The following is a 72,089-nucleotide window of genomic DNA, read 5'->3' as shown; positions in this document are numbered from 1 at the left end:
CATGTGAAAAAGACTTGCGTATACTAATAGATCACAGACTGAATATGAGTCAACAGTGGGATGCAGCAGCAAAAAAGGCAAATGCAATTCTAGAATGTATTAACAGAAGCATACAGTCTAGATCACGTGAAGTCATTATTGCCCTCTACTCCTCTTTGGTCAGACCTCATCTTGAATATTGTGTCCAGTTTTGGGCACCACATTTTAAAAAAGACATCAACAAACTGGAGCAAGTTCAGAGAAGAGCAACCAGAATGGTGACCGGTCTGCAAACTCTGTCTTATGAGGAAAGGTTGCAGGATTTGGGAATGTTTAGCTTGCAGAAGAGAAGACTGAGAGGAGACTTAATAGCTGTCTACAAATATCTCAAAGGCTGTCACATTGTAGAAGGATCATCTTTATTCTCATTTGCACAAGGAAAGACTAGAAGCAATGGGATGAAACTGAATGGGAGGAGACACAGATTAGATATTAGAAAAAACTTTTTGACAGTTAAAGTGATCAATGAGTGGAACAGGCTGCCACGAGAAGTGGTGAGTTCTCCTTCAATAGAAGTCTTCAAACAGAGGCTGGACAGACATCTGTCTGGGATGATTTAGTGAATCCTGCTTTGAGCAGGGGGTTGGACCAGATGGCCCAGGAGGTCCCTTCCAACTCTACGATTCTATGATTCTATGTTCCTGCACAGTCGGACACGGCTATTGCGCAGTACACAGCAGGGGCACATTTATAAGATTATCTCAGCATGGGAAAAAAAAAATTTAAACAAATCCGATTGTGAAAATTGTTGTTGTTCAAAGATATATTGATTTAAAATGTTGATAAAAAATAACTTTATTTTTAGTAAAACCCCTTTAAAGGTCCAGTTCAGTGATTCAGAGCCAAAGATACCCTTTTTTTTTTCCATACAACTGCATTTTTATGGATACATTGCAATTCTGTAGCAGTTAACTGTAAATGGTCCTGTAAATTATTAGCCGCTGAAAAAAAAAATAATGATGCAGATTTTACACAGATGACAAGCGAAAAAAAGAATCATCACGAATTCTGGATGAAACTGACCATTTTTTATGTGGTTATGTGAACCTACCCTTATGGTGTGTTCATGCATGATGGGACAAAATCAGATGTGAATTCTGTATCAATTTTTGTTATGGATCTTCCCCAAAATTGCAAATGTTACCTGCAGATTTAAGTTTAGATTTGGTATGGCTTTCACCTTACGCATTACAGTGCATAGAAACCTTAGTGAAAATATGTAAATCCAACCACGCAAGTAAATTTGTGTGAATTTTGTACGTTTCATTCGCTTTAAATCTACTGCAATACAATGCAGATTTTCCATCAGCAAATCTGAAATGAAAATACTCAGCAAATCGACAAAATGTGAATAAGCTTTAAAACATTTGCTGTTCAGTCCTCCACTTATTGATCTAAGCATACTGAAATAAATCTGTATATATCTATTTTATACGTTAACACAGATTAGTTTTTTTCATAACGATGGAATATACAGGAGGAACATGGACTGGAACCACAAACAAATGGAAACATTAAAAAAGCATGCAATCAAAAACATGGCTATAAGGACATAGAGGTAAGCGTTGAATCCATGCCCTGGTGTCCCAAAGGCACTTTCACCACATTGAGACCTTTATAATTGGTGATATCTCTCTAGAATTCAAGAATTTTTTTTCTTTGTTGCTTTAAGGGTCTTGAACCTGTGATTGTTTGTGTTAGGGGTCAGATTCCTGCTGCTGCACAGCAGGAATCCAGAGCCATACATCCAGCGGTCTCCAATTCCTTTCCGACCTCTCAGGGACCTGCACAGCGGTCTCGGCAATCCAGGCGCCCTGTTCAGCCAAGCTCTCTGGGTCTGGATGTTGTTGCCACCTCTGGACCAGTAATGGTAGCGCAGCCTGCTTTGCAGGAAACCACTCCAGAGGCTAAGTCCTCTCGCCACGCTACTGGGCATGCCCACGAGACGATCTCCCAGTGGAGATCGGGGGTCACATGCTCAGGTCCTTGTCCAGATCTGATTGGCCCATCTCAGAGGTATGGAAGGTCCCGGAAGCACATGGCTATAAAAGGCCCGCATGGCCGCTCGCCCATGCGCTAGTATAGACAATACATGCTATGTGTGAATGGTGACGGATGTATGATTCTGGTGACTGACTCATTTGAAACCCCTTCCCTCTGATATTACGCATGTGGTTAGGGAATTAGTTTAGTAGTCAGCGTCAGTCAGTGGCACGCCGTACGCCATGGTGTATACCGCACCGCTACACTAGCGTCCGATAGTGTTATGCCTCACGGCACTGTCGTACAGCGGCAGTAGTTACCGCCGCGCTGCAGTTAGCAGCACTTACCAGGCGTCCGCGGTAGCAACACCGCACGCACGGTTGGTCAAGACGGGCACCGACCTCTGCCTTGGGCTGTGTCCTGTGACTGTATACCGTGTGTGCAAAAAGCTAAGACCTGTGAAGCTAACAGGCTCGGCGTTTATGCTTTACTTATACCCAGGGGTGGATTAAGGGTAGCCAGGGCCCGGGGCAGTTCAGACTCTGTGGGCCCCCCTCGTCACGTGACGGGGGTCACGAATCGTAGAGCCACACTCTACATAGAGAAAAATGGGGCCTCCAGCACCGACCTCCACCCGCAGAGCCGCACTCCACATAGAGAATAATGGAGCCTCCAGCACCGACCTCCACCTGCAGAGCCCCACTCCACATAGAGAATAATGGAGCCTCCAGCACCGACCTCCACCCGCAGAGCCACACTCCACATAGAGAATAATGGAGCCTCCAGCAACGGCCTCCAGCACCGACCTCCACCCGCAGAGCCCCACTCCACATAGAGAATAATGGAGCCTCCAGCACCGACCTCCACCCGCAGAGCCGCACTCCACATAGAGAATAATGGAGCCTCCAGCACCGACCTCCACCCACAGAGCCGCACTCCACATAGAGAATAATGGAGCCTCCAGCACCGACCTCCACCCGCAGAGCCGCACTCCACATAGAGAATAATGGAGCCTCCAGATCCGACCTCCACCCGCAGAGCCCCACTCCACATAGAGAATAATGGAGCCTCCAGCACCTACCTCCACCCGCAGAGCCACACTCCACATAGAGAATAATGGAGCCTCCAGCACCGACCACCACCCGCAGAGCCGCACTCCACATAGAGAATAATGGAGCCTCCAGCACCTACCTCCACCCGCAGAGCCGCACTCCACATAGAGAATAATGGGGCCTCCAGCACCGACCTCCACCCGCAGAGCCGCACTCCACATAGAGAATAATGGAGCCTCCAGCACCGACCTCCACCCGCAGAGGCGCACTCCACATAGAGAATAATGGGGCCTCCAGCACCGACCTCCACCCGCAGAGCCGCACTCCACATAGAGAATAATGGGGCCTCCAGCACCGACCTCCACCCGCAGAGCCACACTCCACATAGAGAATAATGGGGCCTCCAGCACCGACCTCCACCCGCACTCCACATAGAGAATAATGGAGCCTCCAGCACCGACCTCCCTCGCAGAGCCACACTCCACATAGAGAATAATGGGGCCTCCAGCACCGACCTCCCTCGCAGAGCCCCACTCCACATAGAGAATAATGGAGCCTCCAGCACCGACCTCCACCCGCAGAGCCACACTCCACATAGAGAATAATGGGGCCTCCAGCACCGACCTCCACCCGCAGAGCCGCACTCCACATAGAGAATAATGGAGCCTCCAGCACCGACCTCCACCCGCAGAGCCGCACTCCACATAGAGAATAATGGGGCCTCCAGCACCGACCTCCACCCGCAGAGCCGCACTCCACATAGAGAATAATGGAGCCTCCAGCACCTACCTCCACCCGCAGAGCCGCACTCCACATAGAGAATAATGGAGCCTCCAGCACCGACCTCCACCCGCAGAGCCGCCCTCCACATAGAGAATAATGGAGCCTCCGGCACCTACCTCCACCCGCACTCCACATAGAGAATAATGGGGTCTCCAGCACCTACCTCCACCCGCAGAGCCGCACTCCACATAGAGAATAATGGAGCCTCCAGCACCGACCTCCACCCGCAGAGCCGCACTCCACATAGAGAATAATGGGGCCTCCAGCACCGACCTCCACCCGCAGAGCCACACTCCACATAGAGAATAATGGGGCCTCCAGCACCGACCTCCACCCGCAGAGCCACACTCCACATAGAGAATAATGGAGCCTCCAGCACCGACCTCCACCCGCAGAGCCGCACTCCACATAGAGAATAATGGGGCCTCCAGCACCGACCTCCACCCGCAGAGCCGCACTAGAGAATAATGGGGCCTCCAGCACCGACCTCCACCCGCAGAGCCACACTCCACATAGAGAATAATGGAGCCTCCATCACCGACCTCCACCCGCAGAGCCACACTCCACATAGAGAATAATGGAGCCTCCAGCACCGACCTCCACCCGCAGAACCACACTCCACATAGAGAATAATGGAGCCTCCAGCACCGACCTCCACCCGCAGAGCCGCACTCCACATAGAGAATAATGGGGCCTCCAGCACCGACCTCCACCCGCAGAGCCGCACTAGAGAATAATGGGGCCTCCAGCACCGACCTCCACCCGCAGAGCCACACTCCACATAGAGAATAATGGAGCCTCCAGCACCGACCTCCACCCGCAGAGCCGCACTCCACATAGAGAATAATGGAGCCTCCAGCACCGACCTCCACCCGCAGAGCCGCACTCCACATAGAGAATAATGGAGCCTCCAGCACCGACCTCCACCCGCAGAGCCGCACTCCACATAGAGAATAATGGGGCCTCCAGCACCGACCTCCACCCGCAGAGCCACACTCCACATAGAGAATAATGGAGCCTCCAGCACCGACCTCCACCCGCAGAGCCGCACTCCACATAGAGAATAATGGAGCCTCCAGCACCGACCTCCACCCGCAGAGCCACACTCCACATAGAGAATAATGGAGCCTCCAGCACCGACCTCCACCCGCAGAGCCACACTCCACATAGAGAATAATGGGGCCTCCAGCACCGACCTCCACCCGCAGAGCCGCACTCCACATAGAGAATAATGGAGCCTCCAGCACCGACCTCCACCCACAGAGCCGCACTCCACATAGAGAATAATGGGGCCTCCAGCACCGACCTCCACCCGCAGAGCCGCACTCCACATAGAGAATAATGGAGCCTCCGGCACCGACCTCCACCCGCAGAGCCACACTCCACATAGAGAATAATGGAGCCTCCAGCACCTACCTCCACCCGCAGAGCCGCACTCCACATAGAGAATAATGGGGCCTCCAGCACCGACCTCCACCCGCAGAGCCGCACTCCACATAGAGGATAATGGAGCCTCCAGCACCGACCTCCACCCGCAGAGCCGCACTCCACATAGAGAATAATGGGGCCTCCAGCACCGACCTCCACCCGCAGAGCCGCACTCCACATAGAGAATAATGGAGCCTCCAGCACCGACCTCCACCCGCAGAGCCACACTCCACATAGAGAATAATGGAGCCTCCAGCACCTACCTCCACCCGCAGAGCCACACTCCACATAGAGAATAATGGAGCCTCCAGCACCTACCTCCACCCGCAGAGCCACACTCCACATAGAGGATAATGGAGCCTCCAGCACCGACCTCCACCCGCAGAGCCGCACTCCACATAGAGAATAATGGAGCCTCCAGCACCGACCTCCACCCGCAGAGCCGCACTCCACATAGAGGATAATGGGGCCTCCAGCACCGACCTCCAGCCGCAGAGCCGCACTCCACATAGAGGATAATGGGGCCTCCAGCACCGACCTCCACCCGCAGAGCCACACTTCACATAGAGAATAATGGAGCCTCCAGCACCGACCTCCACCCGCAGAGCCGCACTCCACATAGAGAATAATGGAGCCTCCAGCACCGATCACCACCCGCAGAGCCGCACTCCACATAGAGAATAATGGAGCCTCCAGCACCGACCTCCACCCGCAGAGCCGCACTCCACATAGAGAATAATGGGGCCTCCAGCACCGACCTCCACCCGCACTCCACATAGAGAATAACGGGGCCTCCAGCACCGACCTCCACCCGCAGAGCCGCACTCCACATACATGGCTGCTCTCAGTGCTCTGTGCTGTGCGCACAGGACCTGTGATGAGGTCACAGGAGGGGAGGAGACAGGGGTCACATGATCAGGGGTCCTGACACCTTCCCTCCTGTGATCTCATCACAAGCCTTTGCACGCTACCAGCAGCATCAGCGTTCACGCTACTTGTAGATGCTGCTGGTAGCAGAGCACATAATGCCGCCCCCACGGTCACTCACTTTTAGGTGGGGAGAAGATGGAGTGCCATTGCAGCAGCCAGCAGGAATGTGGTGGGGGCCCCCTTAGAAGCTCTTGTGGTGGGGTCCCGGGGCTGAAGCCCCGCCTGCCCTGCCTATAATCCGGCCCTGCGCGGTGGCGGATTATAATGAGGCAATTTACTGGCCTAGGCTGTGGGCCCCTTAACCCCACTGGGCCCGGGGCAACTGCCCAAATTGACCTCATTATAATCCGCCACTGCTTATACCCAAGCGCCTCTGTGTGTTTAACAGAGTCCACTCTGCGCACCTCAGGTGACGTTTAACCCGAGTGCAGTATACCACCATATAGCGAGTCTACCATTACTCAGCAGCGGCTGTTACACCTACTGAACGGTGGACCCCGGGCAGCAAACGCACTTCCTATTATTTATATTTAGTGTGTTCCGCCATCCCTAACAGTTTGATAGTTTTTTCTACGCTGTAAAAGTAAAATTGGAAAATCAAGAAGGAAAGTGTGGAATTATATTATGACCACGACCAGGTTTGCAAGTTATCGCATACGGTCTTCCCTGGCTCCAGGTTGAGTGGAGACAGCTAACTCAGCTTGGATAGTTGTCCACAACTCTTGAGCTGTGTAACTGTGATCTCCAAGGCATATTAATTTTTAACTGCCTGATCGAGGTGAGCCCTGGCTCCGCAGTACGGAGGTGGGTGAGTTTCTCTATGCATTCCTGAAATGCGTGTCTCATTAAGGGAGAGGATGAGGGCACAGGTGGAGACCCTAGAGGTGATGGAGGAGCCAGAAGAAATGAAGGACGTGTTAGATACAGAGGTTTGTCCCGCAAGCCTTGGGGACTAAAGAGTTGTTGCCCCTTTACCGCCTGCCCCCACAACAATTAGACTCACCCAGTGCCCAGTCAGCAAGATGTAATGCCCCAGCTCATATTTGTTCATCCAGGTGTCAGTGGTGAAATGCACCCTGGCAGAAATAGATTTATTTCAGTGAACAGGCGATGTTGTCTCTGACATGCTGGTGTAGCCCAGGCACAGATTTCTTTAGATTTCTTTGAGAAGTAAAGGCAACTGGGCAACTAATACTGGGACACTGCAACGGCCATCAACTTTTGGAAACCATCTGTATCTACCAAGCAGAAAGGCAGTATTTCCATGGTCAACAGATTGGAGATGGTGGAGTTCAAGCTCTTAGCTTTGGCATGTGTAGGAGGAAACCTTCTTTTACGTGACCACAACTGCGGGACCGAGGGATAGCTGTTCTGCTCAGACAGCGTGAATAGGGCAAACTGCTGGACTGTGAGTGAGGTGAAGGCGGAGATGTTATGGTGGATTGGGAAAGATGTGTTGTGCTACGTGACATAAAAACAGCAGAAATGTCCATTTCCATAACTGCTGATGGGCTCTCACTTACTCTGATTATAGGGGGTAAAAAAGTGGAATTTCTGCGGCAGGAGACGTGTGAGAAATCTTGGCATGGCTACTGAGGAGGAAGAAGCAGATGTGGTTGCTGGGATGGCTGGTGATTGGCGAGGTATGTCAGTCCACATTTTAGCACAGTGAGATTCCCAGACTAAGGCATGTTGATCGCGTATATGCCACTTCATGCATGTAGTTGCCAAATTATTGCAATTTTTGCCTCTTCTGAGTTTTTTTTTTGCAAATTTGGTGGCTAACCTTAGTTGTGTCATTCTTTGCTCTCTCCAAAAAGGCTCAGTCTAGGAAACCCGAGAGTTGCTGGCCACAGCCAGAGTCAGGCCTGGGGTTACAGTGCTTGTCTGGTTACATCATTTTGTGTCTGTGTGGTAAGCCACAACCTAACCTCCTCATCTTTCTCCTCCTTCATCCAGCTGCGTACCTCTGAGTTCACACCAAGCGGGATCTACAACCTCATCGTCTTCCTTTTCTGTTCTGTCAATACTCACCCTTAGTCACTCTCCTCTTCCTGCCTTGACACCATAGAACAGGCAATGTGCAAATCTGGTATGAGTCTAATCTGGATCACCTCCAGCCCCGGTCGTTAACGTCTGGTGATGAGGGACTGGGTTCTGCTTGGATCCTAATTCGTCCGGCCTCTGATCCAACATAAAAACATTTTGGGCACTGGCGCAGATGCTTTCCTTCTCTGGATTCTGTGAATCTTTGTAGCAGACTTCCGATGCCAATGGAATAGAATGTGTGAACAGCTCTGCAGAATGGCCCATCTGTGGTTCCCACAGTCAGTTGGGCATTTGGAAATTTGTGTTGTGGGGGACAAAGGTGATTGGGGTTCCACCTCTGAGGATTGTACTATGTGTTTGTGTGTGGAGGAAGATAAGGAAAGGCCACTTGATGCAGTGCTAGCCATCCACTGGAGCACAAGTTCTTTCTGACCCTCATCTACAAGGTGTATCGCTGTACAACTGCCAAAGAAAGGGAGAGGAGTAGCCTGTCCAGTAACAGATGTTATCAGTGGTCTTTGGATAGGACTAGACGTTGTTTGTTCAGTTGAGCTTTCAACATTAACAGCTATTCAATTTACATGTTGAACACCAAGCCTATTCCCCCTTCCACCATGAAGTGCAAAATAAAAGTAAGTGTGGATCTGGTCAAATTATTTGACCATGGCAATGTTTAGAAAAACCTTTTAAGAGCTTTTATTTTTGGAGCGAACTACAGGATGGTAATGGGGCAGGTTGTTCCTCCAGACCGGGTCTTGCAAGTGGCCCATGGCCAAAGATTCCATTTAAACCCTGCAGCAAAGGTTTGGGTGTGTCAGTCTTGGTTTGCAAACTGGCAGAGCAGGTGGCTCTGCAAAGCTCTGCCTGTGTGAGGTAACATGGAGTCAAGCAGAGCCAAAAGACCTGGCAACCCTCAAACGTAGCACGGTGGTGCAGTCGGCCACTGCAACTGATATGGACTGTCTTGATGCTCCTGCTGCGATCCAAAGGATTTGGTGTGCTGTTTCTTCTGTGAGTTTTGGGACATTAAAAGATATTTGCTTTGAACTTTCCTGTGGTCCCTGCCTATCTGTTACACAGCACCAATCCCGCTGCAAAACAAGATGTTCACTTTTTATATGGACAGGGACATGTCACTTCGGAAGCTAATCATAGAAGACCTTGTGTCCTGATGTTGTGGATAGTTCCTGCTCCCTGATTGGCTGCCTGAATGTATACACATTAAGTTATTACAGAACAAAAAAGGAAAATTACACTCCGCTGCTCCCCTGACCTAGACACACCTCCCACCGTCATCAAACACTTCACCCCATCATCCCTGCTCATCATTCAGCACCACTATCCTAGACAAATTCAAAACAAATGCATTAGTCTAAACACGATCATTTACCGATCTGTGACTGAATTTTGCCGACTTTGAGGAAAAATGCACTGTAAACCGAACCCAAATGTGCTACCTTGGTGCTGAATTTGAGATTGGTGAACGTTTAACGAACATGTTCACTCAGCCAGGGCCGGTTTTAGGCAAAGTGGGGCCCTAGGCAAAGTTTAAAATGGGGCCCCAAATGCTAACATATTGAACATCACATAGAAGCATTTCGATTGTAGTTACATGCGCTGAGTTCAGGCCGCTAAACGAGTGGGATCGACAATATTGAAGTCGTTCAACACTTGTTTCCCGGCCTCTTTCCACCGTCTGAGAAAGAATGATGGGAACAGAATGATCACTAATGGATCACTAAGGGTGTGTGCACACGTTGCGTTTTTTTCTGTGGAACCGCAGCGGATTTGGTCCTGCGGATCCTCAGCAGTTTCTATGCGGTTTGCAGTACCATGTCAACCTATGGAAAACCAAAACTGTCGTGCACATGCTGCGGAAAATTCCACGCAGATTTGCTGTGGATTATTTTCCGCAGCATGTTACTTATTTTTTGCGGAACCGCAGCTGCAGTGTACATTCCGGGACATACAAATCAATCAATCTCTCTCTCATCCGCACTTCCAAACCACACTAGAACCTGCATCAAATCTGCTGTACACATGCTAGGAATCCGCAGGAAAATTGCATGTGTTTTACCCTGTGGTTTCTGCCAAGAGATATGGATTCTCTGCAGAAAAAGCCTCAGACTAATCCACAATGTGTGCACACACCCTAACAGATCACCATACAGTATCATGTTATCAGCAGCACATCTACAGTTTATACCCCATATTCCTCCATATAATATAATCTGCCCCATAGTCCTCCATATAGTATAATACACTCCTCAGTCCTCCATACAGTATAATACACTCCTCATAGCCCTCCATATAGTATAATGCACCACCATAGTCACACATGTAGTACAATTCACTTCCCATAGCATAATGCACCCCATAGTTCTTCATATAATGTATTCTCCATAGTCTTCAATACAGTATAATGCAGCCCACATTTAGTATAATGCAGCCACCCAATAGAGCATAATGCAGCCACCCCACAGAGTATAATGCAGCCCCGCCATACAATATAATGTAACCCCCATAGAATATAATGCAGTTCCCTTTTATAGTATAATGCAGCCACCCCTTAGAGAATAATGCAGCTACCCAAGAGTATAGTGCAACCACTCCACAGAATATATTGTAACCCCCCATAGAATATAATGCAGCCCCACCCCCCATATAGTATAATGCAGCCCCTCCATAGAATATATGGCGACCCCCTCATAGAATATAATGCAGCCCCTTATATAGTATAATGTAGCCCTCCTCATATAGTATAATACAGCCCCCCAGAGAATATAATGTAGCCCTAAATAGAATATAATACAGCCCACCTCCCCATAGAATATAATGTAGCCCCCATATTATATAACACAGCCTCCCCCTATAGAATATAATGTAAAATGTACCCCCCATGGTATATAACACAGCCGCATAGTATATAGCCCAGCACCACATGGTATATAGCCCAGCACCACATGGTATATACCCCAGCACCACATGGTATATACCCCAGCACCACATGGTATACAGCCCAGCTCACCATGGTATACAGCCCAGCACAGCATAGTATACAGCACAGCATGGTATATAGCCCACCATGGTATAATACAGCTCACCATGGTATAATACAGCCAACCATGGTATACAGGCTGTATACCATGCTGGGCTGTATAATACAGCCCAGCATGGTATAATACAGCCCAGCATGGTAAATAGCCCCCCAGAATGGTATAATGCAGCCCAGAATGGTCTACTACAGCCCAGCACTGTATATAGCCCCCCAGAATGGTATAATACAGCCCAGCATGGTATATAGCTCCCCAGAATGGAATAATACAGCCCAGTATGGTATAATACAGCACAGCATGGTATATAGCAACCCAGCATGGTATATAACCCCCCCAGCATGGTATAATACAGCCCAGCATGGTATAATACAGCCCAGCATGGTATATAGCTCCCCCTGAATGGTATAATACAGCCCACCATGGTATAGTACAGCCCAGCATGGTATAATACAGCCCAGCATGGTATATAGCTCACCCAGAATGGTATAATACAGCCCAGCATGGTATATAGCCCCCCAGAATGGTATAATACAGCCAAGCATGGTATAATACAGCCCAGCATGGTATATAGCCCCCCAGAATGGAATAATACAGCCCAGCATGGTACATAGCCCCCTCAGCATGGTATAATACAGCCCAGCATGGTATAATACAGCTCAGCATGGTATATAGCCCCCCAAAATGATATAATACTGCCCAGCACAGTATAATACAGCCCAGCATGGTATATAGCCCCCCCCAAATGGTATAATACAGCCCAGCACTGTATAATACAGCCCAGCATGGTATATAGCCCCCCTAGAATGGTATAATACAGCTCAGCATGGTATATAGCCCCTCCAGAATGGAATAATACAGCCCAGCACTGTATAATACAGCCCAGCTTGGTATATAGTCCCCCAGAATGGTATAATACAGCCCAGCAAGGTACAATACAGCCCAGCATGGTATATAGCACCCCAGAATGGTGTAATACAGCCCAGCATGGTATAATACGGCCCAGCATGGTATAGAGCCCCCCAGAATGGTGTAATACAGCCCAGCATGGTATAATACGGCCCAGCATGGTATATAGCCCCCCCAGCATGGTATGATACAGCCGAGCATGGTATATTACAGCTCAGCATGGTATATAGCCCCCCCAGAATGGTGTAATACAGCCAGCATGGTATATAGCCCCCTCAACATGGTATGATACAGCCGAGCATGGTATATAGTCCCCCCAGAGTGGCTCCACAGTCCAGTACTCACACTGATTAAAAAAAAAATCACTCTTCACCTTTTCCTCGTGCCTGCACTGCTGGCTGCTCCTGTCTCCTCCTGCTCTGTCTTGCACACAGTGTGAGCGCAATGACATCATCGCGCCCCTGCTGTGCCAGAGGCAGAGCGGGGAATGATGGGAGAGGGAGCGTCAGCTGATGCTCTCTCCTCCCATCACTGCCTCCTTCAATGCAGCAGCGGGAGTTGGCACTGGGGGCAGGCGGACCCCCCTGCCTCACAGGGGCCCCATAGCGGCTGTGTGATGTGCTGCTGGCTGGGGGCCCCTGGAGGAGTGGGGGCCCTAGGCAGCTGCCTGCCCCTAATGCCGGCCCTGCACTCATCTCTACTTAACACAAGAAGAGAAGTAGTGTGGCTGCATCTGAGCAAATTAAATATTGACAAGACCCCAGAGCCAGAACATAGTAACATAGTAACATAGTAATTAAGGTTGAAGGGAGACTTTAAGTCCATCTAGTTCAACCCATATCCTATCCTAACTTGCCCTAACATGTTGATCCATAGGAAGGCAAAAAAAACCCATGTGGCAACAAGTAAGCTTCACATTGGGGAAAAAAATTCCTTCCTGACTCCACATACAGACTTGCTCCCTGGATCAACGCAATAGGAAACTAGTGTATATACCCTGTAATATTACACTTTTCAAGAAAGGCATCCAGTCCATTCTTAAATTTTAGTAGGGAATCACTCATTACAACATCATATGGCAGAGAGTTCCATAGTCTCACTGCTCTTACAGTAAAGAATCCGCGTCTGTGAGTATGCTTAAACCTTCTTTCCTCCAGACGTAGAGGATGCCCCCTTGTCCCCGTCACAGGTCTAAGAGTAAAAAGATCATTAGAAAGCTCTTGGTATTGTCCCCGCTAGAGTTGAGCGACTTTTGGTTTTTTAGGGTCGCGTTTCGTTTCGTGAAACCCGACTTTTCCAAAAGTCGGGTCGAGCAAGATCGTCCGATTATAGGGAAAAGTCGGGGTCGTCCCGAAACACGAAACCCAATGTAAGTCAATGGGGAATAAAAGTCGGCAGTGAGAGGAGGACAGGAAACACACCTACAGTGCCCATTTGAATGCCAAAAGCATCAATTCTTCTTTCTTAAGCTTGTCAACCTTAATTAACTTCATAATACAAGTTACGCACTGAAAAATGGGGGTTATTTGGCTACAAACTGTGGGGGGGGGAGGGCTGGCTCCAGGTTTTCATGTGCCCTGGGCGAAAGAGCGCCCCTTTAACACATACCACAACTCATCATGCTCCGATACGGCAGAGAAATAGCGGTATAGTACAATGAAAAATACCTCACTTTTTACATCTCATGACGAGGCCCATCTATTTCTCCATACAGAATCATTGGTCCCATATAATGTTTGAAACAGTATATGATGAGCTCCACATAATGCTACAGTATATGTTGGTCCCCATGGATGAAGCTCCACTGTCTTATGGGCCCAAATAATGCTCCAAACAAAATGGGCCCCATTTCTAATGCTCTAGTGTATAATGGGCCCAGTTAATGCTGCTCCAGTGTCTGATGTCCACCTTTGGAATGTTCCAGTGTATGGTGGGCCCCATCTATCATTCTCCAGAGTATAGTGCTCCCCAAAAATTGCTGTCCCAACATTGAAAACAATCAAATAAGTCTCCTCACTAGGGAATCCCTGTACTTGTCTGGACAGGTGCTGTAGCTTGCTTAACAGCTCGCCAGCCGTTCTCACGCCCAGTATGGATTACACGTGATTGCACAAAGGTGAGAAAGGGTACCGTATCCCGAGATAACATGTATGGATAGCGTACACATTCAAAATATATGTCTCAGGTGGCAGGCTCAGACGGTGTTAGGCCCAGTATGGATTGCACGTGATTGCACAAAGGTTAGAAAGGGTACCGTATCCCCGGAATAACATGTATGGATAGCGTACACATTCAAAATATATGTCTATACAGCATGAGGCAGGCTCAGACGGTGTTAGGCCCAGTATGGATTGCACGTGATTGCACAAAGGTTAGAAAGGGTACCGTATCCCTGGATAACATGTATGGATAGCGTACACATTCAAAATATATGTCTATACAGCATGAGGCAGGCTCAGACGGTGTTAGGCCCAGTATGGATTGCACGTGATTGCACAAAGGTTAGAAAGGGTACCGTATCCCTGGATAACATGTATGGATAGCGTACACATTCAAAATATATGTCTCAGGAGGCAGGCTCAGACGGTGTTAGGCCCAGTATGGATTGCACGTGATTGCACAAAGGTTAGGAAGGGTACCGTATCCCCGGATAACATGTATGGATAGCATACACATTCAAAATATATGTCTATACAGCATGAGGCAGGCTCAGACGGTGTTAGGCCCAGTATGGATTGCACGTGATTACACAAAGGTTAGAAAGGGTACCGTATCCCCGGATAACATGTATGGATAGTGTACACATTCAAAATATATGTCTATACAGCATGAGGCAGGCTCAGACGGTGTTAGGCCCAGTATGGATTGCACGTGATTGCACAAAGGTTAGAAAGGGTACCGTATCCCTGGATAACATGTATGGATAGCGTACACATTCAAAATATATGTCTATACAGCATGAGGCAGGCTCAGACGGTGTTAGGCCCAGTATGGATTGCACGTGATTGCACAAAGGTTAGAAAGGGTACCGTATCCCTGGATAACATATATGGATAGCGTACACATTCAAAATATATGTCTATACAGCATGAGGCAGGCTCAGACGGTGTTAGGCCCAGTATGGATTGCACGTGATTGCACAAAGGTTAGAAAGGGTACCGTATCCCTGGATAACATGTATGGATAGCGTACACATTCAAAATATATGTCTATACAGCAGGAGGCAGGCTCAGACGGTGTCAGGCACAGTATGGATTTGACGGCCCAGATTACACAGCGGAGGAGCAGGGAGAGGTAAAGATTGCAAATGCTGGGGCCCTGCCCAAGCAAGGGGGGCCCACTCGTGGGCGTCGGTACTGGCACTGGGCCCCTCATAGTACAGCGGTGTGTCTGACGGCGGGTGTGCACCACCACTGTCAGAGACACTTGATTGCACTATGAGGGACCCTGTGCCAGTGCCCGCGCCCAAGAGTCGGCCTACCCACCTGTCCAGGGCAACGGCACTCGCACGGTGTCGTGCGGTAGGTGGTGACCCCGGCCATGGGGGGGAGGCAGCACAGTTAGGGAATTTTAGAAAGTGGCATATGTTGATGTTGGACATTCAGCTGATGCAAAAGGCGAAATAGGTGAAGTACCAGGAAGAGGTGGACCAAAGCAAGCCATTTTTCTGTCACCCTATGTGTCATCAGGGGAAGGTGGGACAAAATCCTTGGAAACCCATGCGTGGTTCATTTTAATGAAGGTTAGATCATCCACATTTTGGGTTGACAGACGGGTCCTTTTTTCTGTCAGGATTGATCCAGCTGCACTGAAGACTCTTTCCGATAGCACACTTGCAGCTGGGCAAGCGAGCTCCTGTAAGGCATATTGGGCCAATTCAGGCCAGGTGTCAAGTTTAGCGGCCCAATAGTCAAAGGGGAATGACCTGTGTGGGAGAACATCGATATGGGAGGAAAAGTAGTTTGTTACCATAGTTGACAACTGCTGTCTCCTGTCACTTTCCATCGATGCAGTATTACCAGTTGTGTGAGCGGTATTTGAAAAATCAGTCCACAACATTGTCATGAAACCCCTGTCTCCAACGCCACTTCTGCTGTGTGCACCACGAACACCTCTGCCAAGCTGCCCCCGGCCCGTTCGGCTCGTGTGAGAACCATCACCGCTGCTGTTTGCTGGGAATGCCTCAAGCAACCGATTTACCAGAGTTGCTTGTTTATTAGCCAATATTAGGTCAAGGTTCTCCTGTGGCATGATGTTTTGTAATTTGCCTTTATAGCGTGGATCCAGGATGCTGGCCAACCAGTAGTCGTCATCGTTCATCATTTTGGCAATGCGGGGGTCCCTTTTTAGGATCCGCAAGGCATAATCTGACATGTGGGCCAATGTTCCCGGTGTCAATGATGCACTGCGAGTGCTGGGTGGAGGAGCACTTTCTGGCAAATCCACATCCCTCCAGTCACGCACAAACCCTGTACCAGACCTTGCCACGCCAACATTTTCACTTGCCCCACGAGATGCATCCTCCTCCCCTAAGTAATCATCCCCATCATCCTCCTCCTCCTCCTCTTCTTCCTCCACCTCGTCCAGGAGAGGTCCCTGAGCAGACAATGGCTGAATGTCATCAAGGATTCCCTCCTCCTCTTCCTCCTCATCAACATTGGCTGCAGACGCCTGCTCCTTAAGGTGCGTCAAAGTTTGCATGAGCAGACGCATAAGTGGGATGCTCATACTTAGGATGGCGTCGTCTGCGCTTACCAGCCGTGTGCATTCCTCAAAACACTGAACGACTTTACAAAGGTCTTTCAGCTTCGACCACTGCACACCTGTCAACTCCATGTCTGATCTCAAAGTGCCTGGCCGTGTATCCTCCCACAAATGCATTATGGCCTGCCTCTGCTCGCACAGCCGCTCCACCATGTGCAGGGTGGAGTTCCACCTTGTTGCAATGTCGATAATGAGGCGGTGGTTGGGAAGGTGGAGCAATCGCTGCAGCTTCTGCATACGAACGGAGTGTACAGACGACCGGCGGATGTGCGCGCACAGTCTTCGCACCTTCTGGAGCAGGGCTGTTAACTCCGGATAATTTTTGAGGAAGCACTGCACCACCAGGTTCAAGGTGTGAGCCAAGCAAGGTATGTGGCTGAGTTTTGAAAGGGCTATGGCTGCCACAAAATTACGGCCGTTATCACTAACTACCTTGCCTGCCTCAAGATGTACACTGCCCAGCCATGACTCAGTTTGTCGCTTCAAGTACTCGGCCAGCACCTCGGCGGTGTGTCTGTCGCCCAAACACATCATCTGCAACACAGCCTGCTGACGCTTTCCACTAGCTGCTCGATAGGGGGACACATCGTGTGCAACAGTGGCAGCTGCAGATGGAGTGCTCGTACGACTGCGCTCTGTGGACGAGCTTTCGCTTCTGGAGGAGGTGGAGGGTCGAACGCCTACAGCCAACTGTTTCCTATACCGTGGGCTAGGCAGCACTGTCCCACCACCGCTGTCCCCTGTGGACCCTGCATCCACCACATTAACCCAGTGCGCAGTGATGGACACGTAACGGCCCTGGCCATGCCGACTGGACCATGCATCAGTTGTGAGGTGCACCTTTCCGCTCACTGACTGCTTGAGTGCATGGACAATGCGGTCTTTCACATGATGGTGGAGGGCTGGGATGGCTTTGTGAGAGAAGTGGCGACTGGGTAGGTCATAGCGTGGTACTGCATAGGCCATGAGTTCGCGGAAAGCTGTGCTTTCCACCAACCGAAAGGGCATCATCTCAAACGAGATTAGTTTGGCAATGTGGGTGTTCAAACCTAGTGTACGCGGATGAGAGACTGAGTACTTTCTTGACCTACTCATAGTGTCTGGGAGGGTGAGCTGGACTTGAGAGCTGCATATGGTGGAAGTAGCGGTGGACAGGGCGGACTGAGAGAGGGTTGATGATGGTGATGGAGTTGGTGTTCTTTCTGATGGCCTAGAATCAGTCTTTCGTTGATATAACAGTGGGATTCCCTGACTGCTGTGGTCTTGCAACGACACCTCAACATTTGCTGCTGTGCTAACCGGTGGGCTTACAGTGGGGGAAACAATGTAGCGTTGCTGACTACCTTCGTTGTGATCAGTTGCACATGTGGCACTTGAGGTTTGGTGTTGTGTCCACGCTTGCAAGTGCATGCTGGTTAAATGTCTAAGCATGCAACTGGTATTCAAATTTTTCAGATTTTTCCCTCGGCTAAAGGTCTTTGCGCACTTCTTACAGATAACCTTGGCCTGATCATGAGGATTTTGTTCAAAAAAGTGCCACACTGCACTCTTCCTACTTTGGCAGACATTTTGCGGCCTAGCACGCTGTGATCTTTTGACCCTCTGGACAAGCTGTCCAGCAACTCTTTTGATGTTTGGAACCTGTCTTTGGAGTGCTCCGGGCCTGCCAGATAACAGCTGTTGCGATGTCGATGTCTGCTGTGGATGCTCCTCATCTGAGCTATTGGAAGCAGCACCCTCTTCCCCCAATGGATGCCAATCTGGGTCAACAACTGGGTCATCCATCACCTCCTCTTCTATGTCATGTGCACCTTCCTCTGTGTCACCGTGTATGGTGGTATAGTGTGCGGGAAGGGGCACCTGAGTCTCATCAGGGTCAGAATCTGGCTCTGTACACTGCGAGGACAATGTAGTGCTCTCAGTGAATGTACCAGCAGAATCATCCATCAGCGGCTGTGCATCAGTGAACTCCATGTCAGATTCATCTTGGCCTGGGTAATTCACCATTTCACTTGATAATCCAGGCATGGTATGTGAAAACAGCTCCATGGAGTAATCAGTAGTATGGCCTGCGTCATCCTTCAATCTTTGTTGGGGTGAAGGACACAAGGAAAGGTGTGGTTCATGAACATGAGCCTCCAATGACGACTCAGTGCTTTTACTTTTTACAACTGAAGAAGAGGAGGTGATAGAGCTGGAGGCTGAGTCAGCAATGTAAGACAAAACTTTTTCCTGATGCTCTGCCATTAAAAGCGGTTTGCCAACTCCTAGAAAACTAAGCGTTCGAGGCCTTATGTAGCCAGACGATGACGCAGGGTCAGCACCTCCTGCATTCGGTCCTATTTTGCTCTTGCGACTACCATCAGATCAACCACCAACACCATCATTACCAGCTGCCAACCCCCGCCCAATTCCACGGCCTCTTCCACCAGCCTTCCTCATTTTTGGTAGAAATGTAGACAAAATCCAACAAACTATATAGTAATGTAAAACAAGGTACAAGGTGTCTATAGGACAGGGGAGATTTTGAATTTCTGCACACACTTGTGGACAGTGGACACTTTTGGATTGTGTGAGGCCCACTGATATCTGAGCGCTATGTGAAAGGCTCGATGGCACTGCTGTGACAAAAGTGACTAGAGGATAAGGGAGATTTTGAATATCTGCACACACTTTTGGACACTGGACACTTTTGGATTGTGTGAGGCCCACTGATATCTGAGCGCTATGTGACAGGCTCGATGGCACTGCTGTGACAAAAGTGACTAGAGGATAAGGGAGATTTTGAATTTCTGCACACACTTGTGGACAGTGGACACTTTTGGATTGTGTGAGGCCCACTGATATCTGAGCGCTATGTGACAGGCTCGATGGCACTGCTGTGACAAAAGTGACTAGAGGATAAGGGAGATTTTGAATATCTGCACACACTTTTGGACACTGGACACTTTTGGATTGTGTGAGGCCCACTGATATCTGAGCGCTATGTGACAGGCTCGATGGCACTGCTGTGACAAAAGTGACTAGAGGATAAGGGAGATTTTGAATATCTGCACACACTTTTGGACACTGGACACTTTTGGATTGTGTGAGGCCCACTGATATCTGAGCGCTATGTGACAGGCTCGATGGCACTGCTGTGACAAAAGTGACTAGAAGATAAGGGAGATTTTGAATATCTGCACACACTTTTGGACACTGGACACTTTTGGATTGTGTGAGGCCCACTGATATCTGAGCGCTATGTGACAGGCTCGATGGCACTGCTGTGACAAAAGTGACTAGAGGATAAGGGAGATTTTGAATTTCTGCACACACTTGTGGACAGTGGACACTTTTGGATTGTGTGAGGCCCACTGATATCTGAGCGCTATGTGACAGGCTCGATGGCACTGCTGTGACAAAAGTGACTAGAGGATAAGGGAGATTTTGAATTTCTGCACACACTTGTGGACAGTGGACACTTTTGGATTGTGTGAGGCCCACTGATATCTGAGCGCTATGTGACAGGCTCGATGGCACTGCTGTGACAAAAGTGACTAGAGGATAAGGGAGATTTTGAATATCTGCACACACTTTTGGACACTGGACACTTTTGGATTGCGTGAGGCCCACTGATATCTGAGCGCTATGTGACAGGCTCGATGGCACTGCTGTGACAAAAGTGACTAGAGGATAAGGGAGATTTTGAATATCTGCACACACTTGTGGACAGTGGACACTTTTGGATTGTGTGAGGCCCACTGATATCTGAGCGCTATGTGACAGGCTCGATGGCACAGCTGTGACAAAAGTGACTAGAGGATAAGGGAGATTTTGAATTTCTGCACACACTTGTGGACAGTGGACACTTTTCGATTGTGTGAGGCCCACTGATATCTGAGCGCTATGTGACAGGCTCGATGGCACTGCTGTGACAAAAGTGACTAGAGGATAAGGGAGATTTTGAATATCTGCACACACTTTTGGACACTGGACACTTTTGGATTGTGTGAGGCCCACTGATATCTGAGCGCTATGTGACAGGCTCGATGGCACTGCTGTGACAAAAGTGACTAGAGGATAAGGGAGATTTTGAATTTCTGCACACACTTTTGGACACTGGACACTTTTGGATTGTGTGAGGCCCACTGATATCTGAGCGCTATGTGACAGGCTCGATGGCACTGCTGTGACAAAAGTGACTAGAGGATAAGGGAGATTTTGAATATCTGCACACACTTTTGGACACTGGACACTTTTGGATTGTGTGAGGCCCACTGATATCTGAGCGCTATGTGACAGGCTCGATGGCACTGCTGTGACAAAAGTGACTAGAGGATAAGGGAGATTTTGAATATCTGCACACACTTTTGGACACTGGACACTTTTGGATTGTGTGAGGCCCACTGATATCTGAACGCTATGTGACAGGCTCGATGGCACTGCTGTGACAAAAGTGACTAGAGGATAAGGGAGATTTTGAATTTCTGCACACACTTGTGGGCAGTGGACACTTTTGGATTGTGTGAGGCCCACTGATATCTGAGCGCTATGTGACAGGCTCGATGGCACAGCTGTGACAAAAGTGACTAGAGGATAAGGGAGATTTTGAATCTCTGAACACACTTTTTGACACTGGACACTTTTGGATTGTGTGAGGCCCAATGAATATCTGAGCGCTATGTGACAGGCTCGATGGCACAGCTGTGACAAAAGTGACTAGAGGATAAGGGAGATTGGATTGCTTTTAAAAAAGCAGTTTGCGGAGCAGTGGGTAAACAGCAATGCCAGCCTGTCAGGAAGCCTTAGAAGGCAGCCCAACAACCAACACCACTGATACACCACTATATAGCCTCCCCTTGCACTGCACACACAGTGACTGGTGTGTTGTGCAGGCCAAATTGCTAGCAGCAGAAGCAGTTTTTTTTTCTTCTCAGCAGGACAAAAAAAAAAAATTGGGATTGCTTTTAAAAAAGCAGTTTGCGGAGCAGTGGGTAAACAGCAATGCCAGCCTGTCAGGAAGCCTTAAAAGGCAGCCCAACAGCCAACACCACTGATACACCACTATATAGCCTCCCCTTGCACTGCACACACAGTGACTGGTGTGTTGTGCAGGCCAAATCGCTAGCAGCAGAAGCAGTTTTTTTGTCTTCTTCCCTGCCTAACGCTCTCCCTACAGAATCAGCAGCAACCTCTCCCTATACTAAGATCGGCAGAAGTAAGATGGCGGTCGGCGTGCACGCCCTTTTATACCCCCTGTGACGCCCACCAAAGCAAGCCAATCACTTGCATGCCCTTCTGAAAGATGGTGGTGACCCGTGCCTATGTCATCACGTTGCCCACAGTGTCCGTGGATCCTGATTGGCTGAAAAAGAGCGCAAAACAAACTTTTGAAACGCGACTTTGGCGCGTAAGTCGCCGACCTCGTGGCCGACCTCATCCTAGGGTCGGGTTTCGTTTCATGAAACCCGACTTTGCCAAAAGTCGGCGACTTTTGAATTTTTTCGACCCGTTTCGCTCAACTCTAGTCCCCGCATATATTTATACATTGTAATAAGATCACCCCTAAGCCTTCGATTCTCCAAACTAAATAACCCCAAATGTAATAACCTGTCTTGGTATTGCAGACCCCCTAGTTCCCTAATAACCTTGGTCGCTCTTCTCTGCACCCGCTCCAGTTCAGCTATGTCTTTCTTATACACCGGAGACCAGAACTGTACACAGTATTCTAAGTGTGGTCGCACTAGTGACTTATATAGAGGTAAAATTATGTTCTCCGCATGAGCATCTATGCCTCTTTTAATGCATCCCATTATTTTATTTGCCTTTGCAGCAGCTGCCTGACACTGGCCGCTAAATGTGAGTTTGTCATCCATCCATACACCCAGGTCTTTTTCAGTGACTGTTTTGCCCAGTGTTTTACAATTAAGCACATAATTATACATCTTGTTCGTTCTACACAAGTGCATGACCTTACATTTATCCCCATTAAAGCTCATTTGCCATTTATCAGCCCAAGCTTCTAGTTTACATAAATCCTCCTGTAATATAAAATTGTCCTCCTCTGTATTGATTACCCTGCAGAGTTTAGTGTCATCTGCAAATATTGAAATTCTACTCTCTATGCCCCCTACAAGGTCATTAATAAATATGTTAAAAAGAAGCGGGCCCAAAACTGAAGGCATTCATCCATGAGTATTGAGGGAATTGAGCTCAATAATTACCAGACTGCTCTACCTCACTTTCTTGTAATGGGGTCTGTCACAAGTTTAGAAGATGGCTGATGTGATAGCGATATTTAAGAGGGGGTATGAAGGAGGATACATGCAACTACCATCTGATAAGTTTTGTAGCATTTTATAAGAGATATCCTTCATGAATCCAATAATCTCTTCAGGTTAAGTCATGTCTAACCAACATGCTGGATTTCTGTGAGGACATAAATAGATCAGTCACATGACGAATATCCAGATTTCTAATTTATTATATCAGCATTTATAGGATTGTGAGATGCTTTTCTCACAACAAATGGCATAGTGTTTTTAAAAAAAATGGAAAATTTATAATTGATTGAGAACAGTTGAACTTAATGGACCTGTAACTTTTTTCAACATATGTAAGTTAGCAGACCTTTTTTTTCTTATCCTGGACAACCCCTTTAACTATCACTATTGCCTTTCACTGGTTGGTACATCACTCATTAATATTTTGGATGTTCATGTTTAGTATAGAAGTGTTTTATCTGAGACCATGTTAACAAGATAATTTTCAGGTCTTCAATGTTGAAAACCTTAGTGACACAGATTTGTCGTCTGACTAATTACAACAATGGCTGAAGTACAATCCCTCTTCTATTGTGGTCCTGTCCTCCGGTTGTCAGGCTGTCTGATTCTTTTATCAGATAATGGAAAACAAGAAGCCGCGTTTGCTATTGTGCAAACAACGTTGTCATTGAGTGACCTTGATGCTTCGTGGGACTAACCAGGAAATCCATATAGATATTACATTGTCATTGTGCTTCAGTAGACAACATATTTGTTCTCATGCTTTCGATTCTATGCTTGTTGAAAATATAAGATAAATTATACACCATATAGTTAGTCAGATTCATGCAAATTGACAATATTTCCAGTCCATTTCTAGGGTAAAAGTCAATTGACATGGGCAGAAATACTGGTAGTAATCGCCCGTTTACAAGCTTGGTGGTATTTTAATAGCCTGTTTACACCAGTCGACCCCCTGATCGATCTGTAAATCTTCTCGTTCGCTCAATTCCGGTTTACATACATTAATGTGCTGCCGAGAATGATTATATTTCATGCCGCACAAGAATCATTTCTTCTGTCAATGATTGGCAGCATGTTTAGGCCGCACAATTTTCACGAAACGTTCGTGAAAATCCACACGCATGATGGAGCCTGAAGTTCTTAGCTGGACCAGTTGACTCTTTCCTGGCAGATTTTACCAAGGTCAATATGGATTGGGCTTGTTGAATTCCATGGTTCTTCCAGGAGATGAGCCATTGCCACAGATATCTGATAGCGGGGTACAAACCTCCATACATGCAGGTCACATCCACGCTCAGTCAAATCTATCATGCGAGTGGCGGGTCGTGAGAGAGCAGTTGGCTAAACAAGCATTCAGATGAGTGAGGTGTAGGAGTACCAATAGTCTTTTATGCAACCTACCAATCCAATACATTTTTAGAGAACTTTCCTGCCTTTACCTGTAGAACAATATGAATATCATCAATTCATATTGTGAAGTCTTCTGTGTTAGAAAGTCGAAGAATACTAGGTTCTCTGTACACATCAGTATAAATTATAGGTGCCCAACCTGCAGCCATTCTCCATCAATCTCAATTACCTGGACAGACATAGAGGAGTGAGGTGCAGGCTAGAAAAGGACAGGTGAGAAATAATGGTATACCGTTTGACCAATTCTGGGTCTTCTGTATATTGGCACAATAGGCTCTCCTGATGCTTGTGTGGCACTACAGAAAGGTATATATGTATTGGATAGGTGGTCATGCTTAAATGCCGCTATTGTCATTGTAGTGTTTGAAAATAGATAAATTTATCACTTCACATAAGCTACAAAGGAAAGAGTTGGGAAGTGAAAAGGACACCATATCCCCTGAAAAATTGGAATGCTGACAATGTGACCCTCAGAATAGAAGCAATGTGCATTTCTGGTCTAAATGAATGCCACAACAGCCAAGAACACAATCTAATTGTTAGGAACGGCGGAACGCACTAAATAAAAATATAAATAAAGTGTGTTCGCCGCTCAGGGTCCACCGTGCAGTAGGTGAAATAACCGCTGCTAAGTGGTGGGAGGAGCAATATGGCGGTTGCACACAGGATTAAACTCCACCAAGGTGCGCAGAGCAATCTCAGTTAAACTCATGGAGATGCCAAAAGTACAAACACAAATAAATGAGCCTGTTGTAGTCACAGTACTCAGTAATAAACGCACACATGGTATACGGTCACAGGAGTAGCCCAAGACGGCGGCACTACGTCCGTCTAGACCTACCATGTGCGCGGCGTTGCAACTGTGAACGCAATGGAGGCTGCTACTGCAGTGTGGCGTGGACACTGCCGCCAAACGACAAAGGCAAGGCGCAAGCGCAATGTCGGACGCTAGCAGCTGTGCGAGTTGAAGTAGAGGAGCGTTGGTGCTGAAACTAACTCAGTCCCTATTCACATCCGTAATATCAGAGGGAAAGGGTTTCAGATGAGTCAGTCACCAGAATCATGCATCCGTCCTCATACACACAGCAGCAAGTATGACTATACTAGCGCATGGCGTAACAGCCATGCGCGCCTTTTATAGCAGCCGGGACCTTCTGCATGCTTCCAGATCTCTGAGATGGACCAATGAGAACTGGAGCGGTTCCTGAGCACATAACTCCCGATCTCCAATGGGAGATCGTCCCATGAGCATGCTCAGTAAGAGGACAGAAGGACAGCCTCAGGAGAGATTTGCTGCAAGGCAATCTCCTCTGCAATTTCCTCTGCAGTGGAAAAATAGGAGAGTGCAGAATCTGGATCCCTGCTGAGTAAACGCAGGAATCCGACTCCTAACACTAATATCTGTATGTTAAGTATTTTAAAGGAAACCTGCCACCTGTTTTAGCTGCTATAAGATGCAGACACTGCCTTTCAGGGCTTATCTACAGCATTCTATAATGCTGTAAATAAACCCCCGATCTGACCTGCAAGTGAAGAAAAATAAGTTTTATTATACTCACCCGGGGAGGCGGTTCAATGCGGCCAGGTCCAATGGGTGTCACAGATCCAAGTCCGGCACCTCCTATCTTCTTGCAATGCCGCCCTCCTGCTTTTTCATCGCTCCCCGGCATCTCACGCCTGCGCAGGCGTACTTATCTGCCCTGTTGAGGGCAGAGCAAAGTACTGCAGTGCACATGTGCTGGACCTCTCTGACCTTTCCTGGCGCCTGCACAGTGCAGTACTTTGCTCTGCCCTCAACAGGGCAACTAAGTACGCCTGTGCAGGAGCGCAATGCCGAGGAGTGATGAAGCAAGCAGACGGACGGCATCACAAGTTGATGAAAGACACCGGACCTGGACCTGCGACAGCCATCAGATCAGACCTAACCGGACTGCCCCCCCCACGGTGAGTATAATAAAAGTTATTTTTCTTATCTTTCAGGTCGGACCAGGGGCTTATCTACAGCATTATAGAATGCTGTAGATAAGACCTGAAAGGCAGTGGCCGCATCTTATAGCAGCCAAAACAGGTGACAGGTTCGCTTTAAAGCCATAATTGGGTTTTCCATCACATTGTATTTTCAATCATGCGCGAAAATATGGTCTGACATGTCTTTGAATATATGTAAATACTGCCAGGACTGCTAAAAACTGCCCACAATGAAGTAAATGGCTGCATCAGGGCTCCCATAGGAATCTTGTTTATTGGATCTTCTGACAAAAAAAATCGGACAAGGTGCATAGCGAGGAGATTAAAGGTGTTGTCCTCTACTCGGACAACCTCTTCAGAATTCTTATATTTGCCACCAATAAAATAATAAAACTTACTTCCCTCCAGTGGTGGCACCATTCCAATGGTATCAGCACTGGCTCTCCCGGGGATTGCATGACAACAATCATCAGTGGTGGCTTTACTCTGCCATCCTTCAAGTGCAATTAATGTCCGGAAGAACCGAGGGCTGCTGCTGATCTCTCATTTCCTCCAGATGTCTTGAGGAGGGAAGAGTGAGGCCAGCGTTGATTGGCTGCTGGGATTTCATGACATTAAAATATCACGAGAGCCAGTGCTGACACCGCTGGAATGGCTCTGGTACCAGAAGTTAGTATTGTTGTAATTATTTTACTGATGGGAATCACAGGGATACAGAAGGGGTTGCCCAAGTAGTGGACACCATCTTTGATGAAAATAGGTCACTGCTCCAGTGGCTCTATGAATTCTTTAGTAATTCTAAAGTAGACAACATTAGAGTTGAGCCAATCAAAATCGACTACAATGTTTTTGCAATTCACCAATGAATCTAAAAAAATGGTGGAAAGATTTTAGAGGGTCAGAAAGAGGTTAAAAAATATATACTCCTTCCATCACCTGTCCCACAGCATAGCCCTGCTCTATTGATATCTTCCATTCCATATGTTCCTCGGGGGTCTTTGGCCCTGTCTATGTGCAGGGACATTATGGTACATGTCATGCTGCAATATCAACATGAAGTTGCTAAGCTGGGTCAACTCTGGAGGTGCCGAAGAGGTTAGTGAAGACCAGGCAGAAGATGACTAGATGAGAGCAGGGCTGTGTGGCCGGACAGCTGATGACATGGAAGGCATAATTTTCCTTATTTCTTTTCACCTGTGTTTATTATTTTCCAGGATCTAGAGAGACCTCGGAGCATAATTAACGCATTTGATTTCACATCAAATAATTTAGATGCAAATTAAATTTACAGACCGAATTCAAGCATGTTCACTAAAATGGAATTTGGTTAGATTCAATCATTATTGATCAACATTCTTCACTCTTGAAAGAAACTTTGTAGCAACAGAGATGACACATTTCGGCAGATTTATTAGTGTTGTCCCTGTTGTGACAGTGCAAACTTTGCTTAGATAATCTGAAAATGAACTAACTTTGTTTTTTCTTTTTACAGTACCTCTTGCTATTTGATAGTGCTGTTGTGAAAAAATGGCAAATTAAATTTTGCTTTGTTTCTCCATTTTCCTAGACCCACAACTTTTTATTTTAACTTTTTTTCCTTTTTCCTGTACAGTGCCATGTAAAAGTTGGGGCACCCCTGGTCAAGATTATTGTTATTGTGACAATGAAAAAATGCAAAACTGACCAAAACAGCCAAAAACGATGAAAACAGAGAAACAGTCTGTGGTCACCCCTGCAGAACCACTCATTTATAGGGGTTGTCTTGCTAATTGCCGATCATTTCTACCTGTTGTCTGATCCATTTGCACCACAGCAGAAGAAATTGATTCACAATCAGTGTTGCTTCATAGCTAGACAGATTGATTTTATAGAAGTGTGACTGACTTGGAGTTACATTGTGTTAAGTGTTCTCTTTGTTCCTGAGCACTGTGCATGTATATAAAATATATATCAGTTGAAACCAGAAGTTTACATACACTATATAAAAAGACACATCTACATGATTTCCTCAATACCTGACATGAAATCAGAATAAACCTTTCCCGTTTTAGGTCAGTTAGGAGAACCATAATTATTAATATTTGCCAAATGCCAGAATAATGATAGAGAATGTTTTAAGGTATTTTTATTACTTACTGCATAGTCAAGTTTTACATACACTAAGATTACTAGGCCTTTAAATATTTCTGGACTGTCCATATCATGATGTCATGTGTTTGGAAGCTTATGATAGGCATTCTGGCAACATCGGAGTTAATTAGAGACATGATAGTGGATGTATTTTAATGCACACCTGAAACACACTGCTTCTCTGTGTAACATCATAGGAAAGTCTAAAGAAATCAGTCAAGATATGAGGAAGAGAATCATGGACTTGCATAAGGCTAGTTTCACACTAGTGTTTATTCGACGCAGGGCACGGCGCCGCTAAGCCCCGCCCCCTGTCGGCTCCCTACCCGCCCCATCCGGTCATCGCCGCCTACTATCGCACATGGACGCTTGCGATCTGCGCACCCTATCTTAAACGTAGGGTGTGCAGATCGTGCACTGGCCGTGCGCTAGTAGGATTTTGGCGTGCGCTGCGCACTTTTGAAGGTGCACCGTGCGCGCCGAAATGCAACATGCTGCGTTCTGTGTCCCAGAGATGAACATGCTTTGGTCTGACTTGTGCATATCAACCCAAGGATAAAAGCAAAAGACCCTGTGAAGATGATGATGGTGGAAGCTGGTGTTAAGGCCCCGTCACACATAAAGATGCACCAGCGACAACGATACGACCTTTAATAATCCAATTCACCGCACACTCAGAGGGATTATATGCAAACAAGTGCTCATTTTATTATATACAGAACATGTGGGAGCCAAACAAGAATATGTAGCACAAAGTAGAAGCGATATAATTAATACGACGTTTCGGCTCAGTCCGAGCCTTTATCACTTTTATCGCTGTAAATAAAAAGAAATACATCAGAAAATGCAAGAATAAAGAGAGAGAATTACAACACCATACAAAACCCAAAAATAATCCCAGTATATAACAGTAATAAAAAAAAATTTTATATACACAAAATATACAAATATACATTATGATAGTACATGGAGAACATGAATATACAATAAAAGAAGGCTCAGTAAACTAGCACCATTTTCGGTAGAATAGGAGAAGAGGGATTACCTGAATTGAAATTCGGATCTTTGAACAAAAAGGAATAGAACTCCCAAGAGAATAGCCCAAGAAAGATGGCTGAAAGGAATTGTCAAAATCATGGTTAGTAGATTCATATGTGTAAACACCCTAATGTTTTTTAGAAGGTCATACAACAGGTCATCTGCATAAGGGGGGATATAATGTGTTGCTATAATACAGAGGGGATGTGGTTCCTATGATGGGCAATATATTGTCCCTGATGTCCATATAATTCTAAGTCTGCAGAATACTGTGTAGTAATGTAGCACCTCAGGAAATGAATATTGCTATATGCATGTTTAAATGGTAACACTGCTACACACGTGCTATATATGGCGTGTATACTATCCACTGACAGTTGGTTGTAAAGGCGTCCCTAAATAGCGCTACCAAACACGGCCATGTGTACAATACCTGCTGTTAGGGTGCTATACAGCGGCGCTCCCACGCCTAGCTGCAATGGCGTCATGCTATATCTATCTGGGTTAGGTGGTATTTATATAGGAACCCGGTGGCAGCGTCTGACCGGAAGTGAAACCTCTGAACCGGAAGTGATGTCGCGCTGTCTTAGTGTGAGCACTGCGCATGTCTAAGGACTGTACCCTTGCGCTGTATGCACACAGCGGTTGCCCCGGTGATAGGAAAAGTAGCGATTCTTTATCTTATCAGAAAAAAAGCGGTGTAATGCTATCATTATGTGTAGATTGCGCAGGAACAAGACTAGGTGGATATAATCTTAATCAAGAGGAGGTAATAGGTAAAAAATTGCATGAGTATAATTAATATATAAGGAGGCATCTGGACAAATAATGAATCCTATGAAAAAAAATAGAAAAATATAAAATAAAAAATAGAAAATAAAGAATAAAAAATGAGACAAAAATAAAAAATGGTAAATCAAGGTAAATGAAGGTAACCGAACGAAAATAAGCAAAACATTATTAGCTCATATAAAATTCCTTGTGCATGCATTAGTATATAGACACACACACATATATATATATATATATATATATATATATATATATACACTCACTGGCCACTTTATTAGGTACACCATGCTAGTAAGGGGTTGGACCCCCTTTTGCCTTCAGAACTGCCTCAATTCTTCGTGGCAGAGATTCAACAAGGTGCTGGAAGCATTCCTCAGAGATTTTGGACCATATTGACATGATGGCATCACACAGTTGGCGCAGATTTGTCGGCTGCACATCCCTGATGCGAATCTCCCGTTCCACCACATCCCAAAGATGCTCTATTGGATTGAGATCTGGTGACTGAGGAGGCCATTTGAGTACAGTGAACTCATTGTCATGTTCAAGAAACCAATCTGAGATGATTCGAGCTTTATGACATGGCGCATTATCCTGCTGAAAGTAGCCATCAGATGCCTGTTCTTAGCTGAGAGGAGTGGTACCCAGTGTGGTCTTCTGCTGCTGTAGCCCATCTGCCTCAAAGTTCGACGCACTGTGCGTTCAGAGATGCTCTTCTGCCTACCTTGGTTGTAACGGGTGGCAATTTGAGTCACTGTTGCCTTTCTATCAGCTCGAACCAGTCTGCCCATTCTCCTCTGACCTCTGGCATCAACATGGCATTTCCGGCCACAGAACTGCCGCTCACTGGATTTTTTTTCTTTTTCGGACCATTCTCTGTAAACCCTAGAGATGGTTGTGCGTGAAAATCCCAGTAGATCAGCAGTTTCTGAAATACTCAGACCAGCCCTTCTGGCACCAACAATCATGCCACGTTCAAAGGCACTCAAATCACCTTTCTTCCCCATACTGATGCTCGGTTTGAACTGCAGGAGATTGTCTTGACCATGTCTACATGCCTAAATGCACTGAGTTGCCGCCATGTGATTGGCTGATTAGAAATTAAGTCTTAACACACAGTTGGACAGGTGTACCTAATAAAGTGGCCAGTGAGTGTATATGCATGTATATACATACACATATATATACACACATGGTGGGTAGATGAAGGGAGCTCTAAAGGGAGTATAGATAACTCCATTTAAGACAGAGTCCAGTGGGCGGAGCAAACGCACCTAGAGTTATAGTGTACTAACGAATCTGCAAAATAACAGAAAAAAGGTTATTAGTCATTATATAAGCCAGTCTATTTCTCTATTCAGCCCTCTCGGGGCTAAAGTGTCCAGCTTATGTATCCAGTATGTTTCTCTCTCTCTTAATAATTTCACATGATCACCACCCCTCCTTGGACGGGGCACATGCTCAATCACCTGATATTTCAACTGTGCAACTGAATGTTGGTATTTAGTGAAGTGTTCAGGCAGGGGTAACCAGTTTTTTTGACATCTAATCGTTGACTTATGGCTGGCAATACGGTCTTTAACATGTTGTGTTGTTTCCCCTACATAGAGGAGGCCACATGGGCATTTCACCAAGTAAACCACGAAATTTGAATCACACGTATAGTAGCCACGTATCGGGAAAGACTTGCCTGTCCTTGGATGAGTGATATTGTCAGACCTGATCACATTCGAACAGGCTGCACAGTTAAGGCAGGCAAAACCAAAGGAAAAACAATGTATGTATATACCCTAATGAAAATCAATAAGTAAAAAAGCAAGTGCATTAAATAACATAGGGTACTTGGTAAACACTATTTTGATCAAAAAAGTATAAAGCTGTCCCACCACGGCAAGGTGTACCCATTTGAGACAGTAACTACACTAACGGTTAAAACCTACCTAGTGTGAATAGTGGCAGAGTCTCTGGGTCCCAAACGGACACCCAGCTTCAGAGGGACTATAAATGAACTACACAGCTCAGTAGAAAGGAGGCCACACCCTATTTGTACTAAATACAAAAATGCTGAAGAAAAAACAAAAAAACTGAACTGGAGTAGACTTGAATGACATGCATGATGTAAAAGCATGTTCACACTGGCCATAAGAGCAAGCAAAACCAAAGGAAAAACAATGTATGTATATACCCTAATGAAAATCAATAAGTAAAAAAGCAAGTGCATTAAATAACATAGGGTACTTGGTAAACACTATTTTGATCAAAAAATAGTGCCTGTCCTTGGATGAGTGATATTGTCAGACCTGATCACATTCGAACAGGCTGCACAGTTAAGGCAGGGAAATGTGCCACAGCGGCGAGGGGCGAGTAACCTCTGGGTAGTAGCAGAAACTTTACTGCCTATGTTAGCCCTAACCACCTTATCACGGACATTGGTGGGACGTTTTGTACAAATTAATAGCAGGGCCTCAAAGGAACTGATGTCCGGATAAGCCTTGTAGAGGAGAGGCCAATGTTTCTTGATGATAAAGTATACTTTAGGCATCAGTGGATGAAAGGTGTGCAAAAATGGAATTCTTTCTCTAGGGTATGTTGTGGGTGGAGGGGATGGAGGAGTTAGTACACGTTGTTTTTCATCCTCAAGCAACTTGGATGGATACCGTCTGTCCTTAAATTTCTTAGCCATTGTATCAAGTCTCTCACTGCGGACGTCCCGATCCGATACAATACGTTTTACCCTGTTGAACTGTGAACGTGGTAGACTGTTCTTAGTGGCCCTTGGGTGACAACTCGAGTAATGCAAAAGACTGTTGCTATCAGTTGGTTTACAGTATAGGTCCGTTGAGAGAGTACCCTCGCTATCCTGTAAAACTCTTGTATCTAAAAAAGGAACTGATTCCATACTGAAATGTAGCGTGAATTGTAGTTCTGGATAAATGGAGTTGAGATATAAATAGAAATCCTGCAATGATGCTGTTGTTCCTGTCCATATGAAGAAGATATCATCGATATAACGGTGATATTCTGTAGCATATTGTAAGAAAAGGTTATTGCAGAAAACATGATTAATCTCAAAATGGTTCATATACACGTTAGCATAGGCCGGCGCTATGTTCGCGCCCATTGCAGTCCCGCACCTCTGTATATAGTAGGTGTCCCCGTATAAGAAGTAGTTTTCATGTAATACTAGTTTAAGTAGGTCTATACAAAACTGTATGGAATCTGTGGACAAGTCTGAGGAATTCCTATATAAATACCACCTAACCCAGATAGATATAGCATGACGCCATTGCAGCTAGGCGTGGGAGCGCCGCTGTATAGCACCCTAACAGCAGGTATTGTACACATGGCCGTGTTTGGTAGCGCTATTTAGGGACGCCTTTACAACCAACTGTCAGTGGATAGTATACACGCCATATATAGCACGTGTGTAGCAGTGTTACCATTTAAACATGCATATAGCAATATTCATTTCCTGAGGTGCTACATTACTACACAGTATTCTGCGGACTTAGAATTATATGGACATCAGGGACAATATATTGCCCATCATAGGAACCACATCCCCTCTGTATTATAGCAACACATTATATCCCCCCTTATGCAGATGACCTGTTGTATGACCTTCTAAAAAACATTAGGGTGTTTACACATATGAATCTACTAACCATGATTTTGACAATTCCTTTCAGCCATCTTTCTTGGGCTATTCTCTTGGGAGTTCTATTCCTTTTTGTTCAAAGATCCGAATTTCAATTCAGGTAATCCCTCTTCTCCTATTCTACCGAAAATGGTGCTAGTTTACTGAGCCTTCTTTTCTTGTATATTCATGTTCTCCATGTACTATCATAATGTATATTTGTATATATTGTGTATATAAAAAAATTTTTTATTACTGTTATATACTGGGATTATTTTTGGGTTTTGTATGGTGTTATAATTCTCTCTCTTTATTCTTGCATTTTCTGATGTATTTCTTTTTATTTACGGCGATAAAAGTGATAAAGGCTCGGACTGAGCCGAAACGTCGTATTAATTATATCGCTTCTACTTTGTGCTATATATTCTTGTTTGGCTCCCACATGTTCTGTATATAATAAAATGAGCACTTGTTTGCATATAACCCCTCTGAGTGTGCGGTGAATTAGATTATTATTGGTAATAGGACCTACTGGTCCGTTACACCTGCACCTCGCTACTAGACTTGAGTGCACGCTAACCTCCTGGTAACGATACGACCTTGTCAGGATCGCTGGTGCATCGCTATATGATCGCTGGTGAGCTGCCAAACAGGCAGCTTCACCAGCGATCAGCACCAGCGAGGACACTGGTCTCTAAGATAAATATCGGGTTACTAAGCGGCGCACGTCACAGGCTGGTTTCACACTTGCGTTTTTTGAGCTGTATTTTAGCGCTAAAAAACGCATGCGCTTTTTTCCCTATATTTTGCATGGGATGCACTTATGTGCGATGGTGCACGATCAGCGATACCCGGCGGGGGGCCATTCGCTGATCCCCGTCACACACAGCGATCTCGCTGGCGAGATCGCTGTGGCGTCACAAAAATCAGCGATCTCGCTGTGTGTGATGGGGCCTTTAGGATTGGCAGATTGCACTAAATAAAATAAAAGATAAAGTGCAATCGTAACCCGGGGTCCACCCTGCAGAGATGTAACCTGCTTCTAGTTAGAATAATGATGGAACAAAACATGCTTTCTTCGCATTTTTTCTGAGAATATGAATGATAACACCACAACTTTTTCTCCACTCATGGTTAGTGGCTGGGTGAAGCCATTTATTGTCAAACTACTGTGTTTTCTCTTTTTAAATCATGATGACAACCCAAAACATCCAAATGACCCTGGTCAAAAGTTCACATACCCTGGTGATTTTGGTCTGTTAACATGCACAGACATTGACACAAATGGGTTTGAATGGCTAATAAATAATAAAGGTAACATTCTCACCTGTGACCTGTTTGCTTCTAATCAGTGTGTGTGCATAACAGCTGAGTCAGTTTCTGGGATTCAGACAGACTGTTGCATTTTTCATCCAGCTACTGACATTTCTGGATTGTGAGTAATGCGGAAAGCGAAAAAATTGTCAATGGATCTACAGGAAAAGGTAGTTGAACTGTATAAAACAGGAAAGGGATTCAAAAATATATCCAAGGAATTGATAATGCCAGTCAGCAGTGTTCAAACTGTGATTTACAAATGGAAAACCAGGGGCTCTGTAAAAACAAAACCACGGTTAGGTAGACCAACAAGAGTTTTGTCCACAACTGCAACGAAAATTGTTCTGGATCCAAAGAAAAACCCACAAATGGCATCAGCTGAAATACTGGACTCTCTGAAAACTAGCAGTGTGGCTGTTTCAAGATGCACAATAAGGAGGCACTTGAAGAAAAATGGGCTGCATGGTCGGGTCACCAGAAGAAAGCCATTACTGCGCAAATGCCACAAAGTATTTCACTTACAATATGCAAAACAGCACAGAGACAAGCCTCAAAATTTCTGGATCAAGGTAATTTGGAGTAATGAGACCAAAATTGAACTTTTTGGCCACAACCATAAATGCTACATTTGGCGAGATCTGTGATGAAAGGAACACTATTCCTACTGTAAAGCATGGAGGTGGATCACTGATGTTTTGGGGATGTGTGAGCTACAAAGGCACAGGAAACTTCGTCATAGTTGAAGGAAAGATTAATGCAGCATGTTATCAGCAAATACTGGTGACATATTTGCAATCATCATCCTGAAGCTGCGCGTGGGACTTACTTGGACATTCCAATGTGACAACGATCCAATACACAAGGCCAAGTTGACATCTGTAATGCTCACACCCAGACTGGATGGTGCAAGCGTGGGATTGTGGCCCCACTGTGCCACAAGCCAGACTAACCTGGAAGGGGGAAGAGGGGTGACTGGATGAGCCACGTGCGCCCCATCATGTGTGTTATGTATATATATCATGCCATGCTATCTATGTAATGATTGCTGTGATAGGGACTAAGATAGGGACAGTTAGCCATATAGTTAGGGATAGCCGGTTTGGGTAGTAAGGGTGTCATAGTGTTTGGGACACTAGGGGGGGCACTCTAGAATAATAATAGTAGTAGTAGTAGTAGTTAGCTGGTTTAGTCAGAAGGGAAAGCGTTAAGTAATTGGACCAATGGGGTGGTTTATGGGTGGAGTTCAGGAAGTAAGTTGGGAAGAGAGTTCTAGAAGGAGTGAGAGTGAAGTCTGGAGAGAAGCGTGCTTCATGTAGGACTAGAGAAGAATGGCATCTGGGACAAATCTTCTGATAGTATCATGGGTCACCTCCTGCAGCATTCGGGGACCTACGGTCCGTATAATAGCTGCAAGTGGCAGCTGGATATTGGCTCAGGATGAGGAATATGAAAGGGTAGCACTTGGAGATAGCTAGTCGGAGAATTCGGGAAGCTTCGGGCTTGGATACCAGGATGCAGGAGAAGCAGTTAGGGCAGACCAGGGAGATTACAGGGGAAGAAATACTGATGCTTAAAGAGAATGGAAGGACTGTGATTTTCTTGAAAGAACCTGAACCCAGTAAAGTTTATTCGGAAAAGAATCAAGACTCTGAACGTGTTTGTGAGAGCCTACGGAGACCTGAGGTGCTGCGAAGTGAGAAGATTCCTGTTCAGCCGGTGGGTGCAGCATTACACGCACAGAACACATCACCAAACACCCTATTTTTGTAGTAATGGAGCATCTGGGTGCTGAAGAGTTAAAGCCCGTTGTCACAGCAACCACCAGGTCGCCCGTTACAAAGTGGCGCTGCTAGCAGGGTCACTTGAAGCGATGGCCGGGGGACCACCATAATGCAGGGAGACTACGGTTCACAAGATGAGGTGCAAGCAACAAAGGGTTAATTTATTTACAGGCAAGGAATACAGTGTTAGGAAAGAGTAAACAGGGGTATGCAGTGACATAAAACAATTTACAAAAGTGATATTCTCTAGCAGGGCCGTACAAATGGCACGGTGCACCAACTATTACAGATCAGTATATTTCTCAAAAAAGCAAAACAACGCAATAAAATACAGTATGCTGCTACTCTAACTCTAGCCTGACTGGCCGCTGTTACTTCGGCCACACGGCTACCGTGTTCTGTCCATTGCAGCCTATCCTAAGCCCTAAACATGTGTGCACATGGGGTTAACACTCACAGTAAAGTTGGTATCTCAGTTCCTTTGGGGGCCCCCTGTAGTTCTCTGCAAGATGATGCGACGTCCTCCCTGGAAGCTCTGTGCAATGTGGTCTTATCCTTGTGTGAAGATCCCAAGCCTGTTCCTTCCTTATATACCTTCGTGGCTCCTCGCAGTAACACAGGAAAAAACACCTTTGTTATCCCCGGAAGGGTACACAATCCCACAGGTTCAGTCAGTTCTAAGCTGCACGTTTCCTCCTCACAGAATTCAGCATGCCAGCTTCCTTCAGACTCCAAGCTCAGATCACTACCTGGAAACACAGCCCCTCCCCTCTCATAGCAGGCAGAACAAACCAAAAACAGTCTTATTGCAGGGGAGATTGGAATGTCCAATTGCTCTCGCCAAGGGGGTTCTGTCTCTTAAAGTGGCAGTTTGTCTCTACTGTCCATAGAAATGCCAACCCCCTTACAGGGGCATAACTAAGCAGCTACCTTGGTGTTCACTGGAGCCTCTGATGATAAGGTCAGGCTTGCGTGGCAGGTAGCTACCAGGTACCACTCAAGGGCGGTGTCTGGCTGTAGCAGCTGATCCTACTGGGGAACAAAACACTAATGTTAGGTGCGGGCAGGTGCAGATGGGCGCGACTGGAACTCTGGCAGGTAGATGGGCACGGCTGGCACTCTGGAAGGCAGGTGAGCATGGCTGGCACTCTGGCAGGCGAGCATGGCTGGCACTCTGGCAGGCAGGTGGGCATGGCTGGCACTCTGGCAGGCAGGGCTCAGACTAGAAGGGCAGAAACTGAATTGGAAGGGACAGGACCACGGGCAGGTATGAGAGGTATATGGGGACAGGAAGGGACCTGTTCAGACTGGAGTGACAGGAACCATTAGGAGCTAGTTCAGACAGGACGGACAAAGATACCCAGGATGCGGAGTGGGAGCAGAGCAAAGTTGCAGAGTGCGGATAGCAAAGCAGAACAGCAAGATGCAGAGCAAAGAGCAGAGCAGAACCATAAGGTGCAGAACAGAACTGCAAGGTGCAGAGTAAAGAGCAGAACACCACCGTAAGGTGAAAAGCAGAGCAGAACTGCAAGGTGCAGAGCGAAGAGCAGGATGCGGAGCAGAGTGCAAAACAAAGTCGCAAGAGAAAACACAAGGATACAAACAGCTAGGTAGGGAAGGCTACAGACAAGGATACAATTAAGTACAGGTATAGGACTCAGTTCAGACAGGATCAGGTACGGGTACAGGTATAGGACTCAGTACAGACAGGGTAAGGAAGGCTAAAGACAACAATACAAACAGGTACAGGTATATTTCCAACAAGGACGGACACGGGAACAAGAAGAGGACAGAGGATTCAGGCCTGAGTCTCCTGCCCTCAGAGAAGCGGAAAACAAGACACAGGTACAGGTACGGGCCATGGTATGCAGAAGGAAGGCGGAGACAAGAGAAATAGCAGGACAGGACCTAGCAACTCAGTAGCCAAAGACAGACTGAAAGAGCTTCTTGCTCAGGCATCCTCCTATGGGTGGGGATGCCTTAAGTGCCTGAGGCCTCTAGGCAATGGGCTGGGGACACCTTAGGAAGGTGCACACTGTCTCTATAAGAACCAGAAAGTGTCGGCGCCACCTCTCGAAGCACACAGCCAGGAAGTATGCAAAGAGCAGGCAGGACACATGAGGTTCACAGCATGGAGCAGGCAGAGAGCAGCACTCACAGCATGGCCTGGAGGGGTAAGTAAGAGGATGTATCTGCCTGGTGGGAGATGGAAAGCCATGCAGTGATGCCTGCAGGGTTGTTACAGTATCACTGGCTACACCAGAACAAAGTGAAGGTTCTGGAGTGGCAGTCTCAGACTCCTGACCTCAATATCGTTGAGCCACTCTGGGGAGACCTCAAGCGTGCAGTTCATGCTAGACAGCCCAGGAATTTACAGGAACTGGAGGCTTTTTGTGAAGAAGAGTCGGGAGCTTTACCATCTGAGAAAATAAAGAACCTCATCCGCAACTACCACAAAATACTTCAAGTTGTCATTGATGCTAGATGGGGCAATTGACAATATTAAGTAATGGGGTATGTAAACTTTTGATCAGAGTAATTTGGATGTTTTGGGTTGTCATTATTATTTAAAAAGAAAAATCACAGCAGTTTAACAATAAATGGCTTCATCCAACCACTGACCATGAGTGGAGAAAAACTTTTGGTGTTATAATTCATATCCTCTGAAAAAAGGCCAAGAAAGCAAAAATTCTGCCGGGGTATGTAAACTTTTGAGCACAACTGTATATATATATATATATATATATATATATATATATATAAATATGGGCAACTAGCCAGATGGGCTAATAAATAGCACTTTGACTGGAATTCTTTTGGTGTGCTGCTTTCATCTTAAGGACTATATATAAACTAGCTGAAGAGCCCGGCGCTGCCCGGTTATAGTAACTAACTGTGGTTAGTTACAGTATAACAAATTATAATTATCCTCCATCCCATAGTCCCATGCCCAAATACCCATCATGCATATCCACCATCCCAGAGGCCCGTGCCGATATACCCATCATACATATCCTCCATCCCATAGTCCCATGCCCATATACCCATCATAAATATTCTTCATCCCATAGTCCCATGCCCATATACCCATCATACATATTCTCCATCCCATAGTCCCATGCCCATATACCCATCATACATATTCGCCATCCCATAGTCGAGTGCCCATATACCCATCACACATCCTTCATCTCATAGTCCCATGCCCATATAACCATCATACATATCCTCCATCCCATAGTCTCGTGCCCATATACCCGTCATACATATCCTCCATCCCATAGTCCAGTGCCCATATACCCATCACACATCCTCCATCCCATAGTCCCGTGCCCATATACCCATCATACATATCCGCCAACCCATAGTCCCATGCCCATATACCCATCATACATATCCGCCATCCCATAGTCCCATGCCCATATACCCATCACACATCCTCCATCCCATAGTCAACCATTATGACATCATAATGAGCGGCGGGGCTTGCAACCTATGATGACATCAGCGTCGCCATGGCAACCATTGTGACATCATAATGAGGGGCGGGGCTTGATAAGCACACACTGTTTCCCCAGTATGTAGATAGGGGCATTGTGACATCATGAGGGGTGGGGCTTGACACGCACACACTTTTTCCCCAGTATGTAGACAGGGGCAAAATTGTTTGGTGAATTGGAATGCGCGGGGTTAAAATTTCGCCTCACAACATAGCTTAGGATGCTCTCGGGGTCCAGACGTGTGACTATGCCAAATTTTGTGGCTGTAGCTGCGACGGTGCGGATGCCTATCGGACATACACACACACACACATACATACTGTTAGGGTTCTAGGTAGAAACCCGAGAGTGGACCCTCTGGGTCATGGCTACAGAGCCCCCGAGGGCAAGTGGACCAGGTGATGACCACCCCCTATACAGGGAGTGTTAGGGGCAGGCCCAAGGGAGATGGAACCACGACAGCCGGAACCAAAGGGACGACCCGGGGTGAATACAGGAGAGCAGATCAGAGTGTGGGATGGTGTACGAGGGATTGAGTGGATCCAAGGCTGGAGGAAACAGGCTGAGGAAGTCAGAAGGATCAGGACGGAGCCGGGACCAAAAGCTGAAAAGGAAGATGAGCACAAGGAGATTAGGGAAGACTGGCCTAGGGGTAAAGACAGAGCACAAGATAGGGGAAGGAGCGTAATGCACAGGAGGCAGGCAATTATAGAGGCAGCAGGACAGGCGGGGAACCGGCACAAGGAAACACAGGAGGACGAAATAGAGGAACAGGAGAGGGAGGTAGGCAATAGCAGGGAGACACAGGAACAGGCTTACAGACGGGGAACAAGACAGAGAGCAGAGCGCAGCACAGGGGTTGCGTGGGGACCTGATAGCCGAGGGTGACACTGCGCAAGGATTGCAGGCGCCACGGACTATGACAAACAGACGTCTTACCTGTCCCGAGGCCAAGCAGAAATACCCGGTGGACGCCGCCATGATGGGGCGGGCCACCGGGTCACGTGCTCCCAGGATGCACAGCGGCTGAGGAAGTGCGAGCGCGCATGCGCGGACCTCTGACACGCCGAGACCCTGCAAAGCAAGACAGGGGACGGCGCGAGAGCGGATAGGGAGGGCGCCGGCAGGGGGAGGATCCCAGGTGAGCGCTGGGGGGTGCAACAGTACCCCCTCTCTTACTCCCCTCCTTCTTAAGGCGGGACAAAAATTTTCTCATGATAAGAGGGGCATTGATGTTTTCTCGGGGTTCCCATGACCTCTCCTCAGGACCGAACCCTTTCCAATCAATAAGAAAAAAGGTCCTACCCCTGACGGTCTTCTTTGCTAAGATGTCCTTCACATCAAAGATGTCTTCAGCGGTGCTAGGTTGAGGGGCATGGGATGAAGCTGGGTGAAAGCGATTAAATACTGTAGGTTTGAGGAGCGAGACGAGGAAGGTATTGGGAATTCGCAGAGAGGCAGGTAGCTTGAGTTTATAGGCCACGTCATTGATGCGACTCAAAACCTCAAAGGGACCAATATAACGTGGGCCCAATTTATAAGAGGGGATTTTAAGTCGGACGAAACGCGAGGATAGCCAGACCTTATCGCCCGGCTGATAAGGAGGGGCGTCAAGGCGTTTCTTGTCGGCGTACCTCTTCATCCGATCGCTAGCTCTCTCAAGGGCCCCTTTTGTCTCCTCCCAAATTTTAGAGAATTCTGAGGACAAGGAGTCCGCCGCTGGCACGCCTGAGGCGGGGGAAACGGGAAGGGGAATGCCCGGGTGCTGTCCAAAAACCACAAAAAAGGGGGACTTGGAAGAGGATTCGTTGGGGTGATTGTTGTGGGCGAATTCAGCCCAAGGAAGCAGCGAGACCCAGTTGCTCTGGTGTGCATCAGAAAAATGCCAAAGATAAGAGGTTAACACCTGATTGATTCGCTCCACTTGGCCGTTGGACTGCGAGTGGTAGGCAGAAGAGAAATCCAGGGCAACCTCCATTGAGCCGCAGAGGGCTCTCCAAAAACGAGAGGTGAATTGAACACCATGGTCAGACACGATGTGCTGGGGAAAACCATGAAGTCGGAAAATATGATGCAAGAAGATCTTTGCCAATTCGGGCGCCGAAGGCAGGCCAGGCAGAGGGATAAAATGGGCCATCTTGGAGAAACGATCCACCACTACCAAAATGACCGTGCAGCCGGAGGATGGAGGTAGATCCATGACAAAATCCATGGCGATATGGCTCCAAGGGACCGAAGGTATAGGCAACGGATGTAAGAGACCAGAGGGTAGCTGTCTTGGGACTTTATTTTGGGCGCAGGAGGGACACGAAGCGGTGAACTCCAAGACGTCCTGGCGGAGCGATGGCCACTAGTGTTGAGCATTCCGATACCGCAAGTATCGGGTATCGGCCGATACTTGCTGTATCGGAATTCCGATACCGACTTCCGATATTTTTTTCAATATCGGAATTCGGCATCGGAATCGGAAGTTCAGTTGATTGACGGCCTGACGTCATCATGATGCGCGGTGTGTGCGCATCATGATGCGCCGTCATTTCGGGCCTTCCGGGGGGCTGTGCCGGCCTGCCGGGGGGCTGTGCCGGCCTGCCGGGGGGCTGTGTGGACTGCCCGGGGTCTGTACCGGCCTGCCGGGGGGCTGTGCCGGCCTGCCGGTGGTCTGTGCACCCTGTGGGGGTCTGTACCGGCCTGCCGGGGGGCTGTGCCGGCCTGCCGGGGGGCTGTGCTGATGTCCGGGGGTCTGTGCAAGCATTGTCCGATGGGACTACAAGTCCCATCGGGCGATGCCTGCTACCATGACAGTGATTGACACATTAGCCAATGATGGGACAGTAGCAGTCCCATCATCCGGCTAATGTGTTAAATGTTAAAAAAAAAAAAAAACTACATACATACTACATGCATGCTACATACATACTACATGCTACATACATACTACATACATGCTACATACATACTACATACTACATACATACTACATGCATGCTACATACATACTACATGCTACATACATACTACATGCATGCTACATACATACTACATATACTACATACATACTACATACATGCTACATACATACTGCATGCTACATACATACTACATACATACTACATACATACTACATGCATGCTACATACATACTACATATATACTACATGCATGCTACATACATACTACATGCTACATACATACTACATATATACTACATACATACTACATGCATGCTACATACATACTACATGCTACATACATACTACATATATACTACATACATACTACATGCATGCTACATACATACTACATATATACTACATACATACTACATACATGCTACATACATACTGCATGAAAGTCCCTAGTCTCACTTTATGCCATTGCTGCGTGGGAATTTCCCACACAGCAATGGCATAAAGTGAGACTAGGGACTTTTTTTTTTTTTAAGTGGCGGAGGAATACAGTGCGGAAGGATACCTACCTTCCGTCATTGGATTCCTGCAGCCCGTAGAGAACGGCAGCAACAGCTGATGCTGCAGTTCTCTACCCAAGATCGTCGTGGGACACACTCGTGGACTGCTTCGGATCGTGGGTGAGTATTTTTGTGGTTTGTTATGTTAATATTTATTCCGGAAAAGACAATGGCTTCGGGGAACAATGTGACAAGTATTGGTAAGTATGTTACTCTATGTTATATGTACTGTATGTCTATGTATGTATTGTATGAATGTATTGTATGTATGTAGTATATATGTGTTGTATGTAGCATGTAGTATGTATGTAGTATGTATGTAGCATGCATGTAGCATGTAGTATGTATGTAGCATGCATGTAGTATATATGTAGTATGTATGTAGCATGCATGTAGTATATATGTAGCATGTATGTAGTATGTATGTGGTATGTATGTAGCATGTAGTATGTATGTAGCATGCATGTAGTATATATGTAGTATGTATGTAGCATGTAGTATGTATGTAGCATGCATGTAGTATGTATGTAGCATGCATGTAGTATGTATGTAGTATGTATGTAGTATGTAAGTAGCATGCATGTAGTATGTATGTAGCATGCATGTAGTATGTATATGGTATGTATGTAGCATGTAGTATGTATGTAGCATGCATGTAGTATATATGTGTTATGTATGTAGCATGCATGTAGCATGCATGTAGTATGTATGTAGTATGTATGTAGTATATATGTAGTATGTATGTAGCATGTAGTATGTATGTAGTATGTATGTAGCATGCATGTAGCATGCAGTATGTATGTAGCATGCATGTAGTATATATGTAGTATGTATGTAGCATGTAGTATGTAGCATGCATGTAGTATATATGTAGTATGTAGCATGTAGTATGTATGTAGCATGCATGTAGTATATATGTGTTATGTATGTAGCATGTAGCATGCATGTAGCATGCATGTAGTATGTATGTAGTATATATGTGGTATGTATGTAGCATGCAGTATGTATGTAGCATGCATGTAGTATATATGTAGTATGTATGTTGCATGTAGTATTTATGTAGTATGAATGTAGCATGTATGTAGTATGTAGCATGAATGTAGCATGTATGTAGTATGCATGTTGTATGTATGTAGCATGTAATTTTTTTTTTTTTTTTTTTTTTTACATTTAACACATTAGCCGGATGATGGGACTACTACTGTCCCATCATTGGCTAATGTGTCAATCACTGTCATGGTAGCAGGCATCGCCCGATGGGACTTGTAGTCCCATCGGACGATGCCTGCACAGACCACCGGCAGGCCGGCACAGCCCCCCGGCAGGCCGGCACAGCCCCCCGGCAGGCCGGCACAGCCCCCCGGAGCCTGCACAGCCCCCCGGCAGGCCGGCACAGCCCCCCGGCAGGCCGGCACAGCCCCCCGGAGCCTGCACAGACCACCGGCAGGCCGGCACAGACCACCGGAGCCTGCACAGACCCCCTGGCAGGCCGGCACAGCCCCCCGAAAGGCCCGTACAGACCCCAGAGAGGCTGTACAAGGGCAGGAAAGGGTTTTTCTTATTCCGATACCGGAAGTCCCATAGACTTGAATGGGACTTCCGGTATCGGAATCGGCGATACCGATACTTTTTTTAAAGATCGGCCGATACCATCCGATACGATACTTTGAAGTATCGGACGGTATCGCTCAACTCTAATGGCCACCAATAATGGAAGGAGATGAGGGACAGAGTCTTCTTGGCTCTAGCATGCCCGGGGACTTTAGAGGAGTGTCCCCAATGCAGAACTCTTACTTTGTCATGGTCCGATACCAAGGTCTTGCCAGGTGGTGGATTAACCAAACTTAGAGGAGCTAAAGTGACGATCTTCGCTGGATCGATGATGTGAGCAGTACACTCCTCTTCATCAGTAGGGAGAAATGATCCCGATAGTGCAGCTGCTTTGGTATTTTTATTACCCGGCCGAAAGTGGAGCTCGAAATCAAAGCGTCCAAAGAATAAGGACCATCTGGCTTGCCGAGGATTGAGCCTTTGAGCAGACTGGACGTAGGTCAAATTCTTGTGGTCGGTAAATAAGGTGAAGGGATGGACGGCTCCTTCGAGAAGGTAACGCCATTCCGCCAAAGCCAATTTTATCGCAAGTAGTTCCTTGTCCCCATTGGAATAGTTGCGCTCGGCCGGGGAAAAGGCTTTGGAGAAAAATCCACATGTGACAGTCCGACCAGTGGAGGTCTTTTGCAGGAGAACTGCTCCTGCTCCAACAGATGATGCATCGACCTCGAGAATAAAGGGTCTATCGGCATCCGGACGGTGTAGGACAGGCGCTGTAGAGAATTCCTTCTTCAGAGCTTGAAAGGCGTCCTCTGCCTCAGGAGGTCAGAGGTGGGGTTTTGCCCCTTTGCGTACCAGAGCAGAGATAGGCTTGGTTAAGGCGGAGAAGTGAGGAATAAATTGCCTATAATAATTAGCAAAGCCGAGGAAGCGTTGAATGGCTTTGAGTCCAAGGGGATGCGGCCAGTCCAGGACAGCGGACACTTTCTCAGGATCCATCCTCAGACCAGACCTGGAAATGATGTACCCTAGAAATGGCAGGGACGGTTGCTCGAAGACGCATTTCTCCAACTTGGCAAACAGGTGGTTCTCCCTTAGACGTAGTAACACTTGTCGTACGTCCCGCCGATGGGTAGAGAGATCCGGGGAGAAGACCAGGATGTCGTCTAGATAAACCACGACACACGAATAGAGGAGGTCTCGAAAAATATCGTTGACGAGTTCCTGGAATACTGCAGGTGCGTTACAGAGGCCAAAAGGCATAACCAGGTACTCGTAGTGACCGTCACGAGTATTGAACGCGGTCTTCCACTCATCCCCAGCATGAATTAAGTTATAGGCTCCTCGTAAATCAAGTTTGGTAAATATTTGTGCTCCTCTAAGGCGATCAAAGAGTTCAGGGATGAGGGGCAACGGGTACTTGTTCTTTATCGTGATGCTGTTTAAACCTCTGTAGTCGATGCACGGGCGGAGAGACCCGTCCTTCTTCTTGACAAAAAAGAAGCCTGCGCCCGCAGGAGAGGAAGATTTCCATATGAAACCCATGGCCAGGTTCTCCTGAACGTACTCCGACATGGCTTGCGTCTCTGCCGGCGAGAGCGGATAAATCATACCCCTCGGGGGAATGGCTCCAGGGACGAGATCGATGGGGCAATCGTAGGGTCGGTGCGGCGGCAGGTTCTTGGCCTCCTTCTTGCTGAAGATGTCCGAAAAAGAGCTGTAAACGATGGGCAACCCGGGGACCAGGGGAAGGGAATGGGAACCACCCACGGGACGCACCGGCAGCAGACACCCCGCCCCACAGGACTCTCCCCAGCACAGGATATGACCCTTATGCCAGTCTAAGGTAGGCTCGTGGGCCCGTAACCAGGGAGGACCAAGAAGAATAAGGTGCGAGATGCCCGCTAGAACATAAACGGCGATCTTCTCTTTGTGCAAGGCCTCTACATGGAGTTCTACCTCATGGGTGACCAGAGTAACTGCCTCTTGAAGAGGTTTACCGTCCACGGAAGCGAGGATCCGTGGAGTCTCTAAAGTCTTAACCGGAACAGAAAATTTTAGAACCTCCTTAAGCCTAATAAAATTTCCTGCTGCGCCGGAATATACATAGGCTGCCAAAGAAAAACGTTTACCACCAACGTGCAACAAAACAGACAGAGTGAGGGGTAGAGAGGTATCACATACACCTAGGGAGGCCTCTCTTACCTGACCTAGGCGGAGGAGTTTTCCGGACGTTCCAGGCAGGCACGGACCAGATGTGAGTCGCTGCCACAGTAGAAACAGAGACCCTGGGTGCACTTCTCCTCCCGGCGTTGTCCCGATAGTTTAAGCCGGTCCACCTGCATGGGTTCTAGCATAGAAGCTGAAGCGGATATCCTGGACCGAGGGCAGGGGGGTCCACGGATGGCTGGGGAAGAACACGGAAGCCTCCTCTCACGAGCCCGTTCCTGGAATAGTAGATCAATACGTGTGGCCAGTGAAATCAGTTCCTCTAAGGCGGTGGGTGTATCACGTCCAGCCAATTCGTCTTTAATACGACCCGCGAGACCTCGCCAGAAGGCCCCTACCAATGCCTCGTTGTTCCATCCCAAATTAGAGAATAGGGTCCGAAACCAGATGGCATATTAACCCACGGTTTGGGACCCTTGGTGGAGGCTGAGTAAAGATTCCGTGGTAGAGGCCAGACGGCCCAGTTCGTCGAATACTCGACGAAACGTCTCGAAAAAGGTGCTTAACTGGAAGACCACAGGATCATCCCACTCCCAGAGAGGGTTAACCCATGCCAAAGCGTCTCCCTCGAGATGGGAGACAATAAAAGCCACCTTGGACCTCTCCGTGGGATTTTGCTGGGGTAGCAGTTCGAAGTGGAGACGGCACTGGTTCAGGATACCCCGACACAGCTTGGGGTCCCCGTTGTAACGAGGTGGCCTAGCCAGGCGGGGCGGTGGGTGAGGAGCCAAAGCTGGGACGGGAGATGCGGCGGCCGCCTGCAGGGAGTGCAAGCGGTCGTCAATAGAGGCCATATAACTAAGAATATGGGTCTGGGAATCTCTCAGCTGTGCCAGCTCTTGTTGCAGTCCAGCCAATTGACAAGCATTCCCAGGGTCGGAGGTCTGTAGTGCAGAGAGACGGGAATCCATGGACTTCATGAAAGCCATGATACGGGTTTGATTCTCCCGCAAAAAGAGCAGCTCCTTTTGAGCCACAGCGGCTCTGGCGGGGTCCATGGCCTGTTTGTTCTGTTAGGGTTCTAGGTAGAAACCCGAGAGTGGACCCTCTGGGTCGTGGCTCCAGAGCCCCCGAGGGCGAGCGGACCAGGTGATGACCACCCCCTATACAGGGAGTGTTAGGGGCAGGCCCAAGGGAGATGGAACCACGACAGCCAGAACCAAAGGGACGACCCAGGGTGAATACAGGAGAGCAGATCAGAGTGTGGGAGGGTGTACGAGGGATTGAGTGGATCCAAGGCTAGAGGAAACAGGCTGAGGAAGTCAGAAGGATCAGGACGGAGCCGGGACCAAAAGCTGAAAAGGAAGATGAGCACAAGGAGATTAGGGAAGACTGACCTAGGGGTAAAGACAGAGCACAAGATAGGGGAAGGAGCGTAATGCACAGGAGGCAGGCAATTATAGAGGCAGCAGGACAGGCGGGGAACCGGCACAAGGAAACACAGGAGGATGAAATAGAGGAGCAGGAGAGGGAGTTAGGCAATAGCAGGGAGACACAGGAACAGGCTTACAGATGAGGAACAAGACAGAGAGCAGAGCGCAGCACAGGGGTTGCGCGGGGACCTGATAGTCGAGGGTGACGCTGCGCAAGGATTGCAGGCGCCACAGACTATGACAAACAGGCGTCTTACCTGTCCCGACACCAAGCAGAAATACCCGGTGGGCGCCGCCATGATGGGGCGGGCCACCGGGTCACGTGCCCCCAGGATGCACAGCGGCTCAGGAAGGGAGAGCGCGCATGCGCGGACCTCTGACACGCCGAGACCCTGCAAAGCCAGACAGGGGACGGCGCGAGAGCGGTGAGGGAGGGCGCCGGCAGGGGGAGGACCCCAGGTGAGCGCTGGGGGGTGCAACACATACATACACACATACATACATACATACACACTTCGAGCTTTATATGTTAGATTAGGAAATGTGTCATCTTTAACTATGGGCCTTTTTTAGAGATCATTCCATCTTCAACTTGGTTGACTGTTAACAAACATTAATTATGACCTGGGGTGCCCAACCTTTTACGTGTCACTGTAATGCTTACTTTTATTATTTGGGTATCATAGCGTTTTTTTTATTTTTTTAATCCAATTTATTGGGTTTGTAGGATGACAAAAATAGGATAATTACTGCATTCACAGAGCAAACTTTTATGTACACGGTAATATCAAATATGCTTATTTTTTATTTATTTTTTATGTTGACTTAAAGGGGTTTTCCCACGAACAAAAGTTCATTTTAATAGTTAGATTTTGGAATAATAATAATTTCCACATTTGGATGTGATAAATAAAATGTTCCTGTGCTGAGATAATCTTATAAATGTTGTTCTGCCTTCATACATGTTGTCACGGTGTGCAATTCAGCATAAACCACTGTTCTGTGTTCCAAATAAGCAGACTGTTCTCTGTAGTCTAACTTGTTTATTGGTGACAGTATAGCACATGCGCGGTAAAACTATGAGGAATACAAAATGACATAGGTAAGTATTCGTCAGAAGATAACACAGCTAATACATTTATAGAAAGTGTACAGTGATGCAAACATTACATGAGAATACATGAGTCCCTGATTAAATTCACTGTGAACTGGTAACTAAACGGTTAATGACGTCTCCTGGCTGCTAGACAGTAAATAACACTTCTGTAAATCACTGCATTGCAAGAAAAATATTCAGAATTGAGAGTCCTCAGTGGTTGATACCTTTTAATGGCTAACTGAAAAGATGGTAACACATTGCAAGTTTTCGAGACTACTCAGGTCTCTTCATCAGGCATAGACTAATACAAAATCTGAAGAGTCACATATTTATGTGACATTGCAAGAAAACACTGATCCTTACCAGATTGCTTTACCAGATAGCGACTCAAGTAGAGAGGTCACAGGAAAACAAAGGTTAACAAGAGGCCAAAATTCACATGTGCATCTTATGAGATCCAGAAAGGGAAAATGGAGTCTCCTTCATCCCAGAAAACACTGCGTAGTTCCCACAATGCACTGCTTCAATCCCAAAGTGCATGCTTCTGTTAAAGGCACAGGCTGTGAATGCTGTTTAAGAAGCAGCTATAAATTCAGCCACCACTAGATGGTGCTATAATTAACCCAGCAATAATACAAACAGATTGCTTTATTCAGAGCACATAACTCAACAGACTGCCCTATATTCAGAGGGAAGAACACTCCCTGCCTGGCATCAACTGATGCCAGTTACAGGCTCTTTTGGCGAAAGCAGTAGAATTAGCTCCGCAACTGATCTGAGGAATAGTTTACTCTCCCAAGCCTTCCACACTTTGACCTTGACCTTGCGCACCTTCTCATCTTTGCTTGGGAATACCTTGGTGATGAGGCCCAGAGGCCACTCATTTTGATGTGTCTGACTGTCCTTCATGAGCACAATATCACCGGGTTTGATGTTCGTCTGGGTCTACCAGTTCAAAGGTGTCTGATTTTTCAATGTAAGGCGTTAAACGGTATAGGAATTAAGGACCCATAAACCAGGTTGTGTCCTTAAGGTGTCTTGATTTAACAGATCTAGTTGCGTGGTCCGCAGAACTGTGGTGTGTGGACACATATCGCCACTGTATAGGGCAAGTGGACCTCCTGATCCTTAGCCCCCGATTGCTGTCGTAAACATAAAAGCGTCGAGTTTCAATGCAAATGTACCCAAGCACTACCATGCTGTCTGAGTAGAATCCAACATCCTTGATTTCCAGGTCCATTTCCATCGAGATACGTTCAGCTAACTCTACTGCTATCACAGCTGCACAGAGTTCCAGTCTGGGTATAGTGTGTTCCTGGACTGGGGCTAGTTTTGTCCAGGTCATAACAAGCCTTACGTGGCATTGTTCTTTAAAGTCAGTAGTCTTCAGATATGCTACTGCTGCAATCGCTTTGGTTGAGGCATCGCAGAAGATACAGAGCCTTTGCATCTTGACTTCTGTTTATGGTATGGAAGCGTATGGTCGTGCCACATAAAGATTTGACAAGGCCTCCAAAGATTTCTTCCATCTTACCCACAAATCTCTTTTTTCCATTGGAAGCAGATCTTCCCATTCAGACATCTCTTGGGTGAAGTCTCTTAGGATCATTTTACCTTGGATAGTTACAGGGGTTAAAATCCTAGAGGATTGTACATAGAGATGAGCAACTTTGCCTTTTTTAGGGTCGAGTCGGGTTTCATGAAACCCGATTTTCGCAAAAGTCGGGTTGAACGAAATCGGCCAACTATAGGGAAAAGTCGGAGGCCGGCTGAAACACGAAACCCAATGCAAGTCAATGGGGAAGCAAAGTCGGCAGGGAGTGGTGGACAGTAAACACACCTACAGTGCCCATTTCAAGGCCAAAAACATCAATTCTTATTACTGAAGCTTGTCAACCTTAATTTACTTCGTAATAATAGTTACGCATTGAAAACTGGGAGTTATTTGGCTAAAGTTGTGGGGGGGTAGGGCTGGCTCCAGGTTTTCATGTGCCCTGGGCCAAAGAGTGTCAATGTGCCCCTTTAACACATACCACAACTAATGATGCTCCGATACGGCACAGAAATATAGGTATAGTAGAATGACAAATAATTCACTGCTTACATGACATGACTGATCTATTTTAAATTGTACAATAGCTCAAAAAAAGGACAGTATATTACTCAATACAGTATTATGGCCACCACATTGTGCGCCATAAAGAATAATGAGCCCCATATATTTCTCCATACAGAATATTTGGTCACATATAATGTTCCATACAGTATATGATGATCTCCACATAATGCTCCAGTATATGATTGGCCTCATGGATGATGATCCAGTGTATAATGGGCCCTAATAATGCTCCATATATTATGGGCCCCATTTCTAATGCTCCAGTGTATGAGGGGCCCTGTGCCAGTGCCGTCGGCCATCAGTGGGCCCATCCACCTGTTCAGAGCAATGGCACTTGCCCGGGTGCGCCAGGTATTGACCCCAGCCATTGGGGGGTGGGTGGGAAGCCCACTTAGGGAGGTTTAAAAAATGGCATATGGTGATGTGTTGGCTGGACATTCAGCTGCTGCAAAGGGCGTAATTGGGAAAGTCCGAGGAAGAGGAGGACAAAAGCGAGGCAGTTTTCTGGCAACCTATGTGTCATCAGGGGAAGGTGGGACAAAATCCTTTGAAACCCATGCATGGTTCATTTTAATGAAGGTTAGATCATCAACATTTTGGGTCGACAGACAGGTCCTTTTTTCTGTCAGGATTGATCCAGCAGCACTAAAGACTCTTTCAGATAACACACTAGCAGCAGGGCAAGCGAGCTCCTGTAAGACATATTGTGCCAATTCAGGCCAGGTGTCCAGTTTAGAGGCCCAATAGTCAAAGGGGAATGACCTGTGAGGGAGAACATCGATATGGGAGAAGTAGTTTGTAACCATAGTTGACAGCTGCTGTCTCATGTCACTTTTAATCGATGCAGTATTAGCAGTCATGTAAGCGGTACTTAAGAAATCATTCCACAACATGGTCATTAAACCCCTGTCTCCAACGCCACTTCGGCTGTGTGCACCATGAACACCTCTTCCATTGTGCCCACTACAGCTCGTGGGAGAACCAGCACCGCAGCTGTGTGCTGGGAAAGCCTCAAACAAACGGTTTACCAGAGTTGCTTGTTTGTTAGCCAAAATTATCTCTAGGTTCTCCTGTGGCATGATGTTGTGTAATTTGCCATTGTAGCGTGGATCGAGGATGCTGGCCAGCCAGTAGTCGTCATCCCTCATCATTTTGGCAATACGGGGTCCCTTTTCAGGATCCGCAAGGCATAATCGCACATGTGGGCCAGTGTTCCAGGTGTCAATGCTGCACTGCCACTGCTGGGTGGAGGAGCACTCTCCGGCAAATCCACATCCCTACAGTCACGCACAAACACTGTTCCTGACCTTGGAACGCCAACCTTTTTCTCTTGCCCCCTGAGAAGCATCCTCCTGCCCAAAATAATCATCCCCCTCATCCTCCTCCTCTTCCTCTTCTTCCTCCACCTCATCCAGGACAGTTCCCTGACCAGACAATGGTTGACTGTCATCAAGGCTTCCCTCCTCCTCCTCCGCTGCAGATGCCTGATCCTTAATGTGCGTCAAACTTTGTATGAGCAGACGCATAAGTGGGATGCTCATGCTTATGATGGTGATATAGAAGGGTTAATGGTTTGCCTTTAAAAGCCTAACTGCCTTTAATTCTTGATTTGACTTTTGCCTTTCATTTATTCTTATGACGCTGCAGTTTGCCTGTCTCCTCTTCAAGGAAAAAATGCTTTTTATCATGTATGTTCTCATAATCAGTAACATGTTCTGGGTACATTGTAACCAAGGTACAACCCTGAGGTGATGGTGGGTGATGGTGGGGGCCACATGAGTCCCATAGAATTACATATTGTTGTAAATGGTATAAAAGATTGCCTTGTATTTTATTACATCAGATAAAGTGATTTGCCCACGGCCCGTGTGTGAGCAGTCTCCTTTGTCTCCAAGCGCTTGTAAATTAAGGGCAAAAACTCCTAATCTGGACTCACTGGTGATCTATCTTACCTGACTTTGGGTGAGAACAAAAAGCAGCTACGACAATGGCGTCATCTGCGCTTACCAGCCATGTGTATTCCTCAAAACACTGAAGGACCTTACAGAGATCTTTCAGCTTTGACCACTGCACACCCGACAATTCCATGTCTTCCCTTAAACTGCTTGCCCGTGTATCCTCCCACAAATGCATTACAGCCTGCCTCTGTTCGCACAGCCTCTCAACCATGTGCAGGGTGGAGTTCCACCTTGTTGCAACATCTATGATTAGGCGATGCTTGGGGAGGTGGAGCAATCGCTGCAGCTTCTGCATACGAGTGGAGTGGACGTTTGAGCGACGGATTTGTGAGCACAGTCTTCACACCTTATGTAGCAAGGATGTTAACTCCGGATAATTATTAAGGAAGCACTGCACCACCAGGTTCAAAGTGTGAGCCAGGCAAGGTATGTGTGTGAGTTTTGCACGTGCTATGGCTGCCACAAAATTACGGCCGTTATCACTGACTAGCTTGCCTGGCTCAAGATGTAGACTGCCCAGCTGTGACTCAGTTTGTCGCTGCAAGTAGTCAGCCAGTTCCACCGTGGTGTGTCAGTTGTCACCCAAAGACATCATCTTTAACACAGCCTGCTGACGCTTACCACTAGCTGTTCGATAGTGGGACATCTTCTGTGCAACACTGCCAGCTGCAGATGGAGTGCTCGTGCGACTGCGCTCTGTGGACGAGCTTTCACTGATAGAGGAGGATGAGGAGGAGGAGGGTCGAAAACATACAGCCAACTGTTTCCTATACCGTGGGCTAGGCAGCACTGTTCCACCGCCGCTGTCCCCTGTGGAGCCTGCATCCACCACATTAACCCTCTGCGCAGTGATAGACACGTAACAGCCCTGGCCATGCCTACTGGTCCATGCATCTGTTGTGTGGAGCACCTTTCCACTCACTGACTGTTTTAGTGCATGGACAATGCGGTCGTTCACATGCCAGTGTAGGGCAGGGATGGCTTTTTGAGAAAACAAGTGCCGACTGGGTAGGTCATAGCGTGGGACAGCGTAGGCCATGAGCTCGCAGAAAGCTTCGCTTTCAACCAACCGGTAGGGCATCATCTCTAATGAGATTAGTTTGGCAATGTAGGCGTTCAAACACAGTGTACGCGGATGAGAGGATGAGTACTTTCTTGTCCTACTCAGAGTGTCTGGTAGGGTGAGCTGGACTGGAGAGCTGCATATGGGGGAAGTAGTGGTGGATCGGATGGAGTGAGAGGGGGTTGGTGATGGTATTGGTGGTGATGACCTAGATTCAGTGTTGTGTTGCAAAACCATTGTGATTCCCTGAGTGCTTTGACCTTGCGACAACACCTCCACATTTAGTGCTGGTGGTGTGCTTAATGGTGGCGGTGGTCTTACAGTGGGAGAAACGATGGAGCGTTGCTGGCTACCTTCAGTCGGAGCAGGTGCATATGTGCTACCTGAGGTTTTGTAGTCCGTCCACGCTTGCAAGTGCATGTTGATTAAATGTCTAATCATGCAACTGGTATTCAAATTTCTGAGTTGTTTACCTCGGCTAAAGGTCCTTCCGCACTTTTTACAGGTAACCTTTGCCTCATCAGTAGGATTTTGGACAAAGAAGTGCCACACTGCACTCTTCCTACTATGTTATACATTTTCTGGCCTTGCATGCTGTGCTAAGTTGACTGTCTGGCAAAGCTGTCCTGCAACTCTTTTAGTTTTTGTTCCACGTTTTTGGACAGCTACGGGCCTGCCAGATAACCGCTGCTGTGATGTCAATGTCTGCTGCGGATCCTTCTCCTTATCTGAACTATTGTCAGCGCTACACTATTCCCCCAATGGATGCCAATCCGGGTCAAGAACTGGGTCATCCATCGCCTCCTCTTCAAAGTCATCTGCACCTTCCTCTTTACCTTCGAAACCCGACTTTATCTAAAGTCAGCTATTTTTGAATTTCACTGACCCGTTTCACTCAACTCTAATCGTACAGGCTGTTTATCATGGACAGGACGCCTCTGTGCGTGAAAGGTTTTTCTTCCACTTTGATCCGAAAGGTAAATGCATCTCTCTTCAAATCCCAGAGCAAAGCAAGGCTCCATTGCATGGGAAGGGAGACTGTGCTTAAATCTAAGTCTTTCAGATCAGTTGAGTAATCTTGAGAGGGAAAAGCTGCCATCATTTTTTGGCTGTTGGAAGCAATTTTGTGCAGCCTCAAATTGGACAAAGCAAGCATTTCTTGTGTCCTTTTTAGGAGACTAACTGCCAATTCATCTGTGGGTGTGGATTTCAAGCAGTCGTCCACGTAGAAGTCCTTCTCTACAAACGATCTAACATCCGACTCGTACTTTGCTTCGCCCTCTCTGGCTGAATGTCTAAGATCATAGATTGCGACAGCAGGGGAAGGACCATACCCAAAGATGTGTACTCTCATCCGATACTCCACGGTTTCTTTGTAGGGTTCATTATCGCGGTAACAGAAAAACCTCAAATAGTTTCTATGTTCTTTCATGACAAGGAAGCAATGAAACATCTGTTGTATGCCAGCCATGAATGCCACTGCATCCTTGCGGAAGCAAAGAAATACTCCTAGAAGTCTGTTATTGAGGTCTGGGCATGACAAAAAGACATCGTTTAGCGAGAGACCTTCATATCTGGCACTTGAGTCAAATTCTACTCTTATCTGACCAGGTTTCTTAGGATGATACACGCCAAAAATAATTAAACACCAACATTTTTCGGAATCTGGAAGTGCAGGTGCAATTTCTGCATGGCCATTCTGAAATATTTTCTCCATGAAGGCAAAGAAGTGCTCTCTCATTTCAGGTGCCTTTTGAAGTTTGCCGTTGAGAGAGACAAGTCGACCGTAGACAGGTTCTCTGTTGTTGGGTAAGCGCTGCCTCTGGGGTTTAAATGGTAGAGGTGCCACCTAACTCTTTGACTCATCTCTCACCATCTCTCGATCCATGATGTCCAAAAACAGTCTGTCTTCTATGGACATTGCTACCTTATTGTCTTATCTTGTTCTGTGGAAAACTGCACCCTATGTGATCTTGATCGCCGTCACGTGCGTGGCCTTCACAGGAAGGATCAGCTAACGGACAAGGTAGAGGAGCATTGCGTGGCAACTCTTTTATCAAGAAGCTACTCTTACATCGCCGGAAGAGAGATGGACGTCCATTTTCAAGAGTATTAGTGAACATACTGCTGACTGAGGTTGGTTTGCGTGCTCCACCTAAACAGACGTCTCCTACAATGACCCATCCCCGGTCAAGTCTCTGAGCATATGGGGCATTCTGTAGGCTGTTAATCTGTCCTCTAGCCTTATGGACTCATAGTATGTCTCTTCTGAGGAGTAAGACGATCGGAACTTCTTGATCCAGTTCCGGTATCAGATGAGTTATACGCTTCAGATGAGGATGGTGAGCTGCTACCTCTGGCGTAGGTATCTCAGACCTATTGTCCGGAATCTGGTTGCACTCCAGTATTAATGGCAAGGCTATCCAGGTTTGATCATCTATAGACTTTACCTTTAACCCAGTTGCTTTTCTCCCCACCGTCTCGACAGTACCCGCACATGTTTTCAAGGAGTAAGGAGAACCGGGGCCAGCAATGCTGAAGGTGTCAAAGAGAAAGGACTTGGCTAGAGACCTTTTGCTCTGATCATCCAAGATTGCATACAACTTGATTGCCTCATCTCGGTGGCTCACTGGGTAGACTCTGACAAGGTAGATCTTCGAGCAGGATCTTCCTGTTACAAGTTCCTTACAGATCTCTGTACACTGGGAAGTGATTACTGGAGTGTCTACGTCGGTGACCATCGGCTTTTCGCCGCACTCTTCTACTTGCGATGATACCCCTGAGGGCACTCCAGAGTGTAAGGCTGTGTTGTGCTCCATGCTACCACATTCCTTGCATTTCACACTGGTTTCACAGTTCTTAGCGAAGTGCGAGGTTGTCGCACAGCATCTGAAACATACCTTGTTATCTTTGAGGAAAGCTTTTCGGTCTTCTAGAGACTTTTCCCTGAAGGCTCTGCATTTTAGCAGAGGATGTGGTTTCTTGTGTAGGGGGCAGTGTTTGCTGAGATCTTGAGGTTTGTCTTCCTCCGGGGAGGTCTTGCTTGCCCTGTAAGGAAAACCTGTGGGACTAACATTAGTTTTGTGAACTGCCACTGGTGTTTTACAGGGTTTGACACCAGGGGCAGTGCTACATGACATAGTAAGATCAAAACTGGGGTCATTTCTAACTCTTGGTTATTGAGTAACAAAGTCTATGAACACCTTGAAAGGGGGAAATGAGACCTTATGAGTCTGTTTGTAGCGGGACCCATGACTGATCCACTTCTCTTGTAGGTTGTAAGGGAGTTTTTGAGCAATTGGGTTGACACCTTTGGTGGTGTCAAGGAATGCCAACCCTGTCAGGTCTCCTTCCATCTGAGCAACCTGCACCTCTATTAACAAGTCACTCAGTTCCATAAGCTTTTCATAACCCTTATTTCCTATTCTGGGAAAAACATCAAGTCTTTTATACAAAACATTTTCAATAGGTTCTACTGACCCATAACATTCATCTAGCCTCTCCCACACCATATGGAGGACTACGTGTGGGTAATTTATGTTAATGTTTCTAATTCTTTTGGCATGTTCAGCGGACTTGTTCCCAAGCCACTTTACCAGTAGATCTAACTGTTCACTTCTAGAAAGATCTAAGTCTCTAATGGCATTCCGGAAGGAGGCTCGCCATGCTCTATAGCTCTCAGCTCGATCATTGAATTTTACTAGTCCCCTGTTCACCAGGTCCCGGCGAGCAAAGAATTTTGCAAGGTTCATAGTGACTCTGTTAGTGTCAACACGAGCTGGTGTGCTGTTGACATGCTGTGTGTGTGGTGCATGCTCATACCTGTAAGGAGCTTCTGGTTTCGGATTGTCCGTATAATATCCTTTTGATGCAAGGAGTTTCCCTTTCAGCCTGGGTGGAGGCTGTACCTGCTGTTCTGTGGAACAGTAGCTGTGGTAGACATCTCTGTGCTGGACATCCCCTTGCCTATGGTAGTGAAATTCAGGGTTGGATCGCTGGTAATCGGCGTAGGCTGGTCGATGTGGTGCGTTAGGGCTGTCATCCATGCCGGAATGTTGATGGACGTACTCTGCGAAGCGCTGTGCTGGATCTTGCTGCTCTAGATCTGGTCCAGGAATGTTGCTGCGTCTGTCACAATCAGGATCCTTCATAGCTTCCAAATACTCTGCCTTAGCTATTGCAGCTGCTGTCTCCTTGTCTGCCGCAAGTTTTTCTAGCTTTGCTTGCAAACGTGCAGTTTCCGCTTCTCTCTGCCTGCAGACATGTGGTTTCAGCTTGGAGACGTGCGGTTTCTGCTTCTTTCTCTGCCTGCAGACGTGTCGTTTCGGCTTGCAGACGTGCGGTTTCGGCTTGCAGACGTGCGATTTCCTTATCTTGCTCCGCCTGCCTCAGCTTTAAGTGCATCTCTCTTTCGGCAAATGAGGATCTTGCTTTGGCTGCCTCAGCTTCGGTGCGAGCGACAGCAGCGAGCACTGCTAATGACGACCTGCTGGAGCTTGCTTGTGACCTCGTTTTCAGTGAGGATGTGCTGTTCGAGACATTTTGCGCTTAGCTTCGTACTGCTGAGTACACTAGAGGGAGACAGTCTATGCACGGCGGGCTTCCACGTGGTGGGAAAGATGTAGCAATTGTTGGAGGGCTGAAGTAGCATTCTGAGGCTGTATGGCGGCTGCTGTCATACCCGTATGCAAAGCAGTGTGGGTGTTAGCGGTCCCCTACAGTCTATGCAATCACCACATGCGACCGGCGGTCCCTTACTGAGCCCTGGGCTCTTGTTCCCTGTGGCTGTATGGCGGCTGCTGTAATACCCGTATGCGGTGCAGTCTGGGTGATAGCGGTCCCTTACAGTCTGTGTAACCACCGCCTGCGACCGGCAGTTCTGTTTTACTCGTATTCGCTGTCGCAGACATCTAGCATCTGTTTTACTGTTCTGCCTTCATACATGTTGTCACGGTGAGCAATTCAGCATTCAGCATAAACCACTGTTCTGTGTTCCAAATAAACAGACTGTTCTCTGTAGTCTAACTTGTTTATTGGTGAACAGTATAGAACATGCGCAGTAAAACTACGAGGAATACAAAATGACATATGTAAGTATTCGGCAGATGATAACACAGCTAATACATTTATAGAAAGTGTGCAGTGATGCAAACATTACATGAGAATACATGAGTGCCTGATTAAATTCACTGTGAACTGGTAACTAAACGGTTAATGACATCTCCTGGTTGCTAGACAGTAAATAACACTTCTGTAAATCACTGCATTGCAAGAAAACACTGATCCTTACCAGATATGCTTTACCAGATAGCGACTCAAGTGGAGAAGTCACAGGAAAACAAAGATTAACAAGAGGCCAAAATTCACATGTGCGTCCTATAAGATCCAGAAAGGGAAAATGGAGCCTCCTTCATCCCAGAATACACTGCGTAGTTCCCACAATGCATTGCTTCAATCCCAAGTGCATTGCTTCTGTTGAAGGCACAGGCTGTGAATGCTGTTTGAGACGCAGCTATAAATTCAGCCACCAATAGATGGTGCTATAATTAACCCAGCAATAATGCAAACAGATTGCTTTATTCAGAGCACATAACTCAACAGACTGCCCTATATTCAGAGGGCAGAACAAATGTTCCCTGCCGTGTACTATGTAATGGCTGGGAATGACTGTCCCTGGACATTACAGCATGGGGTTGCTAATGATTCTTTATTTGAAATAAAACTTTGTTTTAAAAAAACAGGCAATGAAATGTTTTAACTCACAAAAAGAATCATCTGTGATCCCCTCCTGAGCTGTCTGTATACTCTTTTGCTTCCCCCTCCCCCGCCCATGAGATGTGGTATGGTCAGACCATGTTCCTGTACGGTCAGACACAGCCATTACACAGTACACAGCAGGGGAACATTTATAAGATTATCTCTGCACAGGAACATTTTATGTAAACACATCCAATTGTGGAAATTACTATTATTCCAAGATCTATTGATTTAAAATCAACTTTTGCTTATTGGAAAACCCCTTTAACCCCTTCATGACCCAGCCTATTTTGACCTTAATGACCTGGCCATTTTTTGCAATTCTGACCAATGTCCCTTTATGAGGTAATAACTCAGGAACGCTTCAACGCATCCTAGCGATTCCGAGATTGTTTTTTCGTGACATATTGGGCTTCATGATAGTGGTATATTTAGGTCAATAATTTTTGCGTTTATTTGTGAAAAAAATGGAAATTTGGCAAAAATTTTGAAAATTTTGCAATTTTCAAATTTTGAATTTTTATTCTGTTAAACCAGAGAGTTATGTGACACAAAATAGTTAATAAATAACATTTCCCACATGTCTACTTTACATCAGCACAATTTTGGAAACAACATTTTTTTTCGTTAGGAAGTTATAAGGGTTAAAAGTTGACCAGCAATTTCTCATTTTTACAACAAAATTTGCAAAACCATTTTTTTTAGGGACCACCTCACATTTGAAGTCACTTTGAGGGGTCTATATGGCAGAAAATACCAAAAAGTGTCACCATTCTAAAAAATGCACCCCTCAAGCTACTCAAAACTATATTCAAGAAGATTATTAACCCTTCAGGTGCTTCACAGGAACTAAAGCAACATGGAATGAAAAAATGGACATTTTAATTTTTCCAACCAAAATTTTATTTTAGCATCAGTTTTTTCATTTTCACATGGGTAACAGGATAAAATGTATCCTAAAATTTGTTGGGCAATTTCTCCTGAGTACACTGATACCTCATATGTGGTCATAAACCACTGTTTGGGCGCACGGCAGGGCTCAGAAGGCAAGGAGCGCCATTTTACTTTTTGAATGTAAAATATGCTTGAATGTTTAGCGGTTACCATGTCTTGTTTTAAGAGTACCTGTGTGCCTAAACATTGGAGCTCCCCCACAAGTGAGCCCATTTTGGAAACTAGACCCTCCAAAGAACTTATCTAGATGCATAGTATGCACTTTGAACCCCCAGGTGCTTCACAAATTGATCTGTAAAAAAAAAAAAAGTACTTTTTTTTTCACAAAAATTTTATTTGGCCTCAGTTTTTTCATTTTCACATGGGCAACAGGATAAAATGGATCCTAAAATTTGTTGGGCAATTTCTCCTGAGTACATCAATATCTCATATGTGGTCATAAACCACTGTTTGGGCGCACCGCAAGGCCCGGAAGGGAAGGAGCGCCATGTGACTTTTTGATTGGAAAATTAGCTCCAATCGTTAGCGGACACCATGTCGCATTTGGAGAGCCCCTGTGTGCCTAAACATTGGAGCTCCCCCACAAGTGACCCCATTTTGGAAACTAGACCCCCGAAGGAACTTATCTAGATGTGTGGTGAGCACTTTGAACCCCCAAGTGCTTCACAGAAGTTTATAACGCAGAGCAGTGAAAATAAAAAAATAATTTTTTTTCCTCAAAAATGATTTTTTAGCCCGCTATTTTTTATTTTCCCAAGGGTAACAGGATAAATTGGACCCCAAAAGTTGTTGTCCAGTTTGTCCTGAGTACACTGGTACCCCATATGTGGGGGAAAACCACTGTTTGAGCGCACGGCATGACTCAGAAGGGAAGGAGCGTCATTTGACTTTTTGAATGGAAAATTAGCTCCAATCGTTAGCGGACACCATGTTGTGTTTGCAGAGCCCCTGTGTGCGTAAACTTTGGAGCTCCCCCACAAATGACCCCATTTTGGAAACTAGACCCCCTAAGGAACTTATCTAGATGCATAGTGAGCACTTTGAACCCCCAGGTGCTACACAGAAGTTTATAACGCAGAGCCGTTAAAATAAAAATATTTTTTTTCCCTCAAAAAATAAATTTTTAGCCTGTTATTTTTTATTTTCACAAAGGTAACAGGATAAATTGGACCCCAAAAGTTGTTGTCCAGCTTGTCCTGAGTACGCTGGTACTACATATGTGGGGGGGACCACTGTTTGGGCACACGTTGGGGCTCAGAAGGGAAGTAGTGACGTTTTGAAATGCCGACTTGATGGAATGGTCTGTGGGCGTCATGTTATGTTTGCAGAGCCCCTGATGTACCTAAACAGTGGAAACCCCCCACAAATGACCCCATTTTGGAAACTAGATCACCCAAGAAACTAATATAGATGTGTGGTGAGCACGTTGATCCCCCAAGTGCTTCACTGAAGTTTATAATGCAGAGCCGTGAAAATAAAAAAATATTTTTTTTTCCTCAAAAAATTATTTTTAGTCCACTATTTTTTATTTTCACAAGGGTAACAGGATAAATTGGACCCCAAAAGTTGTTGTCCAGTGTGTCCTGAGTACGCTGGTACCCCATAAGTGGGGGGGGACCACTGTTTGGGCACACGTTGGGGCTCGGAAGGGAAGTAGTGACGCTTTGAAATGAAGACTTGATGGAATGGTCTGTGGGCGTCATGCTACATTTGCAGAGCCCCTGATGTACCTAAACAGTGGAAACCCCCCACAAGTGACCCCATTTTGGAAACTATATCACCTAAGGAACTAATCTAGATGTGAGGTCAGCACTTTGAACCCCCAAGTGCTTCACAGAAGTTTATAACGCAGAGCTGTGAAAATAAAAACATTTTTTTTTTTCCTCAAAAAGTGATTTTTAGCCCACTATTTTTTATTTTCACAAGGGTAACAGGATAAATTGGACCCCAAAAGTTGTTGTCCAGGTTGTCCTGAGTACGCTGGTACCCCATATATGGGGGGGGACCACTGTTTGGGCACACGTTGGGGCTCGGAAGGGAAGTAGTGACGCTTTGAAATGCCGACTTGATGGAATGGTCTGTGGGCGTCATGTTACGTTTGCAGAGCCCCTGATGTACCTAAACAGTGGAAACCCCCCACAAGTGACCCCATTTTGGAAACTAGACCCCCCAAGGAACTTATCTAGATGTGTGGTGAGCACGTTGAACCCCCAAGTGCTTCACAGAAGTTTATAACGCAGAGCTGTGAAAATAAAAAAATATTTTTTTTTCCTCAAAAAGTGATTTTTAGCCCACTATTTTTTATTTTCACAAGGGTAACAGGATAAATTGGACCCCAAAAGTTGTTGTCCAGTTTGTCCTGAGTACGCTGGTACCCCATATATGGGGGGGGGACCACTGTTCGGGGACACGTTGGGGCTCGGAATGGAAGTAGTGACGTTTTGAAATGCCGACTTGATGGAATGGTCTGTGGGTGTCATGTTACGTTTGCAGAGCCCCTGATGTACCTAAACAGTGGAAACCCCCCACAAGTGACCCAATTTTGGAAACTAGACCCCCCAAGGAACTTATCTAGATGTGTGGTGAGCACGTTGAACCCCCAAGTGCTTCACAGAAGTTTATAACGCAGAACTGTGAAAATAAAAAATCTTTTTTTTCCACAAAAATAATTATTTTAGCCCCCATTTTGTTATTTTCCCAAGGGTAACAGGAGAAATTAGACCCCTAAAGTTGTTGTGCAATTTTTCCTGAGTACCCTGATACCCCATAAGTGGGGGTACACCACTGTTTGGGCACACGTCGGGGCTCGAAATGGAGGGAGCACCGTTTGACTTTTTGAACGCAAAATTGGCTGGAATAAATGGTGGCTCCATGTCGCGTTTGGAGAGCCCCTGATGTGCCTAAACAGTGGAAACCCCTCAATTCTATCTCCAACCCTAACGTCAACACACCCCTAACCCTAATCCCAACCCTAATCATAACCCTAACCACAACCCTAATCCCAACACACCCCTAACAAAATCCCAACTCTAACCCTAACCACAAGCCTAACCGTAATCCCAACCCCAACCCTAATCCCAATTCCAACCCTAACCCTAAATTCAACCCTAACCCTAAATTCAACCCTAACCATTAGTCCAACCCTAACCCTTAGTCCAACCCTAACCCTTAGTCCAACCCTAACCCTTAGTCCAACCCTAACCCCTAGTCCAAGCCTAACCCCTAGTCCAACCCTAACCCCTAGTCCAACCCTAACCCCTAGTCCAACCCTAACCCTTAGTCCAACCCTAACCCTAACCCTAGCCCTAACCCTAGCCCTGGACCTAACCCTAATGGAAAAAAAAAATATATATATTTTATTATTTGTCCCTACCTATGGGGGTGATAAAGGGGGCGGTGATTTACTTTTTATTTATTTTGATCACTATGAAAGTTTATCATAGTGATCAAAATAAATGAATGAATCTGCAGCGTTGCAGATTCGATTCAGCGCACTGCGCATGCGCCCGCCATCTTGCAAGATGGCGGCGCCCATGACGCTGGACGGCAGGACACCGGGACGGATAGCGGGAGATCGGAGGCACAAAGGAGGGTGAGGGGGTGATCGGAGGGTGAGAGGGGATGTTCGGAGGGCTGGGGGGGCGGAGAGAAGGCGGGGGGGGCAGATCATGACGGCGGCTGCCGATCGGTGCCGTCAGAAGGTGGCGGCAGCCGATCGGTGCCGTCAGTCGGTGTGGGGGGGGTCGGGTCTCGGTGTCCAGCCATGTCCGATGCTATTTCAGCATCGGCCATGGCTGGATTGTAATATTTCACCAATTTTCATTGGTGAAATATTACAATCGCTCTGATTGGCAGTTTCACTTTTAACAGCCAATCAGAGCGATCGTAGGCACGTGGGGGCTAAGCCACACCCCCAGGTGTTAACTCTGAAGGGTCCTTTGTGTGCGGGTCGGGTGACCTTTCAGTGACCCCGGTCACCCGACCCGCAGGGGGGCTATTTATAGCATGACGCCTACGTAGGCGTCATAGGTCGTTTGGGCACTGCTTTTCATGACGCCTACGTAGGCGTCATAGGTCGTGAAGGGGTTAAGCTAAGAAATTGCAAAGATCATTTTTAATTCACAAGGGAAAAAAACACCAAAGAATAAAAGCATTTAAAAGCGTGCGCGTTTTACTTACATTAGCTCAATTTTGAATCTCTTCTAAGAACATTGCTGGCATTAAAGTAGTACAGTCTAAATAGTTCTGAAAAGTGCAATGTTAATTATTCCCCATGGGTGAAAATGTCTCAAATGCAACATTTCTTATTCGTTTTGCATATAGTCGATTTTGAAACAAAATTCTAAAATTATATTTCAGCAAAGATAAACCTGAGAAGAAGCTGCGTGGATATTTAAACCCTCAGGTCTGGAAACTACAACCTGTTGGAACCATGGTTTTCTGTGCACCACAATGCAAAGGAAGGCCAGGATTTTTCTCTTCAGCTGAACATTCCTTTCCAGCGTTCTGATTTGCTTTCCTCGGAAATTTACTTTTAGTGGTGCCACTAAAATGGCCACCTCTCTCCACCCATCTGCTCCTCCCCCGTGCCAGCAAATCCACAAGTCTCCAATCCTAGCTTTTGTCGTTCTTAACTTCTGCCTTATTAAATGGGTCAAATTCAGCCCATTTAGTACTGAGGTCTTTGTAGGCAAGCGTGCCTGACAAACAAGACCCATATGCTAGTGGGGTGTCATGGATTTCCAGCTTCTGCTGTATATTATCATATCATTAGGACTTACTAGTATTGTCTAATTTTTAGTCAATGTACACTTTGACTAAACTTCTCAACATTGCCCCAAAATTCTACCCAAGAACACTCCCAAACCATTCGTCGGCCAATTTTTTAGCGTAGAACAGCTCCATTTAACTGGGATAACATCTTAAAAATGTGGACAATATGGGAAAATTTGGTGCAGATGGCAAGTGTTTTACACTACGTAATCTGAAAATGTTCCACATTTATTGAACTGGCTCCTGCAGGTTGATAAATTTAGCGATCCTTTAGGCACTTTTGTCTACCCTTACACCATCTATTGTTTGGTTACGTTACGTCAAGATTTTGGCACACTTTGTGGAAGACACATCCTGTGTGAATTTACGTGATGTGCCCTTAGGAAAAAATTAATCGTTTGCAAGTCATCTTCTCCAAGTTACCCCATCATTCTGACGCATTCATGATCCTCATACATAATGCTAAAATGTTATCGCATCCATTGCAAACCCGTCTAATATCCACGCTGCCCTTTCTGCGCCCTTTGCGCTGTGATTTTCTGAAAGAAATCTCAGTTTTCAGCAATGGAAATAGAAATAACAGTGCAATCATACACAACATTATGAGTCATAAGATAAAGCGATGTCCGGAATGTAGCTACACGGAAAGCAGAATCGTCTGATGGTATCTCCGTCCCACGCTAGAAACTTCAGAATTGCAGATATTTCCTGGAAATGCAATTGCTGTGTATGTGATCTGTGAGTATATTGATATTGTTGCGTTGATCCTGAATCTATTATCGCTGCTGATTGTAGATTCCAATCATGCCTCTGTTAAGCACATCTATCATTCACATCCTACTGCTCCATCCAATTGACGCTCCATTTAACAAGCCACAGAACCTGAACCGCTGCCTTTTCCCGAACGGCACCTCCAATTATCATGTGACCGCTAGAAAGAGCAGAGAGATATATTAATGGCTATTGGTTTTGCCTTTCTGAATCTCAGTCTGGGACTTCTTCTCGGAGTGAATCAGAATTCTGCCTTCGTCTACGGCTGTCAGGGGCTGAAGAGAGTCAAGAGAGGCTGAGAGGCGGAAGACTAATGGCTTTCAATCTACCAATTGAATTGTCACATTCCCATAGGGGGGGCCAGGAAAAGCCAGAGACGAGCTGGTATATATTAGATCGGCTTTTGATCTCGGTACTTATAACATTGTGTGTGTGATATCTATCATTTACAATGCATCCTGGAGCAGCGTACGGGGAAAGTGTGTGCGTACCAGGGGACCCTGATGTAATTTACAGTTAAAAGGAAGAATGTGGGGGTGGGAAAGAGTACCATTTTATTAATTCAAGGCATTGAATAAAAGTGTGCTCTTACTCTAAATGCCAGGGATAGGTGACGCCACAACACTTGTCACTTGCAACATATGAAGGCAAACAAATATTTTTTTTTGAGAAAATTCACGCCTCTTCTGAATAAATATAGAGTATACCCACTCTCGGACCCCAAAAGAGTAGGGTTTTCTTGAGCATTCATTGGGGATCCAGTGATGGCTAGCCAGGCATATTTACTGTGATGCTTATACAGTAGCCTATATGTCATTTCTGGTAACGAGCAAATTTCCAAAATTTTAATTTGGACGTTGGTTTGAATTTTGCGGAAAAAAATTTGCATTGAATTTATTCTATACGAATGAAATGTCTTATCTCGAGACCCCAGAACATAATAAATGTAGAGGAAACAAAGTAAAGAGTAAAGAAAAAAAACAAAAAATCTTACTTTAATTCTCACCCGTCCTGCTGCCATAATCCCCAATGTAAAGTTCTTCAGATAGTCTTTTTCTTTCTTTTTATATAGCGCTAACATATTCTGCAGCGCTTTACAGTTTGCACACATCATCATCATCACTGTCCCCGATGGGGCTCACAATCTACTTTCCCTATCAGTATGTCTTTGGAGTGTGGGAGGAAAGCGGAGTGCTCGGAGGAAACACACGCAAACACGGGGAGAACAAACAAACTCCTTGCAGATGTTGTCCTTGGTGGGATTCGAACCCAGGACAGCGCTAACCACTGAGCCACCGTGCTGCCCTATAGTTATCTCCAGCCATTTTTTTCTCTCCACAGAATGACATTCTGTTCCTCCATCTTCACTCTACTCCAGGTTTTCTGGCTCCGACTAGGACACTGACGTCGCAATGTGTATCTCCTGAGGCCTAGTTGGTGCGATGTGATATTAAAGGTCTACAGAGTGCTGAAAACCCTGCTGCAGAGTGAAAATGGAGGAAAAGAACATGGCATGCTATGGAGAAGAGGCTGGAAGGAGCTGTGTGAAAAAACGGAAGGGGACGTGCTGCTGCGAGGTGGTGACTCTTTTTTTCTTTTCTTTTAAACCTTTCCCCGCTATCTACAGAACACTAAAATGGTAATAGGATACACACAAAAAGGATTAGAAAACGTTTGGATTGGAGAGATTCTGAAATTAATTTACATTGAAGCAAGTCTCTCATCTTTAAGCCATCATGTCGGCCTCCCTTTAAAGCCAGAGGCCTAGTATGGCCTTTCTTCATCGCTGCCTCCTAATTTCCTAGCTTACAGGACATACAACATACAGGTATCATAATTATCAACACTAACAGGAATAAACACCTGAAATAGAACACTCTATTTCTAATGACTCTATATTATAAGATTCAGTTTTTGCATTGAAGAACTGAAATAAATTGACTTTTTGATATTCTAATTTTGTGAAAAGTACCTAGGGCTTGAGCATGAATACATACACGCAAGTATACACTCACTTATGAAAAAGTCAAGCGTAAAAGGGTTGTTTGTTCAAATTCTTGAAGGTGGCTAGGAAACTAGGAGGCAACGATCAAGAGAAGCCATACTCAGTCTCTGGCTTTAAAGGGAGGCCAACATAACGGGGTTAAAGTGGGAATAGAGGGAGCTGTATCGTTACTAGGAAGCTTGGAGTTGATGAGGAATAGAGCTGGAGTTGGGTTAGAACAAGGGAGAGAAGTGGTCAGAGGTGTGGGAGGTAATATATAAGGGTTGGCCATTTCCCTAGGGGCAACCATTTTAGGTGCCCATCAGCTAGTGAAAGAAGCTCCCATTCACACCCTCCAAATTTATATATTTATGATTGATATTTTTGGGGAGGTTTGGTAGAGGTGGGTTAATAAGTTTAGATTTGTGGGTTCATTTCAAAATATCATATAAAATGTCATAGCAATACGGCATGGGGATGTCCTCGAAGTTGATGGAGTTGGTTAATGGCGGATCTGTGGGGGGATCTCAAGAGGTTCTGAACCCCCCAGGTGGATTTAAGTGGACGGGTGTTTAAATTATCCAGGGGGAAGGGATTAAAGGGTCCATGGTTAATGGTTATGGGCATTGGCCAGCCTAGTTAACAGGTGCTTCTGAGTTAGTGCATAGCGGCTAGAGGTAAGAAAAGACCTGGGGTCCAGGTGGGCTTATTAGACCTGCGGTTAATAGTTTTGGGGCTACAAGAACCACCCCTCTGGGAGGTTCTTGGATCACCCCCAGGGCTGTGATGTAGAGTTCACTCGGTACCGGGCCAGTGAGGGACGTGTCATGGTGGCGGTGACCCCGGTCCGTGGCCCTGGGTGTCCAATGTAAAATGGGTTGAATGAAGTGGAATGGAATAAAGTTTATAGGTAGGTAGTTTGTGACGCCACCTATGGTGCTCAGCAATGAAAGTGTTAAGCTGACACTGCGGTGCAGATCCTCTGGGACAGATGGTGTGGCGCAGCAAGGTGTTACAGCTCTCCACAGGTAGAGCTGTAATCCCAGGGCAGTAGTAATAGGTGTTGAGGTAGATAGTGTAGTGTCAGGCACAGAGATGTAGTAGTGCTGAGTAGCTTGTGCAGGAGAAACGCAATGACACAGCTGAGTGCAGTTCCAATTCTTTTACTCCTGTTTCTGGCACAGACAGGTGCCCGCTTCAATGCTGCAGTCTCCAGGTCAGGGGCTCAGCCAACTTCCAGGCAGATGGATTAAGCCTTCCAGCAGTCCCTTCCAAATGTACCTTTTCTGAACGTCTCCTTTCTAGCGCTAATCTGAAGTACTTGTGGTTCTGAATTACACTCAAGTTCCTCCTTCTCGATGTTACTTAAACTCCACTCAAATGACCGGTGGCTGTAGCCTGCTTCGGGACTCTATACACTCGTGTCCCAGATCACACAATGTTGCCACTGTGTCTTCGAGTCTTTGGTGGGAATAATGCGGTCACAACTTCTATTCGACCGGTTTCTGCGGCAGGATCATTAGTATCACACACAGCCTCGGATACCGGCGCCCGGCCTTGGCGCAATGAACTTAGGGAAGGCTCTGCACTAGCCCTACTCCCCAGTCTCTCTCCTCCTCACGTTCCATGCTTATCTATCTTCCTTCTGAACAACTGATCCTTCTTTCTTCCTCTTTCCTTGCCAACAGCTCCAGCTCACAGGAGGCTGCTGCAACTATGTTATCTCTCTATCCCCCGCCGGGGATTATCACTGTCGAGAGTCCTTATCTCCACTCCCCCCTGCGGGAAACTTCTGCCTTCCTCCCCCTCTCAGGGGATTCTGACCTAACTTCCTGTCCGCTTTCCCCTCTTAGTCTTTCTTAGCTCCACCCACCACCCAGCAACATTCATGAACCAAAGCAGCTGCCATAAAGGGTGCTCTGCTGTTCTAAGGTGTCTGTGCTGGATGTAGGTGTTGGAGTCTGGTCAGGTGTTACCATCTTACCTGGGGAGTGGGATACTACACCTCAGGAGGAGGTGCAGTACCTCTGTGGCGACTGAACCCTCAGGGGCGCCACATACCCCCCATTAACCGCAGCACATCCGCAGGCTGTAAGCAATTGAAAATGAAAGATGTTACTGGAACATGCAAATTTGCTTTTTAAATTAACAGGGTAAAAC

The sequence above is a fragment of the Dendrobates tinctorius genome, unplaced genomic scaffold, assembly GCF_039654945.1.
Source record: "Dendrobates tinctorius isolate UK_male_01 unplaced genomic scaffold, ASM3965494v1 ptg000245l, whole genome shotgun sequence".
Classification (NCBI taxonomy): domain Eukaryota; kingdom Metazoa; phylum Chordata; class Amphibia; order Anura; family Dendrobatidae; genus Dendrobates; species Dendrobates tinctorius.
The sequence above is the reverse complement of the archived record's forward strand: the minus strand, read 5'-3'. Positions refer to the sequence as shown.